At 48.8% G+C, this 64,643-nt stretch overlaps 1 protein-coding gene across 1 annotated transcript; it reads right to left on the bottom strand.

The window, feature by feature from the left end:
- Positions 1–4,477: 4,477 nt before the first annotated feature.
- On the bottom strand, positions 4,478–31,247 carry Ctdsp2 (CTD small phosphatase 2). The gene is made up of 8 exons (XM_042698613.1): positions 30,659–31,247; positions 15,394–15,542; positions 12,967–13,005; positions 12,410–12,511; positions 11,256–11,312; positions 8,913–9,005; positions 8,637–8,822; positions 4,478–8,243 (listed from the first exon to the last, which is right to left on the bottom strand). Exons 1-8 carry the CDS (start codon positions 30,720–30,722, stop codon positions 8,118–8,120), a joined length of 816 nt encoding a protein of 271 aa, XP_042554547.1. The 5' UTR covers positions 30,723–31,247; the 3' UTR covers positions 4,478–8,117.
- Between the last annotated feature and the right edge of the window lie 33,396 nt (positions 31,248–64,643).

Here is a 64,643-nt window from a genome sequence, read left to right as displayed (position 1 = left end):
GGCCCATGTAGTGAAAGCCTGTCCAGAAAAAGTATTTCCAAAATTAGGTGCCTTTTTTCACTCTTACTTCTTTGAATTGCCTGGGTTCCCTACATGTGAGATCCTTTCCAGTCACTTCTAATCTACTCTTTTGGCTTTTACTGTTTTGTTTTTTTTTTTTGGTCTGGTCGTGGGGCCTGAACTCTGGGCCTGGGCGCTGTCCCTAAGCTCTTCAGCTCAAGGCTAGCGCTCTACCACTTGAGCCACAGCGCCACTTCCGGCTTTTTTTTTCTTATGTGGTGCTGAGGAATCGAACCCAGGGCCTCAGGCATGCAAGGCAAGCACTCTACCACTGAGCCACCTTCCCAGCCCTACTGTTTTTTTTTTTTGGGTCCGGTTGTGGGGCCTGAACTGGGCCTGGGCGCTGTCCCTCAGCTCTTCAGCTCAAGGCTAGCGCTCTACCACTTGAGCCACAGCGCCACTTCCGGCTTTTTTCTTTTTGCTTATGTGGTGCTGGAGTCGAACCCAGGGCCTCATGCATTCAAGGCAAGCACTCTACCACTGAGCCACCTTCCCAGCCCCCTGTTTGTTTTTTTTTTAACTATCCTAAAACCTCAACAACAATCCTTCCTGCTTTTATTACGTAACTAATACAGCCCACCAGGCCTTGCAGAAGGGAAAGTAAACCAGTAGTTCTGGCTTGAGAACAAAAGGTGCAGGGTGTGTGTGTGTGGGGGGGGGGGTGGCGTAATGGGGGGACTGGGTGCAGCCTTGTCTGTGACTTGTGGCTGGCTTCCTCCAGCCTCCTACACAAGACCCTGGCTTTTCTGGAATCGTTGCCCTCAGAGAATTTAGAAGTCTCCAGCTCCTTCTCAACTGAAGGAGGCAGGGTAGAGAGGGAGGTAGTAGTAAAGCCCTTGAGGATTGTGCGCTCTTTGCTTGGATGTGTGAATCTTATGAATTGGGATAATTTCTGTCATCAAGGTGTGGCTCAGTCACTATGCACCTACACATATTCAAGGTCACCTAGAGGTTTTAAATAATTTGTCTCCCTTGGTTGGTCTTGCTCTCAAGGAGACTGCAATCTGACCATACACAAAATGAATGCTAGATTAGTTTACCCCAAGAGGCAAAGGAAAATGGATGGAATAGGGATTTACAGAGGATTAAAAAAAAAAATCATCCCAAAGAACGGCATGGAGTTTTTGGTGTTTAGAGGCATTTTGTGCTTGTTAAGAGGAACTTGGCTATAGGGTTAGGGTACAGTTCAGTAGTATACAATTTGTCCAACGTGTTGGAGGTCCCTAGCACTGTCCTCCAGCAGAAGTTTAAAAGTTGGGCACTGGTAGCTCATACCTGTAATCCTAGCTACTCACGAGGCTGAGATCTAAGAATCATGGTTCAAAACAAGCCTGGGCAGAAATGTCTGAGTCTCTTATCTCCAGTTAACCACCAGCAAACCGGAAGTGGAGCTGTGCCTTAAAGTGGCAGAGCACTAGCCGTGAGCAAAAGAGCTTAGAGACAGCACCCAGGCCCTGAGTTCAAGATCCAGGACTGGCAAAAAACAAAACAACAGCAACAAAAATGAATAAAGAATAAAAGTAAATAAAGTTTAAAAAGGAGCATGGTGCTGGGTACCAATGGCTCACTCCTGTCATCAATCCTAGCTATTCAGGAGCTGAGATCTGAGGATTATGGTTCAAAGCCAGTCCTGACAGGAAGATCCATGAGACTTTTTTTTGGGGGGGGGGGGGGGAGAGAGGGTCTGGTCGTGAGGCCTAATGCTCTACCACTTGAGCCACAGCGCCACTTCTGGCTTTTTTCTTTTTGCTTATGTGGTGCTGAGGAATCGAACCCAGGGTCTCATGCATGCAAGGCAAGCGCTCTACCACTGAGCCACCTTCCCAGCCTCCCATGAGACTTTTTATCTTCAGTTAATCACCAAAAAGCCAAAGTGGAGCTGTGGCTCAAGTAGTAGCATGCCAGCTTTCAGGAGAGAAAGCTAAAAGACAGTACTGGAAAGCTAAGTCCCAGTACTGGAACACACAGACAGACAGACAGACAGACAGACAGACACACACACACACACACACACACACACACACACACACACACACACACACGGAACATGAATAAATATTCTTGAGTTTTGATGGACAAAGCCAGATTTACAGAATGATATGTCTTTGTCTAGGATAGACGTTGGCAAAACAAAACAAAATGAAAATGAATAGCAGTTCCTTTGTGTACTGCTAGCACAGGACTAAAGCAGAGCAATGATGCGGAGAAGCCAGTATTTGAGGACTTAATTCAATAACTAGTGCTGCCCCACCCTGTGAGGCTCAGAATTGCCAGGAAATGTTTGTTCAGGTTTTCTTTGGTTCCTAGGTCTCCATCATTAAAGGTAAAAGTGGTGATTCCTGTAGAGGAAGGGGACCAGGGGCAATAAACTCATTCCTTGGAGGTAAGTATAGACCTGGTAAAAGCCAAAGTTAGATATTAGAACGGAGTCTGAAGAGTGCCCAAAGCCACCCATTTCCCAGCAGGAAGAAGCTTACAGGGCCAGGGGTCCCACCGGCAAAACAGATGCTCCAAGAAGGAACGTATTGCCACATTGTAGCACATAGAAACCCCAGTTCTATCAGCAACATCAAAGATTCCGGAAGCTGGATCTCTCCTCTCCCCAAATCTTTAATTCAGTGTCCTTGATCCCTTGGAACTGGGTGGTTTTGATTGCAGGCTAAAAAGCCAGTGGTCCTTAATCTTACAGATATCCTTATGGATGAACATCAAACCGAACAAGCTGGTTTTAACCTTCTCCTTGCATTTTTTTTCTCCTTCCTCCCTTTTTCTTTCTTCTTTCCTCTTCTTTCTCTCTAAGGATGATGAGTAGCTTAGGCTAGCTTTGACTTTATGACCTTTCTGCTTCTGCTTCTTAACTGGCTGGGAACTGGGAGGGAACCACCACACCCAGCAGCCATATCATCATTCTCTAAGGAAGAGATGGAAGGGAATCTTACTCTTTCCCACCCCTTGGTTTGGAAATAGTCCTTTTCTGTTCACTGGTTTCCAAATGCACCTGTATGTTTCAACAGGAAGTTCGTGCAACTATCTCCAAACTCCTGGTTTCAACCCTTTAAAAGCCTCACCCCAAGCCAGGTGCTGGTGGCTCACACCTGTAATCCTAGCTACTCAGGAGGCTGACATCTGATGATTGCAATTCAAAGTCAGCTCAGGCAAAAAAGTCTGAAACTTATCCATCAAGTAAACACCAAAAAAAAAGCTGGAAGTGGAACTGTGGCTCAAGTAGTAGAACGCTAGTCTTGACACACACACACACACACACACACACACACACACACGCACGCACACACACACACACACACACACACACGGCTCAAGTACAGTGCCAAGGCCCTGAGTTCAAGCCCTAGGACCGACACCAAAAAAACCCCAAAAAACAAAAAAAAAAAAACCTCACCCCAGAAGACAAAGGCAGAGTTTTCTATCCTCCTTTCCTTTTTGCTTTACTCAGTAGGTTTATTTGACTGACCTGCACCCATGAATCACACCTTACCTTGCCTTCTCCTGTCTTCAGTTTTCTGGAGAGTGAGTAGTCACAGTACTGAACTGCTATCTCAAAGCAAGAGGCCGCAGGTCTGGCTGCTTAGCTTAGCAATGGCTGCAGACACTGGGTTATATTTGCTTGTGTTTGCATCTTAACATTTTCCTAGATCTGGCCAATCATGGCCAACCTAGCCCTGGGCTGGACTTATTCAAACTAGAGGGAAAGCTTTATCTGTTCCTATTCAAAACAGCAAAAACAAGAAAGCAGACTTTTAAAGGCTTCTTTTAACTCCAGCTCCACACCCTGATCTATTGATTTTTTAAAAAGTGCAGTCCATCAATAATGCAGGAAGAGGGAGGGAGAATATGAAATTTGCCATATTGTAGAGATGAATGCATTACGCTGATGGCAGGAGGCAGAACTGCCTGCTGTGTGTGCTGGATATCTAGAGTGACACAGCTTCCCTGAGAAGGTTCTGGACACCTGCGCAGAGGGCAGAGTCTAAGAGGTCAGAAGGGTTTTTGGATCCTTGGGGGTGTCACTAGTCACCGCTCAGTCCAATCAGCAGTGGAGTACTTACTAAACATCAGGAACCATGCTGGGTTCTGAATGACAAGGCTCCTGGTTTGGGAAGCACTGGGGAAGATGGGGCATAGGAGAATTGAGACCCAGTTCCCTTAAGACTCTGGTTCATGCCCAGCAGTCAATAGGACACCACACGTTTGCTTGTTAAGCACTTGGACAGCAATGGAGGGGGCCAGGGTAGAGCTAATGCAGGTGAACGTCTGTGACCTGCACTTCTACCTCCTTGACCCATTCACCTTGTGTTTCAGCTTCATCATGACGTGCAGAAGGGTCACCAGAAAGACATGCCTGCTACAACGCCCAAAGGAATAACAGCAGGTTAAGAAGGCCACTCCCACTCCTGGATAGGTTTTTAAAACCTGCTTTTTATTAATTAACTGTAAGTAATACAAATATTCCAAAAATATAAACAGACACTTAATGGCGTCCTACATTTCAAGTTTTTGAATACAACAAATTTATCAAATCATGAAGCAAGGTAGTCAGAATCCCATAGCCCAGTCACAGTGGGAAGCAGATCCTCCCTCTCCAAATGGCATCTTGAAAGGGAAATGCAGCAAGCTTGGGGTTGATTACAAGCAAAGGAGCTCAGGGACCAAAGGAGTGGGTATGCTCCAGGGACAGACCCCAAAACGCTGAAGGAGGAGGGCAGCTGGACAGACCTCTGACCTCCGCTGCCCTGGCTGAATATGCAGATAGTTACGGGTGCTTAACAGAAAGGACAAAACAAAGAGACATAACCAAGTCCCTATTGAAAAAAAAAAGCGACTAAAGACAACAGAGGTTAGTAACCCACTGAAGCCCTGGGTGGGAAAAAGGAGCTTGCCTTTCTCTCACACACATACACAGCCTGCTGGGGTCCTCATGGGCTGCGTACCAACTGGCCTCAGGAACAGGGTAGGGGTGGCACAACTGCACGGGATCCATTTCCCAAGCAACAACTGCCTTGAGACTCTCGTGCTTTTAATATAAAGAAGCTTCTGGGCCACTGTTAACAAGGTGAGTTTATACCACTTACACACACACACAAAAATCTTTGGGAGGCAGGAGGGAGCTAAACAGAAGGTCCCAGGTTAACTGAAGGTAAATTCATTCAACTCCTCCAATAAGGGACCCATGGGCCTACAGAGTGTCCCCTCTACAATGTGCAGAGTGGAAACCCTTACTTGACCCTTTTACCAAACTGGTCCTGTGTCCAAAGCTCCCCCTATAAGAGGGACACGAACATCAGGCTTTTGACTGAGAAGCCCAATCAGAGAGACACACTGTGTCCCTGAAGAGGCACCTTAAAAGAACTGAACCTGGAAGGTGGGCAGATTCCTGGCAGGGCTGAAGCTGGTGCTTGAGGCCAGGTGGCCTACTGACTCCTGAAGACCAGTTTCAAACAGGAAGGGCTGGTGGCAAGCCCTAGAGCAGACTGCACGATGAACTGGCTCCCTTCACAATCTTGCCCTCCTCCAAAAGTGAGTCTGCCTGATTCCTTGGAGGAGCAAGTTCCACAATCACTTCTTGCCCCCTGAAAACTAGGAAGCCGGCTGCAATAATATGCCTTCAGCCTGGCTCTGGTCCACACACATAGACCCTGTTTAGGTTTGGCTAAGTTGCTTCTCTGGGAAAGGAAAAAGTGGGTAGGGATGGCATTGCTATAGAGGACCTGCAGGTGGCGATCAGGGTGCTGATGGCAGCAGGGTCTATAAAAGTAGGGACTTCATGCAGAAGCAGCAGAAGACACTCCAACCAAGCCACCCTGGCTTTGGTTGCGTGTCACACTCCAAGAGCTCAGACAAGCTGGATAGGAAGGGCATGGCACAGGCTCTACCTCCACGTGGAAAAACATGGAGAGCCAAAGGAGCGCAAGAAGGTCCTTAGAACTCAATCAGCTTTGAGCCTCTTATTGCTTAGTCAGAAAAGCTTGGCTGGACCAAATGGTAGACTTGTCCAAGCCCTCAGAGATGGGCTTGGAAAGAGGCTTTTCCTTGAAAGGATGGCAGCCGAGGCCAGGACCTGAACCTAAGGCCACAGCTGGCCTTAAGGGTGTGAGTTCCCAGGTTCTTTCAAGAGGTCAGCCTCCTTGGTAAGCACCTGAAGCCATCGTCCCCTTTACCTGTAGGACCCCAGTGATGCTGGGGGAAATGACCATATGAACTCAGGGGCTCTGTTCTACTTCTGGGACGCCAAAGAGAAAGACAAGGCCTCACAACGTTGGGACAAGGTGGGAAGGTGGCACCGCAAGGCAAGAGAAAAGATGCTAGCCAGCCAGCTACCGTCCAGCTGCTGTGCCGCAACTCGGCTTTTCTTTCTCTAAACTGTTTGGTTCCTGAGGCTGGACCCCGTGTGTGGAAACCAAAAAGGATAATGGGATGAGACCTGAGTGGGTGGTGACCTGCACCTGAAGCGATTCACAAATGCTTTGTAACACCTGTCTCCAAGGAAAACAGACTTGGGAACAGAATCCCTTCCCATCCAGAAGGAGGGAGGAAAAGGGAGAACCCCCACCCAGCCCTGGGGGGGGGGGGTGGGGAGGCCACGATTAAGGCAGTGATGCTGAGGCGGGGCTCCCTTCTGAGGGGCCCCTTGTGCTCCCAATTACAGCAGCACTTCCCCTTTCATTTTCCATCCTGGGGAAACTTTCATCTTATGACTTTTTTTTTTTTTTAAAGCATTTACTATTAAGAACCTTTGAAAGCAAGAGACACCCAGAGTGCAGGTCTATGAGAGGCTCACTCACTCTTGATACCAGAGGCAGGAGAGAGGCATGTGCGTTAAGGGTTGGCAACCAAAAGACAGAATACCCATCCTTTCTCCATCGTGGAAAAGCAGGAGTTCAGAGGCCCTGGAGAGGAATAGCAATAAGCTGGAAGGATGAAGGCTGGAACAGCGCTTGGCACAGCACAGGCCCCTAGGGAAGACACAACAGGAAAGAGCCCTGCCCAATGGGAGGGGCTGGGGCAGCTGAGAGCCCTTCCCTGCCTTCAGAATGATGTCCTTGGGCCAGCACCAGCAGAGAATCCCTGAAGAGCAGACTTCTGGGAAGAAACAGCTGATCTACAATGTAGCCAAGAGGACTCAAACATTCATGCTCTTTTCTGCAACCCTAACCCCAGCACCTTCCATTCCTCTTACTCCCAGGGGTACAGCTTTGCCAGAAACAAACCAGGCCCACCACTCCATGTTTAGAAAGAGAATTTTAAACAGAGTTAAAGGAACGGAAATCAGTTATCTGTCCTCTTCCAGGCCAGGGCAGGGAGAAGACTTCCTTCCTCATAGGATGAAGACTATGGCTAGTTGGTGAGGAAGGCAAGCCCAGAGCCTGAGCCTTGGGGAGACCCAGAAAGGGCCCATGGCAGGCATTCAGCTGGAAGCAAGTGCAGCCCCTAAGGCCTCGGGACCGATGGCCACGGGAGTGCTGATTCTGGAAACAAGTTCTCATCCTTCCAGAAATGGCATCTTTTTGTCTACAGCAGCTGGCTGGAGAAAGTTCTCAGAAAGGTGTGTGCCCCAGGCATCCAAAGGCAGCCTTTGGCCCTTCCTTTTTCCTTGGCACAGGCCTACAACACTGAGGAAAGGCCATGGTTTGGCAATGGAGCCTGCAATAGTCTTCAGAGGCTTGTCAGGTGATGGGAGAGGAGACAAGCTAACTGGCGAAGAGTCTTGATCTTTCAGCCCCTGTCCCCCTGAAACACTTGGCTATCCTGGGGTGATGCTCACTGGAGACTCCTCACTCCTCGAGACACACCCACCCACCCAAATACACTAAACACACAAATCTCAGGAGCCCAACTCAGGGAGCAGGCAGCTCTGGATACTGTTGGGCTGACTTGCCCATTTGACATCTAACCTGCTCTAAAGCTCTTTCTAATCACTTCTATTTCCAGGACCCATTTGGTGAGGTGCTCCAGCTTCTGCTTGGTCCGTCAGGCTGGTCAGAAAGGCACAGTATAGCAAAGTCCCCTACTGGGGTGGCCGTTGCTTGGAAGCTGGAGGGCTAAGGGGCCCGCAGCTGCCCAAGGCTGGTGTAGACATCATCGGCTCCACTTAGCTCCTCAAAAATTGGGATCAGGTTCAGCAACTCGGTATCTGCCATGTCATCAAACCAGGACTGCACAGGCACCTGGGGTGGGAAAAAGGTAGGGTTCAAGCTGGGCACCAGTAGTTCATGCCTATAACCCTAGCTATTCTGGAAGGCTGGGATCTGAGGATCCTGGTTCAAGGCTAGGTAGGAAAATCCACTGAGACTCTTAATCTCCAGTTAACCATCAAAAAAGCCAAAAGAAGTAGAGCTGTGGATCAAATGATAGAGCACTAGCCTTGAGCAAGAAAGCTAAGGGACAGTGCCTGTGTTTAAGCCCCAGGATTCTCACAAAGAAAGAAAAGAGGCCTCAATCTCTTGAGTGCTGCCTCTTCCCTTCCTCACCCAGAGACCCCGGAGGCTGCCAGGTCGGCACAATTCCCTGCCCATCCCCTCGCCCAGTCCCTGCCAGGAGCGCCTATCCTGCCGACTCACTGCGTTCTCTGGGTGGAAGATGTAAGAAGCAGGTGAGTTGTCCAGGATGAGGGTCTTCCTCAGGTCCCTCCCCAGGCGGCTAAGGTCCTTGACATAGCACCCCTGGTGGAATACACAGGACTCCCGGAACAGGCGGGCCCGGAACACCCCACACCGGTCCAGCAGGTCTGTCACAGGGTCAGCATACTGGGAGGAGAGAAGATGCCTTGGTTTGGATGTAGTGCTGGTCACCCCTTGTCCTGCAGGCTCCTTCCCTCCCCTCCTCCCCGCAGGTACCTTGGCCAGGCTGGCAGTGAAGAGTACACATTCAAAGAGTTCCCCCATTCGTCTCAGGAACTCATCCACATAAGGCCTCTTGAGCACATACACCTGGGGAGAAGCAGAACAGCCTGTTGGAGGAGCCCTGGGAGGCAGAAGCAGGAAGGGTTGCCACCTGTGCCGTTGACACAAGCGTGGCAGTCTGCTGGCTCAGGGTCCCAACCTTAATCCGGCTATGGAAGCAAAGTGCGCACACATACCAGGAGCCATCTCTCATTCCAGCGGTGGACCATCAGCTGCCTCCGGAAACAAGTAATCAAGAATAGGCCTCACGGATGGAAACAGCCTATCCTGGATTACTTGAATCCAGCCACAGCCTGGGTGAGAGCTTTTTGTCCTGGACTCCAGGAGGATAATCTGTTCAGGTCCCCATCAGGCAAGGATACCAGTACTTCCTGAAACTTTGTGCCTCACATGGAACTGCACTGGGGAGAAGAGACCTTTTCCCTCGATGACTAGACTGGACACTCTCCACGCTGTGTCCTTACACCCACTTTCTGTGCTCACACCCTGCCAGCTACGCTAACCTTGGTGTCCACCAGGTGTTCACCAGGATCTGGTGAATTTTGCCTTTGAAGGTTCTTTAGCTACATATCTCGTCTTCAGCCTACCAAAGTGCTTCTAGGACCATTTCCTCCAGGTCCTAGCACAGAGTGTATGCCTGCCATCAAGTTCTAGTAGAGCCGGCCTAAGTCATCCAGCTCCCCACACCCCTCACAAACCCTGCAGCAGGAACCCTCTCCAGGTACTCTCAACTCAGTTCCTGTCAGCCCAACATCTCCCCAACTTTCACCCTTCACCCTTCTTCTTCCCAGCTATTTAGTTACTTTCACCTCCCCTCACTTTTTCCTCAAATCCCACCTTAGGTACTAGCCCTCCTCAATCTTAACCTCTTTTTTCCCTTTTCTTCCATGGGTTTTGTGCATCTCTATATGCTCACCTAGGTGGGGTGGTGGAGGTGCAGAATGCCTCTAAGAGAGCTGAAAATACAGCGACAACCTACTAAAACATCAATCCCCAAATCCCCTGAGTAACTCTGCTACCTGATCAGGCTTGGCAGACAAATAGCAAGGTTACCAGGGCATCTGCTTCAGAGCTACCTGAACCTCCTGCCAACTGGTAGGCTTCCTGGGCAAGTGTTCTAAGTAAACGGTCTTTCACTACCAACTCCCTGATCTCTAACCCCAGACTGAAGCAGGTTACATGTGGCTGTGTAGATCCCATGCCCTTTACAGATGCATGCTGAGCACTTAAGAGCAGAATCCAATGCAGGGACTTAAAGAGAGGGAAATCACACAGGAGATGCCTAGGTGGGGGAGGAAGAAATTCACTAAATCTTTACAAGGTAGTGGGACAAGGAGGAGAGTCTTCCAGGAGCAGCCAGTGTCCCTGCCTGTTAACAGGCAGAACACCATTCAGGAATAAAGAAAATTGAATAGGGTCAAGGCATAGGAGCTACTGTGACCCTAGGTACTCATGAGAATTGGAGTTTGAGGCAAGTCTAAGCAGAGTTCTCAAGAACCCATCTCAACAAATACCTCACTTCAACAAATAAGCTTGGGGGCTGGGAAGTTGGCTCAGTGGTAGAGCGCTTGCCTTGCATGCTCGAGGCCCTGGGTTCGATTCCTCAGCACCACATAAGCAAAAAGAAAAACGCCAGAGGTGGCGGTGTGGCTCAAGTAGTAGTGTGCTAGCCTTGAGCTGAAGAGCTGAGGGACAGCACTCAGGCCTAGAGTTCAGGTCCCAGGACTGGACCAAAAAAAAAAACAAAAAACAAAACAACAACAACAACAACAACAAAAAACAAATAAGCTTGGATCTCTTCAAATGGTAGAATGCCTGTCTAGTAAATTGGAGGCCCTGAATTCAATGCCCAGTATTGGGGGGTGGCTGTAATAAATCTGTTAAAAGTTACTGTATTATGAAACAAGAGTTCCATTTGTGTGTATGAGTGCATGTGTGCACACGTGTGTGCATGAACATGCACATAAACAATGGTCAACAAATGACTATTATTAAATAATATAAACTGTTCTTTCATCCACCCTGATTACAGAGATGAAGCAAGGTGACATGACAGCTAGAGGGAGGTATGGAGCTGAAAGTTTTATTGGATGGTTAAAAAAAAAGAAAGCCTTGAGTATCAAGGATAGCAATAAAATAGGAAAGGCTGAAGTTACAGACAAGGGGTCAATGGACACAACCAAAGAAAGCCTTGGGAAGGATGCGGGACCCCAGCACGGAGGAGTGGAGGCAGATCCCCCCCAGTCTGGGGTTTGGTGTGCCTGGTGGGTAGCTCACCTGGTGAGTGGTCCCTTCAATCTCTACAGGCACTATGAAGTCAGCATTGTTGATTGGCTGGAAAGCAGGAGTTAATAACATCAATTTGGTAGTATAAGGATGAGGAGCTCCCACCGCCCCCTGACCCTGGGAGGATCTGGAGGGGAATCGTTCCTAGAGACACTAGGAAGCCCCTCCTGTTGGCCCACCAAGGAGCTCTCAGCTCAGTGTTCCATACTGCACCAACTTCTGGTTTTCCTTACTCCCCTAGATCCCATCACACACTGCCAAATTCTGCCAGAATTGAAGATTTTTTTTTTAACTTTTTTTTTTTTTTTTGGTCAGTCGTGGGGCTTGAACTCTAGGCCTGGGCACTGTTCCTCAGCTCTTCAGCTCAAGGCTAGCGCTCTACCACTTGAGCCACAGTGCCACTTCTGGTTTTCCGGTGGTTTATGGGAGACAAGAGTTTCAAGGACTTTCCTGCCCGGGCTGGCTTTGAACCGAGATCCTCAGATCTCAGCCTCCTGAGTTGCTAGGATTACAGGCGTGAGCCACTGGCGCCCGGCTAAACTTTTTTTTAAGGCAGGGTCTCTCTACATATAACAAGGTTGGCCTTGAACTTGGCAATCCTGAGTTTAGTCTTTTCAGGGCTTTCTTGAGTTAACAAACATCCCGATTAAGAAAAACCCAGGCAGCGCAGAGGGATGCTGATGGCTCATATCTATAATCCTAGCTATTTGGGAGGGTGAAATCTGAGGATCATGGTTCAAGCCAGCCCTAGCAGGAAAGTCTATGCAACTTTTATCTCCAATTAACCTTGAGCCAAAAAGTCAAGTGAAAGGGCTTTTAAATTAAAGGAGGAAGGAAGGAGAGAGAGACAGACAGACGGAGGGAGGGAGGGAGGGAAGGAAGGAAGGAAGGAAAAACAATGGGCAAAGCCAAGGCTGATTCAAGCAGTCTTTTAGGCCTGCTCTGTGTGGTGTCCTGACCACTTTGTGTTACATGGCTGGGGGCAGAGGTAGCCTGCTGGGGAGAAGGTTCTTCATATTCTTCAGAATGCCCTTAGATATGTGGCATCAGAGTGGCCCTCTTGGGTACATCTCTCCTCACCTTTTATCACCTCTTGTTGGGCTCACAGGCAGGCCTACATGGATATAGAAAAAGCTCCTACTTACCTTAAAGGAGCTATGCACAAGGGTTTCATCCAGATCAATGACCACGCAGATCCTTCCTTGATCTTCTTCTGTCACCTCTGGGAGCAGGCAGGTCCCAGGGATCTAAAATTAGAGTCAGGTTGCTGAATTGTGCCCACCAAGCAGAAAGCCCAATCATTTGCCTCAGTAGAATGCTAGAGATGAAATCCTCAACCCAGGACAGGCACCACTTAAAGACAACAGAAGGGTAGGGTAGGGTAGAGTAGGGTAGGGCTGGATCCTTGGCTTAGTCTCCCAGGGTGATGGTGAATAGGAGGTGGCAGCTAGGGCTAAAACTACAAGAAAGGACATGTAAGCGTCCCCCCCACCAAAAAAACCAAAAAGCCAAAACCAAAAACCAAAAACCACCAAAAACAAAACAAAACAAAAAACACAAAACTTTACAGTGAGCCCTCTGCAAATACTTAGAACAAGTGGCTTCTCAGGGCAGGGAGTAGGCATCCAGGCAGTGAGAGTGAGGGTAACCACTTCGCCTGCCATGCTAGCCAGGGATCATGAGGTCAGCCAGATGCACGTACCTGATAAAACTGGTACTGGAGACACTGGAGGAGATCCGACTGGGGGAGAGAAGCAGGAGTCAGTGCCAACTCACCAAACCCTCCTGCCCCATCCAAACCACGGCTTCTGCTCCCACTACCCAGCCACCTGGGAAGCTCCTCACATGACCAGAGTGGCTAAAAAGGCTAGGGCTTCCTTTCCACAGTGGGCTAGATTGAAGGATGGAAAAGGTAGTGTCCCGGTTCTTAGCTGCCAGGCTAGAGTCAGTCACAGGAACACAAAGGCTGATTCAGGAGCACAGAGTCAGAGGCAGGAACCAAGCCTGAACCCTCCTTCTCTTTCAGCGTATGTTTCCTCTGCCCCTTTGGAGGGTAACTGGGGAACATGAAACAAGCTCTCCACAAAACATCAAGGAAGCCAACGTGGGGCCACTGGAAGCACACAAGACACAAGAAGATGAGTGCAGCGTGAAGAACCCCCTGCCTTCCGCTAATAATAAAAACGTCACCTTTATCAAAGTATTAAGTGTTCTTAATGAAAATCTTCAAGTAAAATTCTAGCACTTAATTAAAAACAACTACAATAACAACCCAAAACTAATGTTTGAGTGTGTTTCTTCCAACTGGAGCTGGCAGTCATTTTTCTGTAATATTATTACATGAACTTGCATTCTGCCTTTTGAAACAATACTGTCATGTGTACTCATAGACACCTCTTTATGTGTGTGTGTGTGTGTGTGTGTGTGTATACACATGTTTTTTTATTTTTATTTTTTTTTGTTGGTTGTGGAGGCTGAACTCTGGGGCTGGGCGCTGTCCCTCAGCTTTTCAGCTCAAGGCTAGTGCCCTACCACAGTGCACTTCTGGCTTTTTTTTTCTGCTTATGTGGTGCTGAGGAATCGAACCCAGGGCCTCATGCATGTGAGGCAATCACTCTACTACTGAGCCACCTTCCCAGCCCCTAATTTTTTTAATACGTATTTTTTATTGTAAAGATACTATACAGAGGGGTTACAAGTATATGTTATTTTTTGTTTGTTTGTTCTATTTTGGTGCCAAGTACAGGGGCTTGACTCAAGGTGTTGATACTTTCATTTGGCAGTTTTTGCACAAGAATGGTGCTCTAGCTGGGCATAGGTGGCTCATGCCTGTAATCCTAGCTACTCAGGAGGCTGAGATCTAAGGATTGCAGTTTGAAGCCATTGCTGTCAGGTAAGTCTGTGAGACTTTTATCTCTAACTAACCACCAGAAAACTGGAAGTGGTGCTGTGGTTCAAAGTGTAGAGTGCTAGCCTTGAGCAAGAAGAGCTCAAGGACAGTGCTCAGGCCCCGAGTTCAAGTTCCCCAACTGACCAAAAAATAAAGAAAGAATGATGCTCTACCACTTGAGCCGCATCTCCAGTTCTGGCTTTTTCACTGGTTAGCCAGAGACAAGAATCTCTTACATCTGTAACCAAGGCTGGCTTTGAACCTGTATCCTCAGATCTTAGCCTAAGTAGCTAGGATTACAGACATAAGCCACCAGCACCTGGCTTCAGCCTGGTTTTAAGAATGAGCAAGGACAGCTATTCCTCACTATTTTTGAGAGAAACTATTGATTTTTTTTTTTTTTTTTTTTTTTTTGGCGGTCTTGGGGCTTGAACTCTGGGCCGGGACACTGTCCTTGACCCTTGACCTTTTGTTCAAGACAAGTGCTCTGCCACTTCATCCACAGCGCTACTTCTAGCTTCTTTGAGTGGTTTATTGGAGATAAGAGTCTCATGCATTTTCCTGTCCAGGCTGGCTTTGAACTGTAATCCTCAGATCTCTGCCTCCTAAGTAGCTAGGATTACAGGTGTGAGGCACTGGTACCTGGCAGAATGACACTTGTTGGTTGGTGGTGGCTCCCCCAACCCCCATCCCCTATAAATTCTAGACATACCTCTGGTCATGTGATAATAAACAAAATACCCAAACATTCCCAAATGCCTCACACTGGTATGGTTGAGAATTGCTGGAGGGTTATTAAGAGCATGGCAGAGTTTCAATTCCTTGATTCCTGTGAGGACGGTAACTGGGAAGGGAGCTTGGTATAGATGCAGGCTTTTGAGCTAATGAGATTTAAGTTTGAATCCTGACACTCTCACAGAGTAAGCATGTTCTGTGTCTGTTTCCATATCTGTGAAGTAGAATCCTGTGTCTCCCTGTGACGCTGCTGAGTGGATCATATGAGATGGAAGGTGCAAGGCACCTTGCCAGGGCCCAGGAAACCACTGGGATACCTGGCTGGCCCATACTGCGAAGGGGAAGCAATAGACGCAGGATGGGTTACTGAGGGAAGGGTAGAGGAAAGGTCTCTGGACCAGGAGTCTTCCTTCACAATCTCAGACAGGGCCACGATGCCTACTAGCTAGGAATCCTCAACTAACAATCCCTTCCCAGCTAACACTGCACACCCCATCCAGCTACCTTAGCAATGGTGTTGGCTTCCTCCTTGTACGCGGCGAGCTCAGTGGAAGAGCTTGATTGGCCAACATGCTGGGAGCGAAAACAGCAGAAAAGGGCCTTGAAGATGTTCCGCCCACGAGGCTTCTTAGGAGAGGACTTGGAGACCAGGCCTAGAGAAAAGTGAATGGCAAAAGTATTAGCTACAAGGACCTTAGTCTCTCTGTCAACAGCTACCCTGTGCCTGTATCCCCTCTGGCCTGTGAGCCCTGCCCAGACACATAGTATGTGCCTAGTGAACAACTGCATACAGCCAACAGTGAACCGTGCCTCAGTGAACCGTGCCTGTTTATTCCAACACTTTGTGTTTAAACTAGAATTAGCAGGAATCCTCACTCTCTGCTTTAGGAAACAAAGAATCCTGTGCTGCAGAGGTTTTGTTCTTCATTCCATCGGAGGGACTGGAAAGGCACCAAGATGGGCCAGGTAGAGAACTTGGATGTTTTACCTGTCTAGCTACAGCACACTATGGGTATCTTCAACATTAATTCATCAAGGCAGAAATCCCAGACTATAGCCAGTCTCCAGGAAGATTGCCTGTTCTAGATGATGGGCTATTAACCTAGTCCCTTAAGAAGTTGGTGGAGCTGCAAGATGGTTCAGTGGCAATTTTTCTAGCTGCTGGGTCAGTGGCAGCAGAATAGAATCCACTTTAGTAGTCCCTCTCAAACTAACACACGTACTTGTGCACGGTACCTCTGCCCCATGCTCCAACCACTCTTCTTAACATTCCTTCCCCTCAGCAGCCCCAGCTTGATTAGAAAACAGGTGGATTAAGCTTGTGGAACATGCACATCCTGCCCCCTGGCCTAGGCTGAGGCCTTTACACTGCCTGCTTTTGTCCTACCTTGCCAATTTGGGCTTTGGAAATTCAAAGCCACTTTAATAGAAGGTATGACAAAGAGGCATCAAGGAAGTCAAGCAGATACAAAAAGCTACGAGCATGACAAGATCGACCCAAAATGGACTTTGCACTATCTTTTCCAATGTCTTTTCACTTCTGATGATGAGTTCTGGCAATGGCTGGGCCAGTGGAGATGTGATAGTCACTCGGGCCAGGTGGTGGCGCTACACAACCACTCACAGGATGGTCCCAAGTCACAGGTTTCTTCCCCTGGGGATCAGAGCATCCCAGAGTCCCGAGAGGCAGGCAGGCATTAAACAAACCCAAAGAGCAGGCAAGTAAATACCGGAAATGCTTGTCTTTGGGGGGTGGGGTGGGAAGAAAAACAGAATGTGCCACAGAGGTTTCTCAGTGCTCTTCCTGGGGGTGAGGCTGAAGGGAAGAGAAAGCACAGTGGTGGAAGTAGGGGTCACCCACCACAGCTCCCTCAGCTCTGGGAACTCCCCAGAGCTCTCCCTGGGCAAGAAGTGTACCGGGGAGACTACACCTTTGTTTGAACTGCCCGTGATTGAAGAAGAGGAGAGAAAACCAAACTTCTGGGGACCAAGAAGGAAGAAAAACCATACACAGCCGTCAGTCAAGTTTAAGTCAGCACCACTGAGCAACAGGCTCAGTCTGACTCAAGTTTCTCTCTTGAGAACCTCCTCTGGGAGCTCCCCAGTTGGACACTTCCCCTCCCCCCTCCCTTTAGGCCTGGGCACTGGTTTGACAACTGAAAATGTTTTAGAAAATGACTGAGTCTTTTCAGCAATTAGCCCCAAAACACTTGTGTTACTCCGAAGTTGACCCTGGAGGAAGCACTAGATTACTTTGAGCGTTTCAGTTATACAGCTTGTGTTGGGGCTCACAAGACAATGACGACACACATCCAAAGTTGTCTATGTGTTCACGGAGATTAATTCAGTGTGGTGCCCAGTTCTTAATAGACAGCCAGCAGGACAGGCTGTTCCTTGAACCCCACACCTCCTGCTGTTCCTGTTCCTTTTATTTATGTTTGGTGCCAGTACTGGGGCTTGAACTCACAGAACCTTACTCCCTCCTGGCTTAGCTTTTTCACACAATGCTGGCATGCTACCACTTGAGCCACATCTCTGCTTCCAGCTCTTTTGGTGGTTAATGGGAGATGAGTCTCAGGGATTTTTCTATCCAGGGCTGGCTTCAAACCACGTTCCTCAGATCTCAGCTTTCTGAGTAGATAGATTATAGGCATGAGGCACCAGTGCCTGGCCCACTATTCTTAATCTATACAGAAAGCAGAGGGAAAGGGCAGCTTCCCTACCAACCTGCTTGTTGGCCTGTATTAAATTTAACCCCAGGGATATAGACAGATGCTGACACAAAGCTCTAAGACCAAAGCTGAACCACTGCTTTTCCTTTGGTTTATTTATGGTTTCTTCATGCAGAACCACAATCGGAGATTTAACCAGGGCATGGAGCCTTTCTTAAAAGGCCACACAGTCCAGGCCTTTCCTGAAGAGAGGCCACGTCAGGAATGCACTCAGCATCGTAGTGACAGATGCTGTGAAGGCTGAGTAATTATAAGAGGCAGAGGGGTGAAAGCGGCAGCTGGCTGGGGCTAGAGAGAGGCCTCTCGCCTGTCCCCACTGGGGGGTGGGGGGGCAACAGGCAGAGGCGTCTTGTCCCAGCACAGGAAACTTGGACTCTGCAGGGGGTGAGGGTCTTCTGCAAACACAAGGTGAATGGCAGCCTCTGTGCTTCGAGAGGTCATCAGTGGTCCAGCCTGTAATCCCAGCTGCTCAGGAGGCTGCTCAGGAGATCTGAGGATCAGCTGGACCCTAACCTCAAGGAAAATTCCACCAGACTTTTATATATAGTTAACCAGCAAAAAGCCAGAAGTAGCTGTGGCTCAAGTGGTAGAGCATTAGCGGTGAGCAAAAAAGCTAAAGCATAGCACCTAGGCTGAGTTCAAGCCCTGGAACCAGCAGAGTCAGAGTCAAAGTCAGAGAGAGAGAGAGAGAGAGAGAGAGAGAGAGAGAGAGAGACAGACAGACAGACAGATGACAGATAGACATCACAAGTGCATGGACCTTCGGGTCAGGCTCTTCAAGCAAACACCCCAAATCTTGTCTGGGGTCTCACACACCTCCTCCTCCATAGGTGCCACTTCCTTCCATCCTTCTCCTCTTACCTTTATAAACAATGCCCTGAGACCTCCTCAGGGCCCGCTTCAGCCTCCCTCAACATGGCTGCCTCCCCGAAGGGCCTTTGAGGGCCTCAGCCCTCCACATCCATCATCCTGTGGCCTCTGTCTGGCAGAGACTCCCACCCAGCAGTGAGTAACTCCAGAGGCCTCTGTCACTCCTGCAGAGCTACAACCTGTGGGGGCCTCCACTGTCTGCCATGACCCAAAAGAGCTGCAAACAGAAAAGGCCTTCTTTATGTGAGGAAAGGAGGGCCACAGGGAAGGCGCTGAGTGCTCAAGTCAAGTCACGGAGTCTCTCTGAGTCTCAGTCGTGTTTACTGAACACTAAAGATATGTACCAGACCCACGTTAAGACTCTGATATTACTGGGCACCAGTTCCTTGCGTCTGTAATCCTAGCTACTCAGGAGGCTGAGATCTGAGGATCGAGGTTCAAAGCCAGCCTAGGCAGGAAAGTCCGTGAAACCCTTATCTCCAATAAACCACCAGAAAACCGGAAGTGGTGCTGTGGCTCAAGTGGCAGAGCACTAGCCTTGAGCTGAAGAGCTGAGGGACAGCACCCAGGCCCAGAGTTCAAGCCCCACAACCGACAGGAAAAAAAAAAAAGATTCTGACATCACTAACTCATTTAAGCCTCTCTCTACCGAACGGAAATGGAAGCTGGGCACTGGTACCCATGTCTATAATCCTAGCTCTTTGGGAGGCTGAGAGCTGATGACCACTGTTAGCAAGCCCAGGCAGAACAAAGTCCATGAGACTCTTATCTCCAATGAACCAAGAAAAAGCTGGAAGTGGAGCTGTGGCTCAACTGGTAGAGTGCCGGCCTTGAATGAAAAAGCTAAGGGACAATGGTCAGGCCTTGAGTTCAAGCTCTACTACTGGGTGGGCACATATATGCCTCTGTGTGTGTGAGTGTGTGTGTGTGCGCGCGCGCGCTCACATGCATGAACGCACGCACACGTGTACACGCACGCGCGCACACACATACACACACACACACACAGTAAAGGGTAACAGTTAATGACTCTGGGATTCCACTTCAGGGAATATATCCTCTGCACCCTCTAACTGCTCTGACCAGCAGATACAGAGGAGGGAGGGACCAAAACCAGGAGCTCTGGTCTAAGATCTGCTTTGTACACTGAATTTAAGGGTGGATGGGAGCCACATTGCAGAATGGGATCTAAAACCTGAGTCAAAGAGCCTTTCGAGGGCTCCTGTGAGCACGCACACAGCATGGTTTCCCTGCCAGCAGGTGCAGGCTACCCCCAGCCCCAGGAGAAGAACACCAGGCATTGACAGGTGCGAAGGGACTTCATGGCAGTTTTCCTCATGAAGACTTGGAGTGAGTGTCATGGAACTTCAAGACAAGCTGCTCTCCCTCTTCTATCTGATGCTGTGCATCTGTTCTCTCCATCCCAAACCTCTGGTTAGACTGTGAATAAGCTCTAGCCTTGAGCAAAAACAGCTAAAGGACAGCATCCTGGCCCTGAGTTCAACCCCCAGTACAGGCAACAACAAAATGAAAAGAGTAGCCAGTGCCTTAAGTTTTGTTTGTCCTTTCGGTCCTGAGGGGGGTCTTGCTGTTATCCCAGTTTGTGGATAAAGAAACCACCTCTCCGTGAGGAGCTGCATAGTTGACAGAGGAAGTGGCAGAGCCTGCATTCCAGCCCAGACATCCTCAGAGTGGGGCAGCTCTCACGTCCGCCTTTCTCTCTGTAGTCTGGCTTTTCCTTCTTCAGCCTTTGGCACCGAGCTCTGGACAAACTAAGTCAATGCAATGGATGGGGTGACAGAGATCAAGATGCATGGTACTCAGAAGCATGGTACTCATCACCTGGCTTCTGGAATTGAAACTTCTAGCTGGGTGCTGATGCTCCATCTATAATCACAGCTACTCAGGAGGCTGAGATCTGAGGAGTGAGGTTCAAACCCAGCCCAGGCAGGGAGAAGCCTATGAGACTCATCTCCAATCAAGCAGCAAAAAAGCCAGAAGTGGAGGGTGGCTCCAGTGAGTGGTGGCCTTGAGCAAAAAAAAAAACCCTCAAGAACAGCACCCTGAGTTCAAGCCCCAGTATGAGCATACACACACACACACAAAGTCAATGCAGTGCTTGTTTTAATGATCTAACTGGCAGCCGCCACCCTGATTCACGATGAATCACTAATGGGTGACCTCATGGGTCTCCGCAGAGCAGCAACAGAGGAGCCCTCCCTCCTGCATCATGTGTTAGTAACCCAAGATCAGAAGCTGCAGGACTGCTTGGGGACTCTCAGCTCAAGCAGGTTTACAATGTCAGAACCACTCTACAAAGCTCCCAATCCACCAAAAAGTCATGCTCCTCCATGAATGCCAACAAAGCAGGTAAGGCTGCCTTGCTGGGTATGATCACTACCCTCTCCCCCTATGTTCCCACCCACTGTCCCAAGCAGGCAGAGCCCTATTTACCTCTGCCTTGCAGGAAACGTATGCAAGTAACGTGTACACGCGCGCGCACGCACACACACACACACACACACACAAGCCTAAGCAGAGTTGTCCAACTCTATTTTTAACCTCTGAAGGTCAGGTCCAGATACCACTGTTGCATAGCTCTGTGTCCCAGCAAAAGAACTTTACTGCTCACAGGAAATCCGCCGAGGACTGGGCAGAAGATAAACCCTTTCAGCTATGGGGATTTCATAGAGTCCATTCACATAAAAGGATGCTTGCTTAGTTCACTGACCCCCACTCCGCACCCCTACTCCAAGCACTTCCTTCCCTACCCCTTCCCATCCTCCTCAGCAAAGGCCTTGGCCTGGCTAACACTCTAAAATGGCCTCTTCTCAGAGAGGCCTCCCTCCCTTCAGCTATTGGAGGAAGGAGAGTATTTGGAGCATTTCCGGCCCTTCTTGGCTAGCTGCCTGGGCCCTGCAGCCAAGACACATCTGATTGGGGCTCCCTGTGGAGAGGAGTCCTCCCAGGTAGTCCGAAAGGGGCATCTGTGCCTTGGCGAAAGATAGGCAGGAAAGTGCCAGGTGAACGGAAGGGCTCCTGGGACCAGCAGGTGAGTGGGCACAGAGACGAGAGAGGGTGAGAGAGGCTTAGATGCCCCCACCATCCCCAGAAAAGACTGGGAACAGAGCAGGTAGACTGTGGAAACACAGCACCCAAGCATCGTCCTGGCTCTCTCCAGCTAACAAGGCAGGCAGGGCCTTGCCCTGCTCAGCACCAGCTCTCCCGAAGTTCCAGAAAGAAACTGTGAATCTGTCTGCATCGACTTTTTTTTTTCTTTTTAAGAGGGCAGTTTGGCTCACACTAGCACGGTCCACCCTGGTACCCAACTGGCAGCCAACAACTGGTAGTCTTGTGCCAGTCAAGTCTCCATTAGTTCTCCCTGCCTGAGCAGGAGGCCTGCCTCCTTGCTTACATCTTTTCTTTTTTAATTTTGCAGTGCCAGGGATGGAACGTTTGGCTTTATAAATGCTATGTGAATACTCCACCACTGACCTTACACCCTCAGCCTGTGGTTCTGTCATGTAGCCCAGGATGGCCTTGAACCTGACAGTCTTAGCCTCCTGAGTGCTGTGAACCACTGTGCCTGGTACCTCTCTTCTAAGACAGGATTCCCTCCTGCCAACTCCCTCCCCCCAGTTTTGGTTCCTGTTGTTATTTGTCTGTTTTGAAGATAGGATTGAAGCCAGGCTGGTGGCTCATGCCTGTAATCCTAGCTACTCAGGTTGGTTGAGATCTGAGGATCTCAGTTCAAAGCCAGCCTGGGCAGGAAAGTCTGTGAGACTCTTATCTCTAATAAGCCACCAGAAAACCAGAAGTGGCACTGTGGCTCAAGTGGTAGAGCTGAAGAGCTGAGGGATAGACCCAGAGTTCAAGCCCCATGACTCCCCCCCCCCCCAAAAAAAGAGACAGGATTGAAATGATGGATTATTCCTTTGGAACATTAAAGTGGTCATTTCTTTTCTTTTTTTGTCAGTAGTGGGACTTGAACTCTGGGCCTGGGTGCTGTCCCTGAGGCATTCAGCTCAAGCCTAGTGCTCTACCACTTGAGCCACAGTGCCACTTCCAAGTTTTGGTTCCTTAATGGTCCTTTGGAATGATGTGGAAGGCACAAGGGACATACTACCATGCCTCCTGACTTCCCTCTTATCCCCTTCAGCAATCTGGGCTCTCATCTTAACTTTAGGGACGTTCCATCAAAAGGGATTCTGTTTTGGAAGTGGGGTATCCTGGCCACTCCTAAAGCATGATCAACATACCCGGCTGATTTCAGAATCCGCTTCTGAAGAAGTTGTTAGTAACACAGGTTCCTAGTCAGCTCCAACATTTACGAAATGTGGTTAATCCCTCTCAAAAACAAACAACAAAAATAAAAGGCCCTGAAGGCATGAACTAAGCAGGAGAATCTCTCCCTGGGAAGGCCCCACGGCCACCAATGCACTGGGGTAGGGGTCCCCAAAAGCAGCAGGTTCTGGGCCAGATAGAAACGGATTTTCCTCTATAGATTTATCAACAGCAAGCTCAGGGTCCTGACCCCACTCAGAGGAGCCTGGGGGATGGCAGGCAGCGATGGGATGGCTCGCAGGGCAGCTGGGACAAACTTGAGATGCCACTTTTAAAAACCCCTAAGGGCTGGATCCTGCCCTTACCTTAGGAGGCTCAGCTAGAACAGAGGTGGCACTGGGGGACTGGAAAGCAGCCATCTTGAAAACTCCCTCCTCCTAAGAGGGGGAGGGGGCTGAACAGACCCCCACCCGCCAAGCAGGGCACAAACATCCTCGTGGTGATGCTTACGCTCCTGCCTTGGCTCTCTTGTCTCTGACCCCTGGAATGCATGGGTTTGGTGGAACAACAAGAGGAATCCAGGTTTGTAAGCCCGCCTTAGGTTAACACCAGCAGGAATGAGGCACAAAAATGGCAGCGAAGGCACAGTCTGAAAAAGCAAGCAGCCCCCTGCACCAGTCAATCAAGCAGTTGTGACTAAGCATTTAAATCCTGGTTCTGGGAGCTGGAGGTGGAGCTCAGTGGTAGAATGTTTGCTTAACAAGTGCAAAGGCCCTGAGTTCTATACCCACCACTGAAAAATAAGAAAGTAAAAGAACCATCCTGACTTTTCCATAGGAAAGGTATGTGGCCTCAGTTTCTTCATCTACAAAATGGTGAGAATTACCAGGAGCTGAGGGAGTGGTCTGTCCTGTTCACCATTAAAGGCAAAGTATTCTCCTACTTTTATCTGTCTCAATCTCAACTAAGCACAGGAAAGGGACCTGAGAGATTCCTTCCAGGGCTGGAGATGTGGCTCAAGTGGTAGTGTGCCTGCCCAGCAACACTGAGGCCTGAAGTTCAAACCCCAGTACCCCCACTAAAAGAGGGTATGCTAGGGTATGGTGGTTCATGTTTGCAGCATTTGGGAGGGTGAGTCCGGGGGACTTTGAGTTCAAGGCCACAGCCCAGGTTATATTATTACCAAGACTCCAAGCCTGGGAAAGGGCCTTTTCTGGGACTCCACAAAAATCAATCACAGTTACACACAAACACTCCTTTTCAGAGGTTGGCCAACCAGTTCTTTCTTCAAGTAGCTGGCCTCTGCAGAGGGACTGAGAGCATTCTACCAGAGATGCACTCATCTCCAGGGACACTCCCCGGCTCCTCCCACACACCTAGGCCAACCTAGTCAACCAGTATAGGTGTGTCACCTGAGAGAAAGCAGCGAGCTGGGTGTCAGGCCCCCTGACACTGCTCAGTAACTCTGAGGTTGAGATCCCTTATAAGCTGGTGGGAAATCTCTCCTATATGTCCTTTTGCAAGATGGCTTCAGCTTGGCTAAGACTCACACAGACTCAATCAAAGGCACTCAAAAAAGTAGAGGGCCAACAGGGGTAATAGGAGTGCAGTGCTGGGTGAAGGCAGGGTTCTGGCAGTCCAGAATTAGCTGACACCAAGCTCTCCCCCTGGGCAGGTTGCTATGATGATTACCTGAGATGCTAGATATAAAATTCTAGTAATAGGGCTTTGCCTTCAACTACTACAATGTATAAACATTGGTTGGAATCATTGCTGGAGAAATGAGGGTCATTACTCTGTCTACCTGCACAGCAAACTTTAGGACTCCCTTCAAGGAACCACAGGATCTCAAACAGCAAAATTGGACCCCCAAGAGCAATCTGCCTGTTCAGGACTAAACAGGCATTGGAGCCACTGCTGTGCTTTACCTGGCTTTTATCCGAGGACACCTGTCAGAATCACAGGGAGCATTTGGAACACACACATGCCTGGCTCACCTGCCAGGCTCTGATTCAGTAGGTCCCAGGTTGGGGGAGGGGGAGGGTATTTTTAGTCAGCAGCACAGGAGATTCTGATGTGTGAGAGCCAACACCTTAAAGGTTGTCAGGGGTCTGTGACCAAATTTTCCAAGACTGAAAGGGGATCCACCTTCCCCAGGTCTGACTAGCGCCAGGGTCCCGATTACCTTCCAAGGGGCTCTCGTTCTGTGCTACATAAGTAAAAGATCTGAGCCTGCTGTGTCTGTCCTGTAGGTCCCACTTGCTGTGAAGAAAGGGCCCCTCCTCTTTCTGCTATGCAAACCAAAGAAGAGTGATAAACTGTCCTTTCCACAGGCCTGGGTGATGCAATTTGGGCCTTCCCATGAGTTGGCTTGGCTTTCAGTGTGGTGGGGGGCCCCCCATGAGCTCCCTGAGAAACAGTACAGGTGGGAAAGAACAAATTCAACAAGATGGAAAAGATGTCAAGAGATAAAAGGAGCTGGGTGTGGTGGGTGGTGCATGCTTGTAATCTTAGCACTTTGGAAGCTAAGGCCGAAGGATCACAAGTTTGAAGCCTGTCTGGGCCACATAGCAAGGCTCTGTCTCAAGAAACAAACAACAACAACAAAAACCAAAAAAATAGGAGAGAGCAGAAAAAAGAAGAGGAAAGGTAGGCGGGGGAAAGGAGGCAGAGAAGGGAAGAGAAGAGGAGGGGAGGGAAGGCACAGGGGACGGGGTAGGTATAGAAAAAAGAGAGAAAGAGCAAAGCCTGGTGGGGCTTTGTTAATACGTCCATCTGCATCCCAGGTGAGTCTTTTTGTCTTCCCTCCCCCAAGACTAAGGCATCAATTCCAAGTTTCCCAGAGCTGGCCAGCTTTCTGTGATCTCCTAAAGTTCTACCCAAAGCTGCAAAGGCAAACCTGAACAATATCTGTTTAAACAAACAAACACCTGCTCTTTTCTCTTCTCTTATTAAGATTCCTGGTACTCGGGATTGAACTCATGACCTGGTGCTGTCCTGAGCCTTTTTTGCTCCAGGCTTGCACTCTACCACGTAAGCCCCAGTTCCATTTCTGCCCTTTCTGGAGGTTAATTGGAGATAAACAGTCTCACAGACTTTCCTGTGGATTCGAACCTCAATCTTCAGATAGCCTTCTGAGTAGCTAGGTTTGAGCCATCAACCTGGGGCTTCAGTCACTTAAATGCAAACAGCAAGAGAAGGCTGATTTTTTCTGTCTTGAGTATAGCTATCTTTGAGAGGTCAAAGCAAGTGTTCTGAAGATTTGGTTAGACTTCAGCGACTCTTTCAGAAGAGGCACATGACTCCCTGGCCTCCTTTATGCCCCCCCATGCCCAGGCGCCAGCCAGAATGGCTGCAGCCCCACGGCACATGTGGATGAAAATTCCACCCCAAGTACTGCGGGCACAAAGAAGGGGTCTGTGCAAAAGGCTCTAAGACACAGAAAACTTGAGCCCCCACATCCGCGTGTCCTCTGACCCCCAGCCACCTGTCTTTAACAGGAAAACCCACACAACTGTGTCCTTGGGGAACGAAAGAAAAGGGAGTAGGAGTTTAGCTGCATAAAAAAGAGTATTAACATTTATCCATCATCTACTAAGTATGGCATAGAATGGCAGATATCATTATTCCTATTTTACAGCCAAAGTACTTACAATACTGAAGTCGCATTGTGAACAACAGGGAGAGGGTTTGAACCTAGGCCTAAAAAAATCCACTTTAATGCTGGCACAATCAACATTTTAAGTGCACCCCATGCCACCTTGGTCCCAATTCACACAATTCAAGAACCAAATTTCCCAAGATAGAAATAAAGCCAACACCCAAAATTCCCCAAAAGCTAGCAGAAAGAAAGTCGACAAAGGGAGAAAGGAAAAGGAATCGATGTTGGTGTGCAAGCAACGCGCGCGCGCGCGCGCACACACACACACACACAGTGCGCATTTACATGTTGTCTTTCTTTGCTACATGTAGAAACATATCCATTATTTCTCCACAGAAAGTTTGGGAGCATCAGATCATCTTGGCTTGAAATTGCTTTCCACAGTATTGCAAAGTCCCTGAAAAGGGATTTGGAAGATCCCATTGGGAGCAGTGGGCCACCTTGTTTCCTCTCCAGTTACGGGTAAGGAGATAAGACCCACCACCACCCTGGCAATCCCTCTAGGGATTTCTTACAGGAATTTCAAAGTCCTGCTCTGCTGAAAGCTGGCAAAGCAGTGGTCCCAGATGCTGGGCATTTACAAACTTTGTTTTTGAGTTAAAAGCACTCCCCTGGGGTCCTCAAGGGTGGAGAAAATAAATACAAACTAGGGAGGGGGGGGATCACAGAGCTGGGCCTCAGCAGCACAGAGACAAAAGAGGCAAGACCCAGGCTGGGCTAGCAGAGAGAAGCTTGCAGCCCAGACTCTACAGACTGCATGCAGATGCAGAGTCCCACCCATCCAGCTAGTTGTGGAGCAAAGGCCAGCAAGACTTCTTTTCAGCCTTTTCCCCTAAAGGCTGCGCTATATCTACAGCAAAAGGTGTTTGGCCAGGTGTTTGTCTCTCATCCCTGTAATCCAAGCTACTCAGCAGGTTAAGGTCTGAGGCTCACAGTTCAAAGCCAGCCCAGGTAGGTAAGTCTATGAGACTCTTATGTCCAATTAATCAGCAAATTAACCATAGTGGAACTATGATTCAAGTGTTACAGCACCAGCCTTGAGCAAAAAAAAAAAGCTAAGGGGCAGAACCCAGGCCCTGAGTTCAACACTCAGTGATGGCAAGTGTGTGTGCACCAGGATGTCCACACACATGCACGTGTGCACCCACAAACACCCCCCACACACACACATACACACAAAGGTGTTCAAATGTTTTCTTGCAAGAATGAGGCACAATTTCTCTGCCATTTGTGGAGAAGGCGGGAGCTGGGAAAACGTACAGGCTGCCTCTTCTACCTTTTACTTCACACTAAGGGGACTACAGATGGGCCTAGTTTTCTTGGCTTTTCCTCACTTCAGAGCAGAGACCACCCAGGGTACCTCCTTCTACCAATGAAGGTGGCATCCTGGTATGTGACTGCAGTAAGTGGACATTCCAGCCAAAGCCACGTTACCTTTTTGATTTTTGATATTGTGCACAATCTTGTCCTTGCTGTCCCAGGAAGCCATTTCTCCCATCTGTCTGGGAAAATGATCCAATTCTGGTGCTTTTATCATCAATGCTTTCAGCAACTTTGTTCTACTTCCCCTACTGTAATTACTTTTGAATCATCAACACACCCAGACAGCCTTAAAGCTCAAGAGAACAGAATGCTAAAAATGAAAAAAAAAAAAAAAATCTGCAATGGAAAACAACTTCAACTAAAAAGCCACCCAAGCTAGAAGCAATTGCTTTGCAGAAATTGACTTTTTAATCAACTGCCTCCCTCTTTTTCCAAAGGCTGGCAGGACTTGGGGATGGGACTGGTGTGGGGGAGGAAGGAGAGGGACAGGAACTCTTGAAATTGCTAAAGAAAACATTTGCTTCCTCTCCTCCTTTTTTTTGTTTTTAAGATGCAAGTTCTGTTTGTAAATGATGGAGGACTCAGCAAGCTGGCTTTGGTTGCTGGGTGCTCAAGCAGCCCAAAAAGAAAGCATGCCTTCTCTGGAATGCAATCAAATTACACAAGGGGGGTGGGGGGAGAAGGGAGGTCGGGAGGGAGAGACCCAGTGGCTGCTGGCTTGAGAATTCAGATTCCTCCAGGGATAAGTTTGAAGGACAAACCACACACACAAAATGAAAACAAAATCCCAACTCCCAAGAAAAACCCAGCCAACACAGCACCGGGACACTATTATGAAGCCAGCTGCTTCCTGGGGTTACCTATTCTGTCACCTGCCACTCATGCTGGAGGATGGAACTTGTGGCTCTGATTTGTCAGATGCCACTTCACAGTTCAACTTTCCTTCCCTCTAGTGTAGACCCCACCACCCAAAGCACCTGGTGGGATACTCTTGTTTCCTTATCACCTTGTACCCTCCCACATCCAGATTGCTTCACCTCAGCCAGGTACCTAGGGTCTTTCTTGGGGTGAGAGTGGGGAGGAGTATGGCCGTGGGCAACCTCCCTTTTTTCAGCCCTTGGCACAGCTGGGCAGTGGGCAGAAGCAGTGTGAAGTCGCTGTCTGGGTCACACAGCAGAGATACAGCAGCCAGGAGGGCAGAAAAGCAGGCAACAGGAGAGGTTGGGGCGGTCTGCAGGAGGAACTGGAGTACAAGGCTCCACGGCTCCTCAAGGCTGGCTTACTTAAAGGGCCCAGGATGTGGGAAGCCTACATGGGCCCCCTTCTCTGGACATTCCACGAAGGAATTCCAGAGAGGCTGACACATCAGACCAGCTGCTTTGCCAATAGGCAAACTGGGGGAGTCTCTGGGGAACGTGACCCCTAGGAATAAATAACCGTAGGAACAAATAACGTGGACCAGCAGAGACGTGGGGCCAAACGCAGGCCCTGCAGCTGGCCCCCAACCAGGCTCTGGGTACATCCAGGCGGCAGCACAAGGCCCTGAGGTTAGAGGAGGGGGGAAGGGAGGGATGGCAGAGGACAGAAATACTCCGGATTTGGTCCCAAGAACGCTCAGTAGCCTAAGCCTCTGGGCCAAGTGGCCTCAGTCTTGGGGGAGTTTTCTAGAATTTTTTTTTTTCTTTTTTCGAAAGTGAGGCTGGTCCTTATTAACTGCGCGTGGAAATTCTACACAGTCCTCAAGGCCGGGAGGAGATAGGAAGAGTTTCAGGGTCCTCACTACGCCCAAACTAAGCTCCTCGCCCCCCGCAGGAGGCCCAGGCCTCTCCCTCCATTCCGATCGGCCCCCCTCCCAGGCCCACCCACCCCGGGAGAGGGGGGGCTTGCCCGTCCCCGCCACCAGCGTCTCCACCAGACCCTCAGGAAGGCGGGGGCCGCCAGCCGCTGCCCACAGAGAACTCGCACTTTTTCGCTGCGCGATTCAGAAACACTCCGGGTCTGATGCCATCCGGCGAATTATGTAACCAGGGACACCGCTCCCGGGCTAAACAAACGCGGCTCTGTGTGTGCAGCGGCGGCCCCGGGGGAGCGCACCGGGCAGGGAGGGGCTCCGGCCGGGCCCCCGCTCCGGCTCGTTTGGCTCAGCGAAATCTGCGGGGAGGCAGCCCCCGTGGGCCACCCGGGCCCCCGGGCCCCCAGGCCCCCAGCGGAGCGGCCCGAGGGCCAGTCGGGCCCGACCTGGGCCTAGACCCCTTCCCCTCCCCGCAGCCGTCCCCAGCCGCCAGGCGACCAACTTGGTCCGGAGTTCCCCCCCCCGCCGCCCCCCACCCGGTCCCCCGCCCTCCAACCTCCACCTGGACGCGGTCACCGCTGGCTGTCCGAGCGATCGCGAGCTTCCCGGGGGCGGCGGGGGGGCAGGGGGGCGCTCGGAAGTGTAGAACTCCAGCCCCGGCTCGGTTCCAGCTTGGGACCCCCCCTCGGTCTCCCTTCCCCATCCCTTCCCGCGATCCCGGGGCAGTAAGCGTGCAGTGGAGCAGAAAAGCGACCCCTCCCCTGGATCGCTCCCCCCACTCAGGAGGGGGCGGCCGCGGGTGGGCTCGTGCTGCGAGCGCGACCCCTCGGTCGCCGTGCCTGGGGGAGGGGTTGCACGGCGGAGTGACAGCTGCGCGGGTGACACCCCCCCCCGGGGCGCGGGGCGCGGGGCGCCTGGGCCCTGCGCAGCCCCCGTGGGGCTCGGAGTACCGACTGGGACGCGGTGGCAGCGGACCCGGGGGTCCAGTAGGAAATGTCCGTCCGTCGCCCCGGGGGGTGGGGAGACCCGACGTGGGTCCGGGGGGAGGATAGGCGCCCCTTCCCCGCCCGGGGGCGGCGTAAAGTTTTTGGAAGTTGCGGCCCCTACCTTGCTTGGTGAGCACCAGGGCGTCTTCCCTCCGCGCCTGGGTGATGATGGAGCCGTGTTCCATCTAACAATCCCGCGGGCCCGAGCTGGCTGGGCGGGAGGACCGGCGGGCTTGCAGGCTCGGCTGGGTTGGGTTGGGGGGGGGGCCTGGGCGGGGGCCCGCTCCGGCTCCGGCTCCCAAGACTCGGACTCCCACAGCTGTTCACATCCCCCCTCTTGTTTCCTCCCCGGGCCGGGAAGGGAGGAGGCCTATACAGAGGGCGGGCGGCCCGGGCAGCGGCTCCCCCGGGTGCCCCCGGCCCCGATCCCCCGGTGGCAGCTCCGGGCTCCTCAGTTTGGGTCCAACATGGAGAATCCGGAGCGAAAACAAGAGGAGGAAATGGGACACGGGGCGGTTTCCAGGCTCCCCCCTCCCCTCCGTACTCCAGATAAACAACCCGCGGCTGCAGCGCCCACCCCCGCGCGCCTCCCGGTTCTGAACCCGGCCTCCTCGGGGCCTACCCGCGCTTCCCACTCTAGGCCAGTGTCTTAGGCCCCCGGACCCTCCGACCTGAGAACCGCAGGGAAGCGAACGGTCCCTAGCTATGCTATTTTGTCACGGAAAAAGCGAATCCCCGAGGGGGGTGGGGAAGCGGGCAGGCAGGCTGGTTGGGGAGACTTGAAACCGCTCCGCCGCTCCGATTGGCCTCCTTGGAGAAAAGGGGCGTGGCCCCTCCTTACTATGCGGTGCGAGGACCCAACAACATTCCAGGCGCTACGGCCACGCCCCCTGGCCACTCCCCCTCACGGGCTGCGGCCTCCCAGGCTCCTCCGCCACACCCCCTTCCCAACTACTTAAAAGGCCACTCCACCTCTCACGTTTCCCTGCTTGGGTGTTTCAGTGACTGTGACCTGGTCCTGAATGATCCTGCCCTTGGGGTAACCGCCTTAACCCAGAGTTGGCAAGGGGATGAAGGGCAGTAACCGTAACCGTACTTCCTGCTTAGGACCCTCGGATTCACAGAAGAGTACAGCCACGGAATTCTGAAAATGTGGGGCCAGGGGACTAGACCTTTGACTCCAGAGTGTCAGAGCTGGAATTGACCTCTGGACTGTGTGACCTCCACACTCCAAAAGGCACCTGAGGTTTAGGGCTTTGCTCAAAGTCACTCATTCAAATTCGGGCACTCCATCCTTCCAGCCTAGCCTCCTTACCTCCCGTAGCCCCATCCTGGGTCTTGGGGAATGGAGGTCTCTAAGGAAGGAGCTTCAGCCGACAGTCAGCTCCACAGACCCAGGCTGCCTCACTCATTGTTTTTTAGGCCCCAGGCCATCCCCTGGAACCACAAACTGTGAGTACCTGGCTCAAGATTATAGGTGAGGGATTTCCCTTTGTCACCAAGAGGTGGTCACTCCCGAAAGGGAGGTGACTTCATAGCTACTTTCAACCCTCAGGTGTTTTGATTCAATGGAACTCACCCTGCCAAGGAAGGGAAGCTTACAAAAAGGTTAGGGCTGATCTAGTCCCTTGGGGTTGGGGGCAGCTGGTGGCCTTCCTGCTCCAGTTACAATTGCCCAACATGCATCAGGGTCTTATTAGAGGTCAGAAGACAAGTAGGTCAGAACTTCACTTGCTGGGTACTGTCATCATGATATCATGGTACACATATAGCCGTGCGCCTTAACTGCTTGGTTTAGTTCTTGCTGTTCCTACACACATATACAGAACCTTTTTTTTTATGTAACATCATTTTAATGGAAAATGCTGTTTTTCCCAAAATGAAAGTGGCTGTTAACAGAATATCTGAATGATGCTTATGTAACTTTAAAACACTGAGTTTGGGTAGCTTCTAATTCATCATCAGAGGGGAAAAACGGAGGAGTTCTGACATATTTACCTCCCACCATGAAAACAATAGGCTCCTTAAGGTACATCTTTAATTCAGGTTGCTAGGAAGCCTTTCTGAGCCCTGCCCCTGCTCTCTATAAAGAGAATGGTCATAGTGGGAGTAGTGCATGCAAGAGTGGAGAATTGAGGATTGTGGGTTTGGGAGAATTTACCTTATTGCCTCCATTTCCTCATTCAAAGATACAGTCCCTCCTCTTTTATAATGTACATTCAAATTATCTGTCTCATTTGATTCCCCCCCCCCTTTGAGGTTAGCAGCAGAAACGATGCCTATTTTGTTGGTGAAGAAACATGGTCTGGAAAGGTTAATTGATTCATCTAAGATCTCACAGATGAAGCTAAGGCAGGAGCTAGGCATAGAAGTGCATGCCTGTCAGCATTTTGGAGGCTGAGGCAGGAGGATCAAAATATCCGGAGGAATTGAGGACCTTGTCTCAAAGAAAGAAAAAGAAAAAAAAAGGCACTACAAAAGTATTTAGATTTAACTCAATACTTTACTATAGTTATTTTCCTAAGTAGGAGGAGATACTAGAACTTACTGTCTTTTCTTATTAAGAACTCAAACTGCAATACCACATTAGTAAGTCCTTGTGGATGCCAATTCTTACCATGGAATTTGTAACCTTTTTCTTTTATTTATTTATTTTTAGGTGTTGGGCCTGTGCACTGTCCCTGAGCTTTTTTGCTCAAGGTTTATGTTCTACCACTTGAGCCTGAGTTCCACTTCTGGCTTTTGGAGGTTAATTGGAGATGAGTCTTATGGGGTACAGAAATGGAGAGACAAAAGGTGAACAAATGCAGCAATGGTTCTCATCGGACACTATGTTGAAAATGAACTATAAAACTGTGGGTGGGGATGGGAGGAAAAAAACTAGGAGGGAGCCAGGAAAGGGTTGGCATTGTCCAAAAAGAAATGTACTCTTTACTTAAATTAACTGTATTCAAGTAAATAACTGTAACCCCTCTGTACATCACCTTTATAATAACAATAAAAAAATTTTTTTTAAGTCTCATTGACTTTCCTGCCCAGGCTTGCTTCAAAATGCAGTCCTCAAATCTCAGCCTCCTGAGTAGCTAGGATTACAGGTGTGAGCCACTGGTTCCTGATAAATTGTTTAAATTAATTTTTATGTGGTACCAAGGAATTGAATCCAGCATCTCATGCATGTTAGACAGCATTCTACCACTAAGTCACGTAACTAGCCCTTTTCTTTTCTTTCTTTCTTTCTTTTTGGGAGGGGGCCTGGGTGCTGTCCCTCAGCTCTTCAGCTCAAGGCTAGCACTCTACCACTTGAGCCACAGCGCCATTCCGGCTTTTTTCTTTTTGCTTATGTGGTGCTGAGGAATCGAACCCAGGGCCTCAGGCATACAAGGCAAGCGCTCTGAGCCACCTTCCCAGCCCCATCTTTTTTTTTTTGATATAACTTCTTTTACATACTGTCTTGGGGTACTTAGCATGGTGTCTTGGAATTGCTGCATATTTGATATTGGATTCCCACCTAGAAGCCACATTCCAATGTGAGTGTCTTTCTTTCTTTCTTTCTTTTTCTTTCTTTTGTCAGTCATGAACTCTGGGCCCGGGTGCTGTCCCTCAGCTCCTCAGCTCAAGGTTAGGGCTCTACCACTTGAGCCACAGTGCCACTTCTGGATTTTTCTGCTTATGTGATGCTGAGGAATCAAACCCAGGGCCTCATGCATGCAAGGCACTGAGCCGCCTTCCCAGCCCATCATCAGATTTCTTATGCCCTGTATAGTGTGGGATACAGAATAGGCAGCCTTTATGTGTTTGTTCAGTGTACCTTTGTCTTATCCTGTGTTCTTTTGTCCAGGGGCTCAGTGGCACATAGCATTCATAAAGTGAGAATACTGAAACAAGTTTCTTTGGACTAGTCCTTTTTTGGGGGGAGGGGGGAGAAGGGTAGGGGAAGGGACTGTGGTAGGGCTTGAACTCAGGACCTGGGCACTGTCCCTGAGATTTTTCACTCAAGATTAGCACTCTATCACTTTGAGCTACAGTGCCACTTTTGGTATTCTGGTGGTTAATTGGAGATAAGAGTTTCACAGCCAAGGGGCTTAGAAGGTGGCTCAGTGGTAGAGCGCTTGCCTTGCATGCCTGAGGCCCTGGGTTCGATTCCTCAGCACCACATAAGCAAAAGAAAAAAGCCGGAAGTAGCGCTGTGGCTCAAGTGGTAGAGTGCTAGCCTTGAGCTGAAGAGCTGAGGGACAGCGCCCAGGCCCAGAGTTCAGGCCCCACGACCGGACCCCCAAAAAAGAAAAAAAAAAAAAAGAGTCTCACAGCCAGGCATTGATGGTTCACGCCTGTAATCCTAGCTAGTCAGGAGGCTGAGATCTGAGGATGTGGTTGGAAGCCAGTTCAAACAGAAAAGTCTCTCTGAGACTCTTATCTCCAATTAACCACTCAAAAACTGGAAGTGGTGCTGTACCTCAAAGTGGTTGAGCCTCTAGCCTTGAGCAAAAGAGCTCAGGGACAGAATTCAGACCCTGAGTTCAAGTGCCATGACCAACAGAAAAGTTTTACAGACTTTCCTGCTCCGGCTGGCTTTGAATTGCACTCCTCAGATCTCAGAGATCTGGGATTACAGTTGTGAACCACCAGCTCCTGGCTTGGACAACTCTTACCTTTGCTATATGTGCATACTCCAGTATTTGTTTTATACACACACACACACACATTTAATTTTTTAAATTTTGGGTTTGAACTCAGGTCCTCAGCCCTGCTAATCAGACTGACCACACTCCCCACCCCTTCTATTTCTTTTTTTGGTAGGTCACGGGGCTTAAACTCAAGCTGGGCACTGTCCCTCAGCTCTTCAGTTCAAGGCTAGTGCTCTAACACTTGAATCACAGCACCACTTCTAGTTTTTGGTTTTCTGGTGGTTTATTGGAGATAAGAGCCTCACGGGGACTTTTCTGCCTGGGCTGGCTTTGAACCCTGATTCTCAAATCTCAGCCTCCTGAGTAGCTAGGATTACAAACATGAGCCACCAGCGCCCAGCCTATTTCACTTTTAAGGTGCTCTCTAAGTTTCATGGCCCATCCCTGAGTTGTGACCAAGTAGTGGAATACTGCTTTCACCTCCTGCCTGCAATGACTGTCTTCTGACTGTAGAGCTCTTGCTCTCCCTGAAAGGTGTGGGGGTGATGGCTTTGTTCAAGTGCCTCTTGCTCTGAGATCAAAGAAAGGTTTATGTATTACAGACAGAAACCCTTCCAAAGCCAGAGGCACAAAGGTGTGAACAGAGCCCAGGGAGAAGGGGTGGATGAAGGACTCTTGTGCCCCCAGAGATTACAAAGCCTAGAACACCCAAAACAGAGAAGGTTTGGACTCTTGATGTCTAGCCTTCTTACTGCTCTACTTCTAGTTTGCTGGGAACAGGTCTCTGGGGTTTCCGTGAAACTCATTCCTAAATTAAGGTGCTGAAGGAAGTGGGAAGCAAGTGGCCATTCCAACTGCTGCATTAAAACATCTCCACCTTTGGCCTACAGACCCTGGCCCATTTCATGATTCCAATGTGTGAGTTAAAGCTAACTTTCTCTAGGCCTGAACATGCTCCTAAAAGAAAGCCCACTAGCTCTGTCCTGTCACCTTCCTGCTCCCTCCCTGTCCCTTACCCCTAGTGCTCTAACTGCCAGGTTGGTGAAAGGCAGCTGCCTTTCAGTGCTGGAACAGTGGGCAGCTGGGGTGGGGCTTACTAGGACTTGCTGTCCTGTCATCTCCCCTGGTTATTGAGGTCATATGGGTGTTCCTGAGCTAAGGCTGGCACAAGGGAAATGGAGCTTGGAGGGGCTTCCTCTAGGGGACATGAATGATTGATCCTGAACTGTGTTGTTTCCCCATAGACGGTAAGCACAGGGTGGGCCAAGGGAGACCTTTCATGATCCACTTTGATATCATTGAAACATTACTATGTTGTTGAATTACTATTTTTAAAATTAGAAACGGAACACATCCATCTTCTTGTTCTCTGTTCCAGAAATCTCAGAACCTTTGCTTCTGCATTGTAACTGGGAAGGTGGAGTTTCACCCCTGGGGTTCTGGAGCCTTGTGTCCTCCTGGTACAAGGCCCTGTCCTGGCATCCCAAGTGGGGTGGGGTGAAGGAGGGAGACCAGTGATTATGGCTGTGGCTATGGGGATGGGGAAGAGGGAGGAGCTAGTTCTCATCTCTGGAGAACAGCCCGAGAAAGCTCAGAGAGCCAGAGTTTGGATGACATGTGCTGCAAGGTGCAGGCATGCCCATCATCCCAGCCCTACCATTAAAATGCTCACTTTTTGTCTCAGTTTCCCCATATTACATTAGCACCTATTTCATAGGTTATTGTGGAGATTCAGTAAGAAGACAGGTGTTTAGTGCCTGAAACACTGCAAAAGCTCAATAAATAGGGCTGGGAAGGTGGCTCAGTGGTAGAGTGCTTTGCCTTGCATGCATGAGGCCCTGGGTTCGATTCCTCAGCACCACATAAGCAGAAAAAGCCGGAAGTGGTGCTGTGGCTCAAGTGGTAGAGCGCTAGCCTTGAGCTGAAGAGCTGAGGGACAACGCCCAGGCCCAGAGATCAGGCCCCATGACTGGCAAAAAAAAAAAAAAAAAAAGCTCAATAAATATTACAAATTATCATCAACTTTGTGTATGTATTGGTACTAGGGCTTGAACTCAGGGCCTTGCGCTCTCTCCTGGCTTTTCTGCTCAAGGTTGCTGCTCTACCACGGAGCCACAAGTCCACATCTGGCTTTTTGCTGGTTAATTGGAGATAGAGAGTATTAAAGACTTTTTTTCACAGGCTGGTTTTGAACCTCAATCCTCAAATCTCATCTTTAACCTTTATCCCAAACCTATTCCTCTGCTCATTAGTCCCCTCAAGCTAAATGTCTAACGTCTTAAGTCTCTTCCTCCCTAGTCCTGCTCATACTCAGGAGTCCTGAGACCCAAGGGCCTTCTCCCCTGACTAGAAAATGCCAGGCCCTTTCCTTCCTCCCATTCTCACTGCTGCTTTCTTAGGGAGACCCCTAATCAACCCTTTTCATGATCATAATCAACCTTTTTCATCCCAGATCCAAATCCATCCCCCCCTCTCCTAGAAAATGCAGATCTAACGCTATCTATGTGAATGATTCAGCAGTTCCCAAGACTTCAAGGCTAAGCTCAGATGTCTAGCTGGGCACACATGGTCCCCAAGCGCTGGCTAACCTTTAACTCCTGTGCTCTTCCCACACTCACCTGCGCTGCTGTCAGGAAGCACTACATACCTGGCGCTCTACTCCTAATACTCTCAGCACAGGCAGTCTCTGTTTGGATGCCCTTCCCTCTTCGCCACTGAAGATCAAGTCAAGTGCCAACTCTTCCTCAAATCCTCCAAGGTCCCACTGTGACTTAGATGCTTCTTAGAGCTCCTGTGTTTCGTTTTCATTCTGGTTTGCTAGTCCACCTGGGTGTAAGTTCCTTCCTGGCTTGTTTCCTGACATCCCTCCCACCTCTCACAGCCTGGCCCCCAAGGTTCCATTAGAAGCCAGGTGCATTGGACTCCTTCTGAGCCAGGTTTCTTTTCCCCTGGCGCAGGGGGTGGGGGTGGGGGGTGAGGGGAAGAGGAGAGGTACACTCATTCTGTCTCTCCACTCAGGACTTGGGAGTCCCAGACCTTGAGCCCCGAGCCCATGGGCACTGTGGCCACCACTCAGCCACAGAAGTCCTGGGGCAAAGGAGGGAGTCAGATCTACTCACCGTCTATGGTCCAAGCATTCAGAAAGGGTATGTGTCCTGGGGGAACCCAGATCAGGGGACCGACCCCCCGCCCCCCCCCCCCCCCCAACTCATCTTCCCACCCCATCCACACACTGATTCTGGAGAGAACCATTTTGAATCTCAGGATCTCAACTCATCAGGAGTACCTCCGCCCCCAATAGCTCCCCTCCCCTCCCCAAGGCCCCGGGAGGCCACGTGACCTGGGTCCCCAGCAGCCACTAGCTGAGGGCTCCTGCCTGCTCCTAAATAAGAAGGCAGCCAGAACAGATTGAGTTTCCTGGCGGCCGATATTTACAGGTTCCCTGATGAAGCCAAAGCTCCCTGTTCCCTGGCCACTCCCCGCTTGCGCTCAAGGGAAGGGGAAAAAGGGGCCCCTTGCGCGCCCCACCTCCTCCCCTCCAGCCCCGCGAGGGCCCCAGCGCCGCCCCTCCCTCCCCAGCTGCTCCGCAGGCCCCTCCGGGGCCACCGCTGAGGTCGCCGCATTCCAAAGCCGGGCCTCGCTTTGAGGTCACGTGGTGGGATGGGGGTGGGGAGGCAGGGCGCCCCTGGAAAGGGCCGGCGACCTTAAGGCCTTCCTGGGGTGCAGGGTCTGGACCCTCCTGGCACACGCTCCCCAGAGCTGGCTTGGTCTTGGCCTAGGGAACTCCTGTGCCGGGCACAGCTGGAGGTTTCTCTTCCAGGGCCACCATGGCTAAGCAACCCAGGCTGGAGCGCAGAGCTTTTCCTTTTTAGTTTTGGCTGGTCATAGGGCTTGAACTCAGGGCTGGGCGCTGTCCCTGAGCCTCTCTGTTCAAGCCTGGCTCTCTACCATTTGAGCCACAGCACCACTTCCGGCTTTTTCAGAGTACTTTATTGGAGATAAGAGTCTCACAGGCTTTCCCAGATCTCAGCCTCCTGGAGCAAGGGTTACAGGCCTGAGCCACTGGCAACTGGCTAGACGTTTTTCTTTTGAAGACACTGGTCAGGAGTCCGGAGGGCATGCCCACTGGAAGGGCTGCAAGATGGCCAGGGAAGCCAAAAGGTCGTGTGGGGTCAGCCACTTGGTTCAGGACGAGATCTTTGGACAAAGTCCAAAGCTAACTCATGCCCTCTGTTAAACCTGGGCTTCAGATCTCTGAGAGCTATTCTTTAGGCCTAGGGACAAGGAACTAGAAAGGGGCTTGACTGCCTTCCAAGCTGGGTTAACAGATATCCCTAAGCCAGATCAATCAAATCTAATGTAAACTCAACAGGGAAAGCCTTGGTCACTGGAAAATGCCTGCTGATACTAGAGAAAATGGATTGAGAGTTGAGCACTGGCCACAACTAAATTGCCTGAGATGTGTGACCTTGAAGAAAGGAAGGAGTAGAATGGAGAGGGGAAGGACTTTTCATATTGGATGCTGGGCACTGGAGGTTCATACTTCTAATCCTAGCCTCTCTGGAGTCTGAGATCTGAGGATCATGGTTGGAGGCCAGCCTAAGCAGACAAATCCAAGAGACTTTTGTGAAAGTGGAGGTGTGGCTCAAGCACTAGCCTTCAGTGGGAGTTGCTAAGGAAGAGCACCTTGGCCCTGAGTTCAAGCCCCAGTATTACTAGTATACACAAACACACACACACACACACACACACACACACACACACCCCAAAGGAAAAAAAAAGTATTAGGATGGAAGAAGAGGCTTTTTTTTTTTTTTTGTCACAGGGCTTGAGCTCAGGGCCTGACCTCCCCCACCCACCCCCCACACTCCCCCAAAAGAAAAAGAAAAAGCCTCTTCTTTCATCCTAATACTGTCCCTGAGTTTTTGTGCTCAAGGCTAGTGCTTTACCACTGGAAGTGGAGCCACTGCTCCACTTCTGGTTTTTGAGTGGTTAATTGGAGATAAAAGTCTTATGGACTTTCCTGCCCTGGCTGGCTTTGAACTGTGATCCCCAGATCTCAGTCTCCTGAGTAGCTAGGATTACAGGTGTGAGACACCAGCTTGGCTAAGGTTTTCATTTGTGTGTGAATGTGTGAATTATTAATTCAAGTCAATGCATCTAGTTGCATAGTTTCTGATTCTTTCCATGCACAAGGCCTTACTATCCTGGGGCTCCAGTGACATGGGACCTTCATGGGGTTTATAGTCCAGCAGAAGAGCCAAACTGAGAAGCAGTCACAACACTATATGCTAAAGACTGCTGCTGAAAGTGGGAAACTTATAGATAGAAACAGCCACAGGAACATGAGGAGATGGGAAATTCCAATTGTGAGAGAAAGAGGGAGTTGTTAGCATCCATCCAGGGTGGGATGTGGATAGGGAAACCCCTAACCCCAACAGTCCACTCTGAGTTCTGCAGATGTAGTTGAAAGAATGCAGCACCAAAGCTAAAAGTGCTTTATAAAATTAATGTTTATCTTAATCAAGATAATGCATTCACATAGCTTAAAGATCAAATCACATAGCTAAAAGGATTGGAATAAAACCACAAGTCCTTCTGGTATTTTCCCCAACTCCTAATCTCTAGGGGTTACTGCTTTCATCTCTTAGGTTTTTTTTTTTTCTGGTATTTCCTCCTTTATTGTTGTTGTTATTGTTGTTACTATTATTATTTTGCAAGTTCTGGGGCTTAACTCAGGGCCCTGGCACTGTCCCTGAGCTTCATTTGCTCAAGGGTAGCGCTCTACCACTTGAGCCACAGTGCCACGTAGGGTTTTCTGGTGGTTTATTGGAGATAAGAGTCTTATGGACTTTGCTGCCCGGGCTGGCTTTGAACCATGATCCTCAGATCTCAGCTTCCTGAGTATCTAGAATTACAGGCGTGAGCTACCAGCTTTATTATTTTTTAAAAATAATTTTATTAGCAGTATTAAGGTATTGTACAGAGAGGCTACCCTTTTTTTTGGTTGCAGGACCTCAACTGTGGATGTGGTTGCTGTCATTGAGCTGTTCTGCTCAAGACTAGCACTCTACCACTTTGAGCCACAGCTCCACTTCTGACTTTTCTGCCTGGGCCAACTTCGAACCGAGATCCTCAGATCTCAGCCTCCTGAGTAGCTAGGATTATAGATGTGAGCCACCAGTGCCCCAAGGGGCTACTACTTCATAAGTCAGGTGAATGCATTTCTTTTTTGGACAATGTTGCCCCTTCCTTCACTTCCCCCAGTTTTCCCTTCACATCCCTGCCCACAAGTTACAAGGTCATTTTCCACATAGTGTATGCTGAATAGTATGATGGCATTTCCTTCGTATTTCTAAATGACGCATCTACTGACATTTTGGATTTATCTATTTGATTTGTTGGCTTCTTATTTTGGTAGAGGAGCATTTTAAGTTTCCACTCCCCTTTTCTTCTGTCCTCCCCTCCCATTTGTTTTGTACTGAAATTTTGGATTAAGTCCATGTTCAGTGATTTCATTATCATTTATAAATATTGCTAACTGTTGAGGCAAGTGTCCTGGTTATATTTTGGGTTTTTTTTTCTTTCTTTCTTTTGTTTTTTTTTTGGGTCCAGTCATGGGGCCTGAACTCTGGGCCTGGGCACTGACCCTCAGCTCTTCAGCTCAAGGCTAGCGCTCTACCATTTGAGCCAAAGTGCCACTTCCGGCTTTTTTCTTTTTGCTTATGTGGTGCTGAGGAATCGAACCCAGGGCCTCACGCATGCAAGGCAAGCGCTCTACCACTGAGCCACCTTCCCAGCCCCTCCTGGTTATATTTTGTTATCTGCTCTGTTTACTGTCTCCCCCCCCCCCCCCCCCCCCGCACTACTTTTTCCTTTTTTCCCCTGGATTTAATTGCCTCTTTTTGGGGGGCTGCTAGTCCTGGGGCTTAGTCTCAGGGCCCAGGCTCTGAGATGACTTGAGCTACAGCTCCACTTCCAGGCTTTTGTTTTGTTTTGTTTTTTGTTTTTGTAGGTAATTAGAGATGAGTCTCATGGAATTTCCTGTTTCAAACTGTGATTGGCTCCAAACTGTGATCCTCAGATCTCAGCCTCCAGAGTGAGTCACTCTGTGTGTGTGTGTGTGTGTGTGTGTGTGTGTGTGTGTGTGGTGTGGTGTGGTGTGGTGTGTGTGTGTGTGTGTGTGTGTGTGTGTGTGTGTGTGTGTGTGTCTTGGTTTTCTTTGACTCTTTGGCACTGGTTTCCTACTCCCTTCAGTTCTGCAAAACATCTTCAGTACAATTTTGCATGTGACAGAATGGTCATAGATGCTTATCTGTTCTTTTTTTTTTTTTTAATTCCATGGAGACCTTCGTTCTGGGGTGCTTTATCCTGATAGTTCTTTTTAGACATGTTGTTGTGAGGCCTGTGGTACATCTGTCATTCCTGACATCTCATTGCCTGTAGTGAAGACTTTTAGCCCTTTTGCTTTGCTGTGGATGGAATCTAGGACCTTAGAAATTCTGGCAAGTGCCTTTTTACTGAGTTAGACACACAATCCATCCCTTTTCTCTTTTCTGGCACCTAGTATTTTCTTCTTTCTTAATTTACTCCCTTGTTTTGATGAAACACACCCTTCAGTGACCTCCTACGAAAGATCACACGTGTGAGCCACCCTAGTGCTAGGCTGGTACTGAGTTTTGAACTCAGGGAATTGTGCTTACTCGGGAGGCACTCTGAAACTAGAGCGTGTTCTGGCTGGCGTTCTTGACATTCTGATTGCTCTAAAACATCTTTCAGCAGTCCCTAGGTTAGAGGCCCCTGCATTCTGTCTTAATTGCTACTCTCAATTCTTAAGCTTTTCTAGGATTTCAAGAGTAGAAGCTGCTTGCTTCTTGTGAGACTATGCCTCTGGGTATTTAGGGCCTTTCCTTTCCTTGGCTTTATGAATGCATTTAACCATTCTCCCATCCATTGTCATATGATGTAAATCAAGGTTCTAAGTGACTCTCAGTTAAGTTCAAGAAGGACTTTGGCTTTCTGTTTCTTGTTTTCTTTATGTCTGGGAGGGGTTTTTGAGAAAAGGAGGCTTTATTGTTTTGTGGCCGGCAGTCTGAGTTATCTTGTAGCTTTTGCTAGACATTCTAGATTGAGCTAAAGTGTCAGGGCACAGGCTGGCTTACAGGAGGAAGGCAGGGGAGAGCTTTGGGAGCTTTAAAAAGCCACTGTGGGAACTGGATCAGGTGCTTCAAAAAAAAAAAAGTAAGATCTTGGTGATGCCCAGGGAGGTGAGACAATGAGTCAGTGCATGGGACAGGGCTGGAGGCCACGAGCACTGTGGAACTTCCAGTTCAGAGCCTGGAATGGGAGGGACCGGCAGGGAGAGTGCGGCATTCCAAAGCCTGAGAAGGGCAGCGATTGGCTGGTTGTGGCCATGTGCTGGGAAACAGAAGAGGATTAGACAACACTGGTGGTTCAGCCAGCCCCAGTGGCTCACGCCTGTAATCCTAGCTATTCAGGAGGCTGAGATCTGAGGATCTCGGCTCAAAGCCAGCCCAGGCAGGAAAGTCCCTGAGATTCTTATCTCCAATAAACCACCAGAAAACTGGAAATGATGCTGTGGCTCAAGCAGTGGAGCACTGGCCTTGAGCTGAAGAGCGCAGAGTTCAAGCCCAAGCCCAGAGTTCAAGCCCCACTAAGGACAAAAACAATAACAACAACAACAAAAAAAACCCAACCAAACCAACAACAGAAAAAACCCTGATGGCTCCTGATCAAAAAGTAATAATGTAGCCAGGCAGTGGTCACTCACTATCCTAGCTACTTAGGAGGCTGAGATCTGAGAATTGCAATTCAAAGCCAACTCCTAGCAAGAAAGTCCTTGAGACTCAGTTTTCAATTAGCCACCAGAAAACCAAAAGTAGAGCTGTGGCTCAAAGTGGTAGAGTGCTAGCCTTGAGCAAAAAAGCTCAGGAACAGTGCCTAGGTCCTGAGTTCAAACCCCACCACCGATAGGAAACAAACAGAAAACCCACAGTAATATCATGCCCAGTATGGAATACATTCACCTAAGCAGGGTCAGACTGAGTAGGAGCCAGGCAGAGGAAGGAAAGGGCTTGTGAGTAAGAAAAAGAGGCTCACAGTATCAAATTTAGTGGTGTGGTGGGCCAGAGGACACCTAGGCAGAGATGAGAAAGCTGGTCAAGTGTAAAACTTGAACTTGACACATAGAGCCAGTGCCCTGAGCAAGGTGGTAGAGGAGTAGGTAGGGGAAAGTGACAGTGCAAGCTGTTCAAGTTTTCTATAGGAAAGTAGGTGGTAGAGGCTGGCCATCTGCATAAATGACTGGCCTCTTAGAAACCAAGAAAAGAGAGTGTTTAAAAAGGAGCCAGGCACTGATGGTCCACGCCTGTAATCCTAGCTACTCAGGAGGCTGAGATCTGAAGATTGGGGTTCAAAGCTAGCCAGGTAGGAAAGTTTGTGTAACTCTTATTGTCAATAAACCAGCAAAATTCTGGAAGTAAAGTTGCAGCTCAAGTGGTAGAAAAAGCTAAGGGACAGCATTTAGGCCCTGAGTTCAAACCCCAGTATTGGCACAAAAGGAAAAAAAAAATTAAACTATAAAAAAAAGGAAGATGTGACACACCTTCTTAGGTTATAGATCCTAAATGTGAGAATCACAGTTAAGGCTCCTGAAATAACACTGCCTTAGGCTCTAGATCCTATCTATGCAGCTCTCAAACCCCATAGACTTATCCACAGGGCTAAGGATGCTTCCCACCTGCATTTAGATGTGTGACTATTCTGTCCTGTTTCACCACATGTGCAGCACTCCAGCCAGCCTTACTGTGCAGCCCAACAGTGCCAGTCCGCCTAGCTTCTGTGGTTACAGGCCGCAGAAACCAACTCTGGCTAGCTGAAGCAGAAAAGCATTTTATTGAAAGGTTGTTGGGTAGCTTATAGATTCAACAGACACTCCATACCCGTGTGTGTGTGTGTGTGTGTGTGTGTGTGTGTGTATGTGTGTGTGTGTGTGTGTGTGCGCGTGTGTGTGCATGCTGGTAAAGCTTTGATTTGTCTGGGGATATTCCTGCACTAAACCCAGGGAAGAAGAACCCCTTGTCAGCCACAGGAGATGAGTGGTGGTGAGCCTCAGTCACCTAGGTGTTACTGCATCTACATCACCAACTGGTCTTGTTCAGGCTTAGGCCAAGGAGTCTAAAGGGGAAGCCCACCATTCTAGGGATTTCAGAAAGAATAACAGAGAAGCTGACTTGGAATCCTTAGCTTTATTGAAGTGGAATTAACGCTCTCTGGCTATAAAAAATAATAGAGTTGTTCATTGTCTTTTTTTCCCCTTTCCTTTTCCTTCCTTCCTTCTTTCCTTCCTTCCTTCCTTCCTCCCTCCCTCCTTCCCTCCCTCTCTCATCCTCTCCTTCTTTCTTTGTTTTTTTCTTTCCTTCCCTCCCTCCCTTTTCCTCCCTCCCTTTTCTTCCCATCCTTCTCCTCTCTTTCTCTCTTTCATTCTCTCTTTTTCTTCCTTCCTTTTTTTTTTTTTTTTTTTGGGTCTAGTCGTGGGGCCTGAACTCTGGGCCTGGGCGCTGTTCCTCAGCTCTTCAGCTCAAGGCTAGCGCTCTACCACTTGAGGCACAGCACCACTTCTGGCTTTTTTTTGCTTATGTGGTGCTGAGGAATCGAACCCAGGGCCTCAGGCATACAAGGCAAGCGCTCTACCACTGAGCCACCTTCCCAGCCCCACCTTCCTTCCTTTTCTTTCTTTCTCTCTCTCTCTCTCTTTCTTTCTTTCTTCTTTCCCTCCCCCTTCCTTTCCCTTCCTCCCTTCCCCTCTCTCCCTTCCCTTCTCCCTTTCCATTTTTCTCTCTTTCTCCCTCCTTCCTTCCTCCTTCCTCCTTTCCTTTAACCCCCCTCTCTTTCTTTCTTTCTTTCTTTCCTTCTTTCGTTCATTTCTTTCCTTCATTCTTGGATTAAACCCAGAGTCTTGTGCATAGCTATGCAAGCATTCTACCACTTGAGCTAGTTATACTCCCTGCCCTTTTGCTTGGGGGATGGGGCTGTCCTTGCAATCAAGATACTCCTTCGTCTGCCTCCCTAGTAGCTGGAATTATAGGTGTGTGGCACCAGGTTTGGCTAAACTTAAAGGTGTGTATCACCATGCCTGTCTGACTTGCTCATTATTTAAGTTGTTTTATTTAATTGGTCTTCTGTGCTTTCAGTTGAAAGGTTCTAAATGACATGTAAATGCCAGCTTCACCTGGGTAACTGTAGCATAAGAATCAGAAAATAAGCTGTTGAATAATGGGTGAAACTAAAAGAGTTTTCAAAACAAAGCTGCTGTTCCCCCCACTTTTTTTTTCCTTTGGTAGTGCTGGGATTTGAACTGAGAGTTTGACATATTTACTATCCAGGCACTCTATGATTTGAGCTAATTTCTCCAGTTCACTTTGCTCTGGTTATTTTTAAGATAGGGTCTCAGGGCTGGGAAAGTGGCTCAGTGGTAGAGTGCTTGACTTGCATGCAGGAGGCCCTGGATTCAATTCCTCAGCACCACATAAGCAGGAAAAAAAAAAAAAAGCCAGAAGTGGCACTGTGGCTCAAGTGGTAGAGTGCTAGCCTTGAGCTGAAGAGCTGAAGGACAGCATCCAGGCCCAGAGTTCAGGACCCATGACCGGACCCCCCCCCCCCCCAAAGAAAAAAAAAAGATAGGGTCTCGTTTTTTGGTTCAGGCTATCCTGATCCTCAGTCCTCTTATTTATGTTTACTGCTATAATTGTTAATTATTAATTCACCCTGCCTTTCCAGTTGAAATGGAGTTTTGTTTGCCTGAATTAACCTCAATCCTCAATCTTCTGGACCTCACTCTTCCAAGTAACAGGGATGACGGGCATGAGCCCGTAGAACCTGGCCTTTTAAAAAAAAAATACAACAAAACTAAACAGAAGGATTACCTAATGGAAAAGAACTAACTGAAAATGTTAGGGAGATAGGGATCTAAGTAAAGGAGAAGGACTCATTTCATAAGTAGACACGGTTTTACCAGCCATTGTAAAAGGGACTGTAGCACAATGACAGACAGAAAGACAAGATCCCTGCTCTTAGAGAACTTCCAGTCTGGATGGGTGGACAGACAATGAGCATGTACTGTACACTACCAGGATATACGATAATGGAAGGTCATTTTAAGGGGATGGTAAAAAAACCTTTGTGTGTGTGCTTTTTAAAAGATAAGATCTTGTTATGTAGCCCAGGCTGGCCTTGAACTCATGAGTATCTTGCCAGTGCCACCTCAGTACCATGGGATGGTTAATTCTGACAGATGCTGGTGAGGTTGAGAATAAGCCAGCCCATAGAGAACCACATGAAGACTGCAGAAGACATTTCAGGCCAGTGTCCTATTGGGTCCTGACTAGTGGGAGTCCAACCTCCATTCAGGGAAAGGAAAGAGATGGCAGCACAGTGTGCCTTGGAGCTCCTGTAGGCCAGGAGTGATGGAGCTGCTGGAGACATTGTATTTTCCAGGCCTGACATGAAAGTCATTTTCCCTTGTAGTAGGACAGAGTAGCTTCCTGGAGGCAGGAACAGTTTGGAATATACAGAAGGGCTGAAAGGAAGATATTTGGGGCCAGCTGATGCCCTATGCCTCTGGACTCCAAATGCCTAGCTGCCTCCTGTCATACTCTGCCCATCCAGTATAAAATTCCAACCTGTTTTCCTGTTAAAAAGCCAACCAAACAGCACTTCTAAAGTCTGCTTTGGGAGCAGCTTCTGATGGATGGTCATATGGGGATGAAAAAGACAAGAGTAGGCCTCAAGAAGCTTTCTGGTCAAGGTTTCACACTCCTTTATCCAAAACAGAAAACTTGCCAGTAGGCAATCAAGGACACTCAGCAGAGTTACAGGCTGAGATTGACCATCACAAGTCACTTATGCTATGTAGCACATTGCTTTTTCCTCCTGTCTACTATAATGGTCACAGCCTCTCAACTTGCCATGGGGTCATTTGGAGATCTTATAGTTGGCTTGGGTTTAATCAATGGTTCTCTGAAAATCAGAAACAACTACTCCAGGAGCTGTGCCTCCGGATGGAGTTTCCTGGAATGATGCTCCTGGATCTCATTCACTAAGAGATCTAGTGTGATCTCCTCTGTAGCTTGTGGGGGATCAGGTAGCAGATTGCAGAAGGAACTACCAGGCTAAAAGCATCTCCTCTTTATCTCCTTAGCATCTTTTTCAAAATGCTGTCCTCCTCTCTCCCACAATGCCTTTCTTCCTTTCCAGACCCCTTTTAGGGTACGGTGAAGCCCACTGCACAACTTGTGGTCATCCTGTGTGGTCTTCCTCAGGTTTCCTGGGGATGTGGAGAGGCCATGGAACTAGATTGAGACTCCTTTACCCAAAGATGGCAGTGCCACAATGGGACTCTTCAAATACAGATGCTTTGAGGATCTGCCTACACAAACTCCTAGTCTTAGGAGACAAGTGTCCTGTGACTGAACAGAAAAGAAAATACTGTTTATCTTGTGCCAAAGTCTGTTGAAAAGGCAGACCATTGGCACCTTTCTGATGTTTCACTTTTAATCTACATAACAATAGCTGATGGTGGGCATTTAAATTGTTTTTTAGAGGTGAGGAAGCTAAGGCCCAGAGAGATAAAGCCCCTTGTCTAGTCAAACAAATAACTAGAAGGTGGTGGAGCCAAGATTTGATTGAACCCAAGCAGACTGGTGGCAGCGTCCCCAATGACACCACTGTGCACAGGGCCAAATTGCTTATTCTAGGAATTTCCCTTCTCTCTTCCACAACATAGTAAGAACTGAGCTTGAGGCCATTTTGAGTAAGGACCAAGCCCAGGAAGAGTTGGGATCTGAGAGAAGACAAATTCCAGAAGAGGGCATTGCCACTTTTGCTAGTTTTTCTGAATGTTCCCCCACAGAGAGTGCTAGTTTTTGATTTTCCAGATGACTCTCTGGTTCTTCTAATCAATACCAATACCAGAATCCACCTTAAGCTAGAGCTGGGTGGTTGGGGGTGGCTGGGGGTGGGGGTGGGGTGGAGTGGGGGAGGATTCTCTAACCGTCAAAAAGGACAACCCTAGGAACACAGCTTCTGGGAAGAAATTTCCTGGGATGATGCTCCTGGGCCTCATCCAATAAGAGTTCCAATGTGAGTTTGGCACCTGTGGCTCCTGCCTGTAATCTGAAGATCAAGACTTGAAGCCAGACAGGAAAGTCTGTGAGAGTCTTACCTCTAATTAACCGCTGAAACAAAGCTGGAAGAGGAGCTATGGCTCAACCGGTAGAGTGAAAAAATTAAGGGTCAACTCTCGGGTTCTGAGTTCAAGCTTTAGTAATGGCACAAAAATGAAACAAACAAAAAGTACTCCTGTATGATCCACCCTATAGCTTGGGGGGAACGGGTGGGTGGGTACAGAAGGAGGTACCAGGCTGAGCAGTTCCTCTTTGCTTCTCTGGCTTCTCTTCCAAAATGCTGTCAGCCTTGCCAGTTGGAAAATATTTTTCTCCCTCCCTTTGTCTTCTTTCTTATTAAAAAAAAAAAAAAAGGGAAAAGGAAAAAGAAAAAAGAAAAATGAGAGAAAAAAAGCCATCTGGTGTCAGCTTCACTCCTGGCACATCATAAAGGGTAGCACTAAAAATGTCCCTGAGAAACTAAAAGCAAAACCACAGCACAGCAGTACACATGAGATTTAATCTCAGCATCCCAGAGTTGCAGAGTTGCTAGGGGCCCAGAAATCACCCCCTTGCTTGTCCACAGGAGGCCTGGAGGGATTTAGGGGATGCTTTCACAAAGGTTTACTAGGCCTACTAGGTTCAGGGCACTCTTCAGGCTGGGGAATTGGGGGTGGGGGGTGAGGAAGAGAATAAATGATTAAACACTGAAACACAAAAACCCTGACTATTTGGAGTTTTCAGTGGGAGGTGCCTGCCTGGAACCCTAGGCCTGATTGCTCCTTTTCGCTCTAGGTCCTAGCTGTTCGATGTATCCCTCAGTGAGAGCCAGGCTTGGGGTCTCCCGCTGCTGGCGAGACTCTGCCGTTTTCTGGAGGGAGAGGCTGCCCCGCCCCAGGCACGTAGGATCTCCTCATCTCCCTCATCTCCCTTGCTTCCTCCAGTCGCTCCTTTGGCTCTGCATTCCTCAGGGTTGAGCAACAACTTTCCCTCCTAGCTGGGCCCAAGCCAGGCCAGGCCAAGCACGGCCCAGATCTCGGTGGAGGGCCTCCTGACGGGCCTCGCCTGGGTCTTTGGTGCCTCCAGTGGCACTGCAGGTCCCAGAGCAGCGAGGGCAGCCAGCCCCTCTCAGAGAGCCCAAGTCCACATGCTATGGGGCACAGGGTTGGCGTGCCATCTGGCCCTGCTGTGGCTGAGATAGGATTGCCTAATGACCAAGTGGGTGTGTGGGCCTGCCCCTGACCTTGATCTTGGAGTTGGTCCATGCCGACTGGTCAGTCTAATGCCCTGTACTGGGTGAGCCCACAGTGTTTGCTTCAACTTTTTACTCCAGTCCTAGAGATTGCCTAACAACCTACAAAGGAGGGTGTGTGACAAGTTTCCTCCTAGGGAGATCCTAGCCCACTTCTTGTTGTGAATCGAACTATTTACTCCCAATAAATGCATGCATGGAGGCTGGGTGCCCGTGGTGGCTCACACTACTAGCTACTCAGGAGGCTGAGATCTGAGGATCACTGTTCAAAGCCAACCTGGGCAGGAAAGTCTGTGAGACTTGTATCTCCAATTAACCATCAGAAAACTGGAAATGGTGCTGTGGCTCAAGTAGTAAGGTGTTTGCTTTGAGCTGAAGAGCTCAGGGACAGTGTCCAGGCCCAGACTTCAAGCCCCATGACCAAAAAAAAAAAAAAAAGCATGCAGGCATGCATACACACATATATATATATAGATAGGCATATTCCATATCTACCACATACACACATGTATGCACCATACACACTCATACATATGTAGGTGGGATTTTTGTTTGTTTGTTTGGCTGTACTAGTGTTTTAATGCAGGGCATGAGAACCACTTGAACCCTGCCCCTCCACCCTTCTTGCCTTTCACTTTACATATCAGAAGGCAACTCCTAGTTTTTGAAGGAGCAGGCCTTGGATGGTGATCCTCTGAACATCTTGATGTAGATGGGATTACAGGCATATCTTACATGCCCAGCTCCCTCAATCATTGATTCAAGCACTTTTATCCTTTCAACATCTTTTTGAAATTTAATGCCCACTGAATGTTCAGTGTATCTCTGAGAGAAAGTTGGTTCTAATCACTTAGCTTATTCTGTAAATGAGAAAGTCCAGACACAGTTTCAGAAGAACTCAGAAGGTGAGAAGGAGTTAACGCCACTCAACGCCCACCATCTCAACTCTCTGCCTCTCCTGAGTCAAGCAGAGTGCTTCCTGGATCTTGATGTGATGGTCAGAGGAATGGTCTCACTTTCAGTCCTGGGGCTGTGCTCTGGAGCATGTAAGACACAGTGAAGTTAGATACTCACTGGCTTCACCAAACTCATGGCACTTCTGAGAGGGCAGGGATTTGCCTCTGTTCCATATGGTATCCAAGGCTCTAACAATAAGATGCGACATATAGTAGGGGTTTAATAAATATTTGTTGATTGGGAGCTGGGTGCTGGTGTTCAAGCCTGGAATACTAGCAACTTAGGAGGATTGCAGTTCAAAGTCAGCCTAGGCAGGAAAGTCGGTGAGACTCTTATCTCCAATTAATCACCTCAAAATCAGAAATAGAGCTATGGCTCAAAGTGGTAGAGTGCTAGCTAACCTTGAGCAAAAAATCTCAAGGACAGTGTTCAGGCCCTGAGTTCAAGTCCCAATACCAAAAAATAAAAAATAAAAATAAATATCTATGATTAGATGATGAATACAACAGTTAATTCTCTAAGTAAGAGATTTTCCTTATAACCTCTCTTCTGGTTCTTTTACCTCCTGTTTAAACTTATACTTTTTTTATCCTGCCTTTTAATAACTCCTCCTCTTCCTCCTTTTCTTCTTTCTCCTTCTCCTCCTCCTCTCCTCCTCTTCCTCTTTTTTTTTTTTTTTTGGGTCCGGTCGTGGGGCCTGAACTCTGGGCCTGGGCGCTGTCCCTCAGCTCTTCAGCTCAAGGCTAGCGCTCTACCACTTGAGCCACAGCACCACTTCCGGCTTTTTTCTTATGTGGTGCTGAGGAATCGAACCCAGGGCCTCATGCATGCAAGGCAAGCGCTCTACCACTGAGCCACCTTCCCAGCCCATCCTTTCTTCTTATTATGGTGCTGGTTCTGGGGTTTGAACTCACGGCCTGGGCACTGTCCCTGAGCTTTTGTGCTCAAGATTAAAAGTCTAATATTTGGGTGCCACAGCTCCAATTCTGGATTTTTAAATTGGAGATAAGAGTCTCATGGAAGCTCGGTGCTAGTGGTTCACACCTATACCTAGCTTTTCAAGAGGCTGAGATCTGAGGATCATGGCTCAAAGCCAGAGACTCTTATCTCCAATGAAACTACCAGAAAAATCAGAAGCGGTGCTATGTCTCAAAGTAGAAGAGCACTAGCCTTCAACTCAAGGAGAGCTCACAGGCCCTTTGTTTAAGCTCCACAACTAACCAAAAAAAAGAGGAGGAGGAGGAGGAGGAAGAGGAGGAGGGAGGGAGGAGGAGGGAGGGAGTGAAGGAGGGATGGATGGGAGGGAGGGAGGGAGAGAGAGAGGGAGAGGGAAGAGAGAGAGAGAGAGAGAGAGAGAGAAAGAGACTGAGACTCATGATCTTTCCTACCTGGGCTGGCTTTGAACCATGATCCTCAGATCTCAGCATGAGTAGCTAGGATTACAGGCATGAGACACCAGCATCCAATTGGCATCTGCCTCTTAAATCTCAAGTTTAGCTCTTGAAGTGATTTTTTTTCCTTTCCTTTCCTTTCCTTTCCTTTCCTTTCCTTTCCTTTCCTTCCCTTCCCTTTTCTTTCTTTCTTTCTTTCTTTCTTTCTTTCTTTCTTTCTTTCTTTCTTTCTTTCTTTCTTTCTTTCTTTCTTTCTTTCTTTCTTTCTTTCTTTCTTTCTTTCTTTCTTTCTTTTCTTTCTTCCTTTCCTTTCTTTTTTTGCTAGTCATAGGGCCTGAACTCTGGGCCTGGGCACTATCCCTCAGCTCTTCAGCTCAAGGCTAGTACTCTACCACTAGAGCCATAGCACCACTTCCAGCTTTTTCAGCATATGTGGTGCTAAGGAATCAAATTCAGGGCCTCATGCATGCAAGGCAAGCACTCTACCATTGAGCCACCTTCCCAGCCCCCAACCTCAAATATTAAGACCTGCACTGGTGCTTCACTTCCTATTACCCTTTCTCTAAATCTGCACACATTTAAAAACAGATAGAAAGCCAGGCAGCAGTGGCTCACACCTGTAACCCTAGCTACTCAGGAGGCTGAGATCTGAGGATGAGGGTTCGAACCCAGCTAAGGCAGGAAAAATCCATGAGACTCTTATCTCCAATTAACTACCAAAAAGACAGAAGAGGAGTTATGGCTCAAGTGGTAGGACTCCAGTCTTAAGGGGGAAAAAGCTAAGGCCCTGAGTTCAAGCTCCAGGGCCAAAACACACATACATACAGACACAGACACAGACACAGACACAGACAGTGAGCTGATCCAAGACTGCCTTTCTATTGGGGCTCAATTCTGTGTGCTCATCACCTGACTCCCATTCTTCGATCATCATGAGGCATAACCCTCTACCTGCTATTCCAGGGCCTCATGGACCCCTCTCTCCCTCTCAGAATCATCTTCCAGTGCTGAAACCCTTGGGGGAACAATTTCTATGTTGGGCTTAGTTACTGGTCACAGCTCACAATTGAGTTAGCTTTGGAACTGGAGATGAGTGAAGCCAGGGACAATTCATTCAGTCAGTCACAAAGACAAACAATTATAGTCCTTGCTCTCCAGGAGCTCACAGTCCAGAGGGAGTGACAAGTTCTTTGAACACATGATTGACTGCACAGTGGGCCATGCCCTAATGGAGATAATGTGTGTACATAGTTGTGTGGAGGCGAGGGGGCAGAGCCTGCTGCTGGGGCCCGGGAGGAGCGCGGGGACAAGCTTCTCAGATGAAGTCATGCTTGAGTTAGGACTCGAACGATAGAAAGTGGAAAGATGAGGAGAGAAAGGGGAATCTAGGCAGGGAGTGAGAAGAGCTAGTGTGGTTTGGGTGCTATGGTAAGGAGCCTGAATCTTTTTCAGCAGGCAGCAAGAAGCCACTCAGGGAAGCCAACTCTCTCCCTCCCTCCCTCCCTCCCTCCCTCCTTCCCTCCCTCCCCCCCCTCTCCAGTCCTGGGGCTTGAACTCAGGGCCTGGGCACTGTCCCTTAGCTTCTTTTGCTCAGAGTTAGCATTCTACCACTTAAGCTACAGCACCACTTCTGGCTTTTTCTGAGTAGTTTATTGGAGATGAGTCTCTTGGACTTTGCTTCCCTGGGCTGGCTTCGAACTGTGATCCTCAAATCTCAGCCTCCTGAGTAGTTATGTTATAGGCATGAGCTACCAGGGTCTGGCTAAACTTGCCTCGGAACAGCTACTTGGACAGCTCTGGGCCATGTGGACTGGAGGTTTGGGGCACCTGGTGGGTGTTTGTGTGAGGGTCCTTGTGAGAAATAAAGATATCCGGGGTAAGGGATGAGGACACAGGACAGACACCACAGAATGTAGGAGATTGGATGGTGGGTCGGTGTCTGTAGAGGGGAGGGGAGGGGAGGAAGTTCAGAGTTCTGCCTTTCAGGAAGAAAAGAGAGATGGCAGGGGCAGTGGAATGATGTAGAGTTATCTCTCTCTACCACACAGAGGAGCATCTGGAGTTGGGTTTGAGGATGAGAGGTAGCACAGCCAGGCTGGCTGGACTCCAACTTCACTGTCTAAGATACGATCCTAAGGCAGGGAGCTAGCTGTGGAAAGAAACCAGCTGAGGTTTGAGCTCCAGGGGTATCTGACAGGGAGATGCTGCTGGGTATGGGAAGCCAGGGGAAGGGGGAGGAGATGCCTGGTAGTGATGAGGGTGTGGGCTGGAGGAAGAGGCACAGTGTGGTCTCAGGGAAACCAAGGGAAGACACTGAGTCATTCCTAGTGCAGAAGCCAGGGCAGAATGCAGCATCCTCCTCCAACCTGAATGAGGTGAAGAAGTCCATGCATGGGGTTCACGTCAGGTCACTGGGAGCTAAGGTGAGCAGATGCATGAACACACACACACACCACACACACACACACACACACACACACACACCCCTAAGGTTAGGTCAAGACCTGTTAGCATCCTGGAAGTTCTCCTGCAGGTGCTCCTGAACTTCCTCCCCTCCACTCCCCTCTACAGACACCGACCCACCATCCAATCTCCTACATTCTGTGGTGTCTGTCCTGTGTCCTCATCCCTTACCCCGGATATCTTTATTTCTCACAAGGACCCTCAGGGAGCACCTGCAGGGAAACCAAGGGAAGACACTGAGTCATTCCTAGTGCAGAAGCCAGGGCAGAATGCAGCATCCTCCTCCAACCTGAATGAGGTGAAGAAGTCCATGCATGGGGTTCACGTCAGGTCACTGGGAGCTAAGGTGAGCAGATGCATGAACACACACACACCACACACACACACACACACACACACACACACACACACACACACACACACACACACACACACACACACCCCTAAGGTTAGGTCAAGACCTGTTAGCATCCTGGAAGTTCTCCTGCAGGTGCTCCCTTCTGGTTAATATGGGATGGGGGAGGGCTGCCAGGGAAAGAGCAGCTCAGTAGCCAAAAGGAAGCCAAAGGCAGAAAGAGTTAGATCGCAGACAGTCTAACTCTTAGATTGGTACTGTGAAGGGTCTGAAATTTTCTCCTTCTTACAGGGTAACAAATGAGTCCAGGAATGGTGACATGCATCTGGAATCCCAGCCCTTGGGAGGTGCAAGCAAGAGGATGATGAATTCCAGGCTAACCTGGGTGGGCTGTCTAGTGACAGATCCTGCTTTAAAAAAAAATAGCTCACCAATGTCATAGCAGCTGGTGGGCCCAGGAGGAAACTCATGGTCAGAGTTGAGGGACAGTTGATTACAAGAATAGCAGGAGCAGGACGGTCAACTCCAGGTCCCACATGGTTTCCAAGGGGGCCAGCTGATGCCTGGGCACATGATGGATCACATTTCAGAAGAGGAACCCTAAGCTGGGCGCCTATGGCTCATACCTGTAATCCTAGCCACTCAGGAGGCTGAGATCTGAGGATCATTGTTCAAAGCCAGTCTGGGCAGGAAAGTCTGTGAGACTCTTATCTCCATTTAACCATCAGAAAACTGGAAGTGGTGCTGTGGCTCAAGTTGTAAAGTGCTAGCCTTGAGCTAAAGAGCTGAGGGACAGCGCCCTGGCCCAGAGTTCAAGCCCCATGACTGACCAAAAAAAAAATAAAGAAAGAAAGAAAAGAAAAAAGAAGAGTGAACCTGAGTCTTTTCTAATGGACCATATATATTTGATAACTAGCAGAATGTCTGCCTCTTGTACTGGAGGGAGACACTATCTATCTTCCAAGGCTGCTTGTGATATCCTAGAAATGATCATCTGGACAAAGGACAGTAAATGCCTCATTTATAAGATATGCAGAAATGGAAGAGAGCCCTAGAGAATTGTCCCCATGTAAAACCAACATCCCATTTAGCAACCCCTCCCCCAGCTAGCTATAGCAGTGTACTAAGCTGTCACCAGTTAAGGGCAACCTTCTGTATGGCAGCTTCTGGGAAATCTCAATGGCTGGCCTGCATCCTAATATCTTTTTCCTAATGGCTAGAATATGGACATGATATTGGAGCTTGAGCAGCAGTGTTGGAGCAAGAGTAGCAGGCTAAACACTAAGATCAACAGATCAGCTAGATGCAAAAAACCTGGGTGTTTGATGGTGGAGTGATAAACTAGGAGTATATTGCTCATCTCTGGACTTGTTTACATGAGACACAAAGAAACCTCTGTCTCTTCTTTGTAGTACCCGGATTTGAACTCAGGGCTTTAGCTTGCTTGGAGGGTGCTCTACCACTGAGTCACACTCCATCTTGTTTTAATTATGTGTGTGTTTATGTGTGTGTGTGTTTTGCATATGTATGTGAACTTAGAGCAGAGGATTCACGATCGAGGGTTAAACCACTCAGCACAGAAAAAGGTCAGAGTCTTTCTGCCTCTTCCTCCACTACCTCAGCTTCAGCAGTGTTAGGGAGAGGGGAGGAATTGCCTCTGGCTTGTTTGCCACCCACTGATGATGCCCATTCACAAAGGGGCCTGGCTGGCCACACGACCCAGCGGCATCCATTTGAAGGCAGTAAGCAACAAGCTTGCTCCATTCACAAACCCTGTCTTCCTTTGAAAACCAATCACAGTGCAAAGCGTGACTGGGTGGTGGCCAACATCGGCCCACCTGTCACGCCCTTTCATAGAGCCAGGCAACAGCCACTGGCCTGGGCCTAGCCAGCCCCTTTCCCTTTGTACCCTAGGGACGTGCACTGTAACGAGATCATACTGCCTACTGAATTATTCAGAGCTGCCCTGAGTGTCAGTTTTATTATAAACATGCAGATTGCTTCAGGCTCCAAACTTCCAATCCTCTAGCAGCCATCTCCCTCCAGGATTGTGCACTGGCTGCTTTGTGCCGTGATTTGCCCACCCCCTCACCCCCCCAGCCTCGGTGGCCTGAGACTGATTCTTGCCTGCCACTGGGCACTGGCCTCATTCTTTGCTTTATCTCTACCTGCCATCCCAGCATCCCAGCAGTCCTGTCTCTGCCTCTTCCTGTTTCCTTTCCCAGTACCTGCCTGCCCTGCTGGGGACATGTTAATCACATGTCTCTTCATCCCTGTTCTGCCCTCAATTCAACCTTTTGTTTTGTCCCATTGCTCTCTGGAGTGGATCTGTACTGCCCATGCCCCCCACCCCCCAACACATTGTAATGAAACAGAGATGGTAATGTACATTTAAGAGTAATGAAATGCAGTGATATTTCAGGCCTGACAGACCTATTTCTGGCAGCCTTAGAATTAAAGTGTGAGGCTTTGTACTGCAGCTGCTACTAGGAGCCTTCAGAGTTTTTCTAAAGATGTGAATAAAGCTTCCAGGGTTTCAGCTCAGATCACTGTGGCTATTTATCCTGCTGTTGCTTTCACTGTACCTTTTTTTTTTTATTTGAAATTTTAGAGCTTTTAGATGAAGGAAACGCAGCAGCAAGTGCAAAGCATACAAAATATCCTGGTGGGGGAGAATGTCCCCATTTCTTTCTCCAATTGTCCCTGACAGCTCTGGGAGGAAGGCTGCTCACTGGGAACATTGCTTCTGTCTCCCCTTTGAGCAGGCTCCTCCTGGATCCTTGCTCTACTGAAGCAGGATGTTGGGCCTCCTGAGAGAGCTATAAGAGGGAGACCATGCTACCAAGATGGTGGGCTGGGTCTCCTGCTTGGCCTCACTGCTATGTACTGCACATGTGCTGCCCTTGTTGGGGCCATATGGCATAAAGGCAGGATACCCTGGGCCAATAGCGAGTGCTTGCTTCAGCATGGAAAGGGAGTGGGAGCGGAAAGGATGGGGCAGCAGGCCATGGGTTCCATTGTTAGACATATCTGGATGTGAAACCTGGCTGTGCTCAGCACTGAGTAAAATGTGAAGACCTTGTTTAGAAAAAGACTCAAGCAAATAAAGTGAGACAATAAAAGAGACCAGGAGCCCAGTGCAGGTGGTTTGCATCTGTAATCCTAGCTACTCAGGAGGCTGTGATCTGAGGATCTGGTACAAAGCTAGCCTGGGGAAAGAAAGTCTGTGAAACTCTTGTCTCCAATTGATCACCAAAAACCCAGAAGTGGTGCTGTGGCTCAAGTGATAGAATGCTAGTCATATGAAAAAAAAAAGTTGGATAATGGTATATGGGGACTTGTGGCATGACTTTACTTTTGAACATGTTTAATATTTCCATAAAAGGAGAGGAAGGTGTGTGTGTGGGGGGGGGGAGTAACTCTAGGTAGGCAGTGGCTGCTCCATCTGCCTTTCCAATCCCTCCCTTCTTATTGCTTGCTTGACTATTGCAACAGCCCCTTCTATTCCCATCTTTGGTCTCTCTCTCTCTCTCTCTCTCTCTTTCTCTCTCTCTCCTTCCAATCTTTTTCCCATTCCATTGCTAGAGTTATCTTGCTAAAATATACATCAGATTATATTATTTTGCAGTTGAAAAATTCTTTGGTAGCCAGGTGCTGATAGCTCACATCTGTAATCCTAGCTACTCAGGAGATTGAGATCTGAGAATCATGGTTTGAAGCCAGACCAAGCAGAAAGATCTTGAAAGACTTTTACTTCCCATTAACCAGAAAAAATCTGGAAGTGGAGCTAAGGCTCAAATGGTAGAATGTCAGCCTTGAGGAAAAAAAAAGCTAGAGGAGAGCATGAAGGTCTGAGTTCAAGCCCAGTACTGACATAAAACAAAACAAAACATTTTATGTAGTTTCTTACTGCAAAAAAATCTATTAAAGTATAAAATCCGCATTATGTGATTCAAAGCCCTTCTTAGCCTTCTGGTTCAGTCCTGACCTTTACGTGGTCCTCATCTCCTCATGAAGAAGCTCTGGTCAGACTAGCCAGGTGTATGCATGCCCCTGTGACTTCTCCCATGTCATTCTCTGTCTGGCAACTCCTTCTCCCTGGCCCTTGACTTCATCTATTGAAGACTAAAGTAGTCTTCACAGCTAAGTTCAAATCTCATTTTTCCTTGAATGGCTTCTGGAAGTTTTTACATACCAAGTATCTGTGTTTCCCTGCCCATTGGCAGCTGTGGTTGGTTGGATGGGACCGCATGGGTTGAATAGAAGTCATATATTTCCTCTTCTGGGCCAAGAATTCAATTGCCAATTCAAAAATCCTTCTGTATTCTCCTTCCCTCTGACTCAGTGATGGGCAATGTCCAGACAAAGGCTGCTCCATCAGGCTGGGTGCCGGAGTGAGCATAATGCTAGGGGGCAGAGCCTCCCAAGCATCTGTGACAGCTATGTTGTGTGGGATAAACAAATCTGGGCAGTTGTTTTATTTGACAGTGTAATCTAGTCTATCCTGACAAAGTCTTCCTTCTCTGAGTTGGAATCAACTGTGCTTTCGTCTTCACTTCTGCACGTGTAGGAAATGTGCCTAGATGACACTTTCTTCAGGCTAGGATTTCTCTGTATGGTCCCTCTCCCACCCCCATATAGTGCCTCCTACAGTAGAACAGCTGTGGTTGGTGCAGGTGGGAGGATATGAAAGGGGCTGAGATATGCCATGCCCATTAGTCCTGGTGGCCATGATGGCTTGGAGATGGAGCCAATGGCTCCCTCGCTCTTCTCAATGGATGGATGGCATGCCCAGCCCAGGAATGAAGGCTGATTGGTCAAGCCATAATAATCGTCTTCCCTTGTGGGAAGACCTGGGTACAGCAGTTCTGTTTTCTCCCTAAAAAATAGAACTAGAGATGAGAAAGGTAGCTAGTCTGTTTTAATTTGGATTTCTCTGATGAGAGAGCCTGAGACCAGATTCCAGTGCTAACAATTGATGTAGGAGGGGATTCAGGGAGCAGGGAGTGAGAAAATTCAACAGGAAAGGATGAAGAACCAAGAGAAGAAACACTTGAGGGCTTGTTAACCCTCTTAGGGACATCAGAACTGTTCCTCCAAATGGCAGAAGGCAGGACATTCATCCCACGACTCTCATTGGATGCCAGTTGACTTTCAATTTGCTGTGGCTTCCTAGTGTCAGGAATCCAATGGGTGCTTTTCTGTTTGCTGGATCTGTCTACTGCTTCCTCCTCCTGAGCTCTCTTTTATCCTGGTTTCTATGGCAGTTCTCTCCCCACCACCTCCATGCTTGACCATCTCTTTGGCCACTCCTCCTTGGTTTCCTTCCCAGGCTCCTTTTTCTTTTTCCACTCTAGATGATCTCTTGGATTCTATTCTGATTTCCTCACTTCTGCCCACTCTGCTGGGCAAGCCATTCCATAAAACCATTCTGTGATGCCAGCTCCTAAATCTACACCCCAGGTCTCTCTCCTGAGTTCTTCAGCCATGCATCCATCCATCCATCGTGTGTGTGTGTGTGTGTGTGTGTGTGTGTGTGTGTGTGTGTGTATGTATACACATTCACGCACACGTGTGTGCCAGTACTAGGGCTTGAACTCAAGGCCTGAGTAGTCTCCCTTAGTTTTTTTTTTTTTCACTCAAGACACTATATCACTTGAGCAACAACTTTACTTTCAGCTTTTTGGAGGGTAATTGGAGATGAGAGTTGCAAGGACTTTCTTGTCTGGTTTGGCTTTGAACTGTGATCCTCAGATCTCAGCCTCCTATGTAGCTAGAATTATAGGCATGCACCACCAATGCCCAGCCATCCAAAACCAGTTGACTGAGCAGTTTGGTGGGATTTGGGATAGAGCAGTAAATAAGTGTTTGCCTTCTGGGAGTGCTAGCCAACATGGAGGTAGTAGACAAAATCCAAGGAAACAAATAAGCCAACAAAGCAAGTCCGTGTGATAGAGCATGCATATACACAATTTGTAAAGTGATGGAGAGGGTGACATTTGAACAGAGATCACATAGTGGCCTATGTCAATGATGGCTGTGGCCAAGAGCAAGGGTCTTGGGGGTATAGAGAACTTTCCAGGGAATTTAAGGAAGAGAAGGAAGATCATGTGAATGGAGCAATGTAGATGTGAGGGATTATGGTAGAAGATAAAGACAGAAAAACAGCAGGGTTCAGGTCAAGCAGGGCAAGGTGAGTGTGCCTTTAACAAAAATCCCTTCCGTGATGATGCTTATGTAAGCTTTGGAACACATGGGAGAACCGCTAGGTAGATAGAGAAAAGATGAGAAGAGAAACCCCATTTGAAAGTTATTCTTAAAAAGCATTTTGGAAAGGCTAAAACACACAGAAGTCTGAAACACATGACCTCCTATGTCTCTATCACCTCAGCCTCAAGAGCAACTCTCTTACAAAGGAAACTGAAAATAGTAGTCAGGAATGTGGGAGGAAACCCAGGGCAGTATTGTGTCAATAAAGCACATCCCAGAGAGAGGAGAGAGGTCAACAGGAACAAATAAAGGCCCACAGTGCTATAGCTTAAGCAAAGGCCACCCTTTGCCAATGTCATATGACTGTGGGGGCCCCAGGCTCCTCACAGCAAAGGGGTTTATACTGCTCCACAGCTCCCTGTTAACCTGCTTTTCTTCCTTTCTTTGTCGGGCTTTAGGAGATACAAGCAGAGTCTGACTTGCCTTGGGTCCAGGGAGTCCTTTGGGGAGATGAACCTGGGAAGTAGGAGTAGGGGAGTAAGAAGAGCAATGCAGGTGAGGAGAAAAAGGCGTGAAGTTTGTGAGGAAAGCCATAAATGGTTATGAGCTAAGCCTCAGCCCATCTGCACACAGGAGCTGGATGGATGTATTCAGGTTGCTGCTCACAGCTAAAGAATGAACACCTGTTTCCCAGGTTGTGCTGGGGGCTTTCATCTTCCTGCATGCTGGGCTCCCTGCTTGCTGGCTGAGGGAGCTCCCAGGCTTTTCCCAAAGCAGGTAGATTAAGTTTCGGGGGGGGGGGTGGTCAGATGTGTGTGAGGGGAAATTGTCTTGTAGCTGCAGGAACTCTGAGGTGGGCAGAGGGCCTGGAATGAAGGACCTCTAAATTTGTCTCTTGCATACTAGAATCTAAATTCCTCCTCATGACATGGGTGTCACTCTCTTATCCAGGCCAGGAACATAGGAGTCATTCTATATATGTCCCTAATCACTCCTTTTTTCTGGATTGTGTCGACAGCCATGGCCTTAGCTCTGGTGGTCATATTGAGGACCTTGTATCTTCTGTTAAATACCACTGATATCAACCAATCTGATATCACTTGGTATGGAACAAATGATATATATGAGAAGTTCAAAGGGCTGAGAGGACTACTTAGTACCTGGGCTCAGAGAAAGCTTCTAGGAAGAAGTGCCTGAGACTCCTCACTAAACTCTGAGGATTGAACAGGAATTAGCCAGACCAAGAGGTACAATGTGTTCAGTCAGAGGGAAAAACACGTGTGAACACTTAGAAAGGGTAGAGCAAATCTAAGCAAAAAAGGTGAAAGTCATTTAGGGGGCTGAGATCTGAGGATCCTGGCTTGAAGCCAGCCCAAGTTTGTTTCCCAGTTTGGGAAAATGAATCCAAGCCAGGTGCCAGTGGCTCATGCCTAGTCATCCTAGCTACTCTGAAGGCTGAGATCTAAGGATCATGGTTGGAAGTCAGCCAAGGCAGGAATGCCCGTGAAGCTCTTACCTCCAATTAACTACCAAAAATAACCAGAAATGAGTTGTGGCTCAAGTGGCAGAGCACCAGCATTGTAAAAAAGAATCTCAAGGACAGCACCCAGGCCCCAAGTTCAAGCTCCAGGCTTGATGTACATGCGTGTGTGTGTGTGTGTGTGCGCTCGCGCACACACACACAAAACAGAAACCAAATGACTCTTATTTCCAATTAACTAGTGCAAAAAGCCCAAAGTGAAGGCATGTCTCAAGTGGTAGAGCACCAGCCATGAGCGAAAAAGCTGAGTGAGAGTACTAGGCCCAGAGTTCAAGTCCCAGTACTGGTATTTAAAAAAAAGTTTATCTAAAGGATGGGGAAGAAAGAGGAGAGAGGAAAAACTGGAGGTAAATAGTGATTAAAAGGGCTGGGAAGTTGGCTCAGTGGTAGAGCACTTGCCTTGCATGCCTGAGGCCCTGGGTTCGATTCCTCAGCACCACATAAGCAAAAAGAAAAACGCCAGAAGTGGCGCTGTGGCTCAAGTAGTAGAGTGCTAGCCTTGAGCTGAAGAGCTGAGGGACAGTGCCCAGGCCCAGAGTTCAGGCCCCAAGACTGGACTCCCCCCCGCCCCAAAAAAAGAGCAAGAGGTTTGCCGGGCGCTGGTGGCTCACGCCTGTAATCCTAGCTACTCAGGAGGCTGAGATCTGAGGATCGCAGTTCAAAGCCAGCCCAGGCAGGAGAGACCATGAGACTCCTATCTTCAATAAACCACCAGAAAACCGGAAGTGGCGCTGTAGCTCAAGTGGTAGAGCGCTCGCCTTGAGCTGAAGAGCTGAGGGACAGCGCCCAGGCCCAGAGTTCAGGCCCCACGACGGACCAAAAAAAAATAGTGATTAAATCCTTCAGGACCGTATAAGCCTTTATTCTGAAGGAAATAGGAAGTGTAAGGATTGCATATCAAAATCTGAGCTTTCATAAAATCATTTTGGCAAAAATATGGGGAAATATGGTTAGATCACTTATTTTTGGCTATATGCCTATAAATCTACCAGTGCCTACCCTGTGCTTATTCCATTCCCAGTCTCCTGCTAGTTACCAGTCTTCCTTTAGAGGATCTCACATCCTTAACCATTTATTGTGTGAGATTGTATATCATTGCCAATCATCACTAAGCTAATCAGTCTAGTGGC

The sequence above is a fragment of the Dipodomys spectabilis genome, unplaced genomic scaffold (genome assembly GCF_019054845.1).
Source record: "Dipodomys spectabilis isolate Male_0828 unplaced genomic scaffold, ASM1905484v1 ptg000234l, whole genome shotgun sequence".
Classification (NCBI taxonomy): domain Eukaryota; kingdom Metazoa; phylum Chordata; class Mammalia; order Rodentia; family Heteromyidae; genus Dipodomys; species Dipodomys spectabilis.
The sequence above is the reverse complement of the archived record's forward strand: the minus strand, read 5'-3'. Positions and strand labels throughout refer to the sequence as shown.

Coding starts and splice junctions, on each gene's coding strand:
- Ctdsp2 (XM_042698613.1), bottom strand. CDS start 30,722: ATGGAACACGGCTCCATCATCACCCAGGCGCGGAGGGAAGACGCCCTG. Junction 15,543..30,658: donor CCTGGTGCTCACCAAGCAAG/GTAGGGGCCGCA, acceptor ACTTTTCTCTAG/GCCTGGTCTCCAAGTCCTCT. Junction 8,244..8,636: donor TCTTCCACCCAGAGAACGCA/GTGAGTCGGCAG, acceptor TTCCCACCCCAG/GTGCCTGTGCAGTCCTGGTT.